This window comes from Cicer arietinum, chromosome 6 (assembly GCF_000331145.2).
Source record: "Cicer arietinum cultivar CDC Frontier isolate Library 1 chromosome 6, Cicar.CDCFrontier_v2.0, whole genome shotgun sequence".
In the NCBI taxonomy this organism is placed as follows: Eukaryota; Viridiplantae; Streptophyta; class Magnoliopsida; order Fabales; family Fabaceae; genus Cicer; species Cicer arietinum.
This window is the reverse complement of record NC_021165.2, coordinates 30704254-30776342: the sequence shown is the minus strand read 5'-3', so window position 1 is coordinate 30776342 and position 72089 is coordinate 30704254. Positions and strand designations below refer to the sequence as shown.

General features: G+C 29.9%; 7 protein-coding genes, 3 non-coding genes and 1 pseudogene across 10 annotated transcripts; 8 read left to right on the top strand and 3 right to left on the bottom strand.

Moving 5' to 3' along the window:
• Positions 1–973: 973 nt before the first annotated feature.
• On the top strand, positions 974–3512 carry LOC101490319 (tubulin beta-2 chain). Its single transcript, XM_004506588.4, has 3 exons — positions 974–1449; positions 2106–2375; positions 2535–3512. Exons 1-3 carry the CDS (start codon positions 1056–1058, stop codon positions 3215–3217), a joined length of 1347 nt encoding a protein of 448 aa, XP_004506645.1. The 5' UTR covers positions 974–1055; the 3' UTR covers positions 3218–3512.
• Positions 3513–6005: 2493 nt separating this feature from the next.
• On the top strand, positions 6006–8969 carry LOC101513523 (probable transcription factor PosF21). The gene is made up of 4 exons (XM_027335299.2): positions 6006–6143; positions 6629–6764; positions 7993–8077; positions 8610–8969. Exons 1-4 carry the CDS (start codon positions 6007–6009, stop codon positions 8771–8773), a joined length of 522 nt encoding a protein of 173 aa, XP_027191100.1. The 5' UTR covers position 6006; the 3' UTR covers positions 8774–8969.
• A 5778-nt stretch (positions 8970–14747) lies between these two features.
• LOC140920688 (pentatricopeptide repeat-containing protein At1g52620-like) lies at positions 14748–15574 on the bottom strand. The gene is made up of 2 exons (XM_073369499.1): positions 14996–15574; positions 14748–14906 (listed from the first exon to the last, which is right to left on the bottom strand). Exons 1-2 carry the CDS (start codon positions 15572–15574, stop codon positions 14748–14750), a joined length of 738 nt encoding a protein of 245 aa, XP_073225600.1.
• Positions 15575–16506: 932 nt separating this feature from the next.
• On the top strand, positions 16507–19518 carry LOC101490966 (uncharacterized). Its single transcript, XM_004506590.4, has one exon. The coding sequence runs from the start codon at positions 16845–16847 to the stop codon at positions 19320–19322; it is 2478 nt and encodes an 825-aa protein (XP_004506647.1). The 5' UTR covers positions 16507–16844; the 3' UTR covers positions 19323–19518.
• LOC101490638 (pentatricopeptide repeat-containing protein At1g80150, mitochondrial-like) lies at positions 19516–22387 on the top strand (annotated as a pseudogene).
• A 15520-nt stretch (positions 22388–37907) lies between these two features.
• Positions 37908–39699, bottom strand: LOC101491278 (lectin-like protein LEC). Its single transcript, XM_004506591.3, has one exon. The coding sequence runs from the start codon at positions 39421–39423 to the stop codon at positions 38320–38322; it is 1104 nt and encodes a 367-aa protein (XP_004506648.1). The 5' UTR covers positions 39424–39699; the 3' UTR covers positions 37908–38319.
• A 3848-nt stretch (positions 39700–43547) lies between these two features.
• Positions 43548–47932, bottom strand: LOC101491600 (uncharacterized). The gene is made up of 4 exons (XM_004506592.4): positions 47509–47932; positions 45479–45657; positions 44334–44691; positions 43548–43840 (listed from the first exon to the last, which is right to left on the bottom strand). The coding sequence occupies exons 1-4, from the start codon at positions 47884–47886 to the stop codon at positions 43751–43753; spliced, it is 1005 nt and encodes a 334-aa protein (XP_004506649.1). The 5' UTR covers positions 47887–47932; the 3' UTR covers positions 43548–43750.
• Positions 47933–52204: 4272 nt separating this feature from the next.
• LOC101491910 (uncharacterized) lies at positions 52205–55443 on the top strand. Its single transcript, XM_004506593.4, has 6 exons — positions 52205–52460; positions 52592–52829; positions 53498–53710; positions 53813–54446; positions 54538–54625; positions 55016–55443. The coding sequence occupies exons 1-5, from the start codon at positions 52287–52289 to the stop codon at positions 54614–54616; spliced, it is 1338 nt and encodes a 445-aa protein (XP_004506650.1). The 5' UTR covers positions 52205–52286; the 3' UTR covers positions 54617–54625; positions 55016–55443.
• Positions 55444–58879: 3436 nt separating this feature from the next.
• TRNAN-GUU (transfer RNA asparagine (anticodon GUU)) lies at positions 58880–58953 on the top strand. Its single transcript has one exon. It is a non-coding gene; the product is annotated as a tRNA-Asn (tRNA).
• A 5148-nt stretch (positions 58954–64101) lies between these two features.
• On the top strand, positions 64102–64175 carry TRNAN-GUU (transfer RNA asparagine (anticodon GUU)). Its single transcript has one exon. It is a non-coding gene; the product is annotated as a tRNA-Asn (tRNA).
• A 1586-nt stretch (positions 64176–65761) lies between these two features.
• TRNAN-GUU (transfer RNA asparagine (anticodon GUU)) lies at positions 65762–65835 on the top strand. The gene has a single exon. It is a non-coding gene; the product is annotated as a tRNA-Asn (tRNA).
• The last annotated feature ends 6254 nt before the right edge of the window (positions 65836–72089 follow it).

The window sequence follows — 72089 nt, the reverse complement described above, 5'->3', positions numbered from 1 at the left end:
AATAAGACGAGAAGATTGAATGACCATTGAGTTAAAACATGAATGAACATTGTAATTTATAAAATTTAAAAAATTTATTAATTAATAATACACTTTGATATCATTTTACACTTTATAAGTTAAATTTATCTGTAATTTTAATCAACTAGTTTTTTTATTATTATTTAACTCTGATCGATTATCAATTAATTTTTCAATTATTAATTAGTTATAGTTTAATTTTATCAAAGGCTAAATCTATAAGATCTGATTTGGAGTGGCAATATAATGCCTATCAATCATTTATAAGGCAACCAATCAATCATTTTTTATTTAAAAAAAGGCTCCATGAGTTTGAATTAAGTACACTTATAATCCAAAAGAATTAGAAGAAAAAGACAAGACTATCCAACTTTACTGCAACCCATTTCTCAAAAATTAAAAAGTACAATTAAAAATTAATTAAATAAACTTTTTTAACTTTTAGGACAAAAAGTTTCAAATCTCAATAAAAATTGGCCGTTACATTTTTTGACCAAGGCAAATAAGAAAAATACCACACCATACAATGTCTGTCCTTTTCTCCCAGTTTCAAATTTCAAATTACTAAAAACCAGCAATGCATCCAGTTTGTCCAGCTGTCATCTCAAATTTCAAAAAATAAAATAAAAATAAAAACTCCCAATTAAAGAAAATTCACAACGTTTCATTCCAAAATTACCATCCAACCGTTGCAACAAAAAAACGGATCCGGTTAACAACAGCCAAAACTGTTCTGTATTCGTACAGCCTCACATCACAAACTGTGTGATTTTAATCAACCGGTTAAAAATTAAGTTCAGTATTTTATTATAAAATAAAAATATTTTTTCTTAAAACTGTTCGATCAAGATCAAACGAAGTACAACACTCAGTACAATAAATTCAAAAAACTGACAGCACTCTCCCGAAAAAAACCCCTCAAACATTTTTTTTCTATATATAAAAAAACAAAACCCTCATTTCCAACCCCACACAAATTCAAAACCCTTTCGAGTTTCAATTTCAAAATCTATCTCTCTCTCTCTCTCTAGAAAATGCGCGAGATTCTTCACATTCAAGGTGGCCAATGTGGCAACCAAATCGGTGCAAAATTTTGGGAAGTTGTTTGTGCGGAACATGGAATCGACTCAACAGGAAGATACGTTGGTGACTCTGAACTTCAGCTAGAGAGAATCAATGTTTACTACAATGAAGCTAGTTGTGGCCGGTTCGTTCCACGAGCGGTTCTTATGGATCTTGAACCGGGAACTATGGATAGTGTCCGGTCTGGACCGTACGGTCAGATCTTTAGACCGGATAACTTTGTTTTTGGTCAGAGTGGTGCTGGTAATAATTGGGCTAAAGGTCATTATACTGAAGGCGCTGAGCTTATTGATTCTGTTCTTGATGTTGTTCGTAAAGAAGCTGAGAACTGTGATTGTTTGCAGGGTATGGTTTTTCTTCTTCTTTATTTAGTTAAAGGTTGAAGCTTTATATGTGTTTTGTGTTTTGTGTTTTGTATTGAAATCGGTGTGGTTTAAAAAGTGAAATTGGATATTGAGTTTGTTTATGGTTTTTTTTAGTGTTTTGTTGGTGATTCTGTAAATAGGTGCGTGTAGTTTTTTGGAAAGGTGTGAGCTTTTTTGTGTTGTGATTTGTTTTGATAATTTGAAAATTAGGGTTTTGTTGAATTTTAAATTGATGGGTTTGTTAGTTTTTGTTTTTGTTTTGAAAATCAAAATTGCAGTTGTTATGTGTTTTGTGTAATGGGGATTTGTTGATTATGATAACAGTTAGATCTTTTGTATGAATGGTGAATTGGGTATGTGAAATTTTCATTTTTTTTCCCTTAAATGAAATGATTGAAATGATTACTTTTTTGCTTTTTTTTTTATTAAGTTTTGAAATGGAGTGTTTGTGTGTATCTTTTCTACTAGTAAAGTTGGAAACTTTCGTGTCATGTTTATATTAATTGGATTTGATTTCATTTGTGTTATTATCATGAAATGTTATAATGTTTGTTTGTTTGTAAAGGTGTAAACTTTGATTGTTTTGTGGCTGATTATCAAATGGGTGGTGGTGTGTTTTGTTCTTTTTGTGAGCAGGATTTCAAGTATGTCATTCACTAGGTGGAGGAACTGGTTCTGGAATGGGTACCCTTCTGATTTCAAAGATCAGGGAAGAATACCCAGATAGAATGATGCTTACTTTCTCAGTTTTTCCATCTCCTAAGGTTTCCGACACTGTTGTTGAACCCTACAACGCCACTCTCTCTGTTCATCAACTTGTTGAAAATGCCGATGAATGTATGGTGCTTGATAATGAAGCCTTGTACGACATTTGCTTCCGTACCCTCAAGCTCACTACACCAAGCTGTAAGCTCATTTTTCGATTTTGTAGCATTTGTTCAATAAAGTTTCTCATTTTGATGTTTGATTTATTGTGATACAGTTGGTGTGATCTCCAACCATATGTTTTTAATTTTTTTATGTTCAATAAGGTTTCTGATTTTGGTGTTTGATTTTTTTATGCAGTCGGCGATTTGAACCATTTGATATCAGCAACTATGTCTGGTGTCACATGTTGTTTGAGGTTCCCTGGTCAGCTAAACTCCGATCTTCGGAAACTTGCCGTGAACCTGATTCCATTCCCTCGCCTTCACTTTTTCATGGTAGGCTTTGCACCTTTGACTTCAAGAGGTTCTCAGATGTACAGGGCCCTTAGTGTACCGGAGCTCACACAACAAATGTGGGATGCAAAGAACATGATGTGCGCAGCCGATCCTAGACACGGACGGTACCTCACTGCATCAGCCATGTTCCGAGGCAAGATGAGCACAAAGGAAGTCGATGAACAAATGATCAATGTTCAAAACAAGAACTCATCCTACTTTGTTGAATGGATTCCAAACAATGTGAAATCAACAGTTTGTGATATTCCCCCAACAGGGTTGAAGATGGCTTCGACTTTCATTGGAAACTCGACGTCGATTCAGGAAATGTTCAGACGGGTGAGTGAACAATTCACTGCTATGTTTAGGAGAAAGGCTTTCTTGCATTGGTACACTGGTGAAGGAATGGACGAGATGGAATTCACCGAGGCCGAGAGTAACATGAATGATCTTGTTTCAGAATATCAACAGTATCAAGATGCGACTGCTGAGGAGGATGAGTATGAAGAGGAAGAGGAAGAGTATCAGCAACATGATGAGATGTGAGGATTTTGATCTTTTTATTTTCACAGTTGAGTTAGATGGAAGATGGATAATATAACAAACATGCTGCAACTTCCTGTTGCCGGTTCATTATCTCTTTGATGTAAGGGGATGCTGTTGTTCCGGCTTCTATAAAAATGTTATGGTCTTTAATTCTGTTTCTATGTGATATGTTTGTAAGGGAAAGAAAGTATTATGGCTTTGTTAAAACAACTATTAATATCAGTGTGTCCAAAAGTTGGTTTGTAATGCTAAAAACTAATTGAACTTTATAATATGCTTTATTTAAGAAACAAAATTGAGTGTTAAGATGTGCGAAAGATACAAAAAAGTCACCACAACCTGGATATTGAACCATGCTCAAAGTACACTGCAAAAACACCCACACCAAATTCATACCAATCTTTGCAAATACTAATGGAGTTCAATGAGTAAAACAGAGCTCCAACAACCACATCTGAAGGCTCAAATCACAGTAAAATATTTTGGTTTTATTTGTAGTTTTGTTTAAAAAATATTTGAACGACTTTTTAATTGAATCATAATAACAACAATGAAATCTGTTGTTTATATTAGGTAAATTGTGGATAACAAATACGAGTATGAATTTTAGAACATCTCTCTACTTCTCATTGACTTTTATGGTTAACTTTCCAAAACTTCTTAGATGTTATTCCTCTTCAAATGCTCAATCTAATAAGCTGAAACACAAAATAGAACAAAACTTCAAGAATTGTCTGGTTAGGAAAATAATCAACACAAATTAAACCATTTTCTTTGAGAGTTTAAGGATAAGGATTTATATTCTAAAAATCACTAAACCTAAAGCAAAATAAATAAAATAGCAGCTAAAAACTTGTGGAAATTTACATAAAAATGAGGAGCAATTAGTGTTACATTGAAATAAGATAATAAGATAAATGATATGTAGTATAATATTTTCTAATAGATACAAGGATTTATCATTGTTAAGAAGTAGTGAAGTATGTGTTGTATTAAGTAAGTCATACTCACATTTAGTGTTTGAATAGTAAAAAAATTGAGAACTAGTTAGTATCTATAGTTGTGTTGTGTGCTTTTGTCTTCTTAATGTCCTACTATTGTATCCCATTATGATTATTGGACATTTCAAATTAAGGAAAAAAATATTATTAATCAATGTTTTAAAAACCAACTTCGTCATCGTCTAGGCAAGTTTAAGGGATCAAAGAGTTACTAATCAAATCGCTAGGTCACTGGTTAACCTGCATGACTGAACTGAGTTAAATCAGATGACTCGGTCGTATAATTCAGTCTCTACAACAAGTTTGTATATATATTAAACTTGATTGAACCAGACGTCTCATGTAAAAAAAAGTCTAAAAAATTCTAAAATTTGTAAATATGTATTTTGAAAAATATGGTATAATGGTTTTAATATTTTAGTTATATGATATCATTGAAGTAACTTTGTCTTTATTTTCATCCACAAAATAAAAACTGTATTTGGTGATTGGAGTAGTTTTTCTTCTGTCAAAATACTTACCACTGTTTAAGAATTATATAACTCAATAGCCTTTAAATTTCAGAGATTTTCGTTAGCTTGATGCTTGATTAAACTGTACATTTTTTTTAAATCAGCTGGGTTCGATTCCTATGTGAGACTATTTGATGTATTTTTGCACAATTTTTACTTTCTAGAGCCTAGGTGCAAACCAAGTTAACAACATGACCGATCCAATAGCTGGTTCGGATAGGTGATGAGAACTACCTTAAGAATTGTCATTAGGGAAGCATAGGCTTTTCATAATTTGGTAATAATTGTTTTTTTTACAACTTCTTTATCCCGACTATTTACTTATTTCTAAAAGTGATCTACAACTTAACTTTTTTTTTTAGGTTATAATTTCTTGAAATCAATTCTTTTATTACTATTATAATAGAGTGCATTTATCATTAAGTGCATTTAACGCAAAAACATGCAATGGTCGTCAATGTATCATGTCTTGTGGTAGTAGACTAGTATGACTTAATGCATGTTTCATTGATTGTTGCATATGACTATCGTGATAGATAAAATATGATTTTTTTGTTATAGTCGTATTGCAGACACCATTCTATGTGAACTAGTGTGACCTAATACATGACTTACACGTTAATTGATGACTCCCTGCATGATTAACACATATTATATTATTTTACAACAACAAAAAGGTGCATGATTGCCGCATGTTAGTCATGCAAGTCTCACACCATATGAATATTTATTACAACTCAGTGTCAGTCTGTCAAATGGATTGGTATGATTCTTTCGAGGAGTAACTTTTGATTGATGAGTTATCGAAATACGAAAATTGGACAAATATAATTAATTGCTTCTATTATTTCATTCGTCTTTTGCTATATATATCAAATAATTTTCATTAAATTATTAAAATAAATATGGAATTAAAAATAATAATTAGTTATAGATTTGTAATTTATATATATTTGTGAATGATAAAAGGAATAAGAGATACTAGATTCAATATATTCTCTTGAGTTGAAGTCTTTCCTATCTCATATTCTCTCTCTCTCTCCTTAAAACCAACACAAGCATTTTATCTCTCTCTAATATAGGTAGATATTTACTATTTTGGTGTATTTTTCCTTAATTCAATATTTGATGTGTATGTGATTTGTGTGTGAATATCTAATACTATAGATGATTTCGATTAAATTTTCAATTTATTCTTTATTCTGAATATATAGTAATTTGAACTAAATATTGAAAGGTATAATTCTTAATTTTCATAATTGTCACTAGTTCAGCTATGGATGGGTTAAAAACCAAAAAATCTGGTATGTTGATATCTACTTCAGATAATGTCTCCAACACTGATTCCAAAAAATCATTGTCTAGGGTCAAGCACACAAAACTAGCCTTAATCGACTCCAAGATTGCTAAAAGGTATCATTCATAATTTTGATCTTATATATTTTATCTTTTATAAACGTTTTGTCTATATGTAAATATTCTTTAGTCCATTGTTTTACTACATAATTGTAGCAAGTTTGGCCCAACAAATTTATAGGTCTAAAACAATTTTAAAATGTGACTTTAAGAAAAATTCGAAACTATTTAACTTTATAATATAAATTAAGTTGAAAAATATTAAAAAAAAAAATATGAAGCCTTTAGAATTTGATTCATAATCGTTAACTAAAAAATACTTTTGAATCTCTCTTTAATATTATAAAGAATTTATATTTAAAAATTTATTTGCATATTAGTTTATGAAATACAATGAATTAAGATAAAACTTGATTATTAAAAAAAAATTATAATATTTTATCATAATAGGGAATATATTGTTATCATAAACTTTTCATCATTCTTTTATTTAAATATTTTGGCTACTACTATTTTTTTTCCTTTCTATGTGTATATAATAGGATATTGGCAAAAAGAAAATTCTTTGCAAGATTGAGAGAAATGAAGTATAATAATTACCTTTCCAATCTTGAGAAGAAGGTACAAGCATTGCAAACAAAAGCAGCATCCATATCTGCACAAAAATCTATATTACAAGTATGTCTTAACGCATCAAAATTTCATGTCATTTACTTTATTGTTATACTATATATTTTTGTCAACTTATCAGTCTTATTTATATGTATGTTTGATTTTTGGTTCAATTCTTTAATTTAATGGTAAAATGACTAGCTTTTGTCTGCATATTACATATTTAAGTCTCGTTAGTGTCATTCAAAGGCGATAAATGTAAATTCTTAATAAGTATTCTATGAGCCTTATAAACCCTAATTAAGGTCTCCCTATTATGTAGTGGGGCACCATTTATTCACACTAAGTTTTTAATATATAAAAAAAAAAAAAAGCATTGTTAATTGCTATGTCAACTTGTGGTTCATAAACAAATGAATAACTACTAATTTAATCTCTAAATTATCACTATTACAATTTAATTCTTAAAGTATATATATATAAAAATAACTAATATATGAGATATATAAAATTATCATTTTAGTTTCTAAAATCTTAATAACATGTACTAAAGTGGTGATTTCATATACTTGCGAATATTACATCTTAAGATTATTAATTTTTGAAACTTCAATGGTTTGATTTAGTAGTAAAAAGACATATCAGATCCGTAAATTGTGAATTCAATTTCAATTAATGTTACTGAAGAGACGTAAATGTAAATTTTTTAATGCTGACCTATATCTCAAGAACGCATTTTAAAGTATCAAATAAAGAAATTTTATCTTTGAATTTTTGTATTCAACTACCTCCCTGAAAAGTTCAAAAATTTGCTTTTTCAACAAAAATATTACACCTTTTGTCAAATCAAATTCTCCGGTGAAAAAATCATTAAGTTTTATGAACATATACTATTAACGCATGAGTATTAGTGAATTTCCTAACAAACTTTCAAAGCCAAGATCCTTAAAAATCATTATATGCTGACAGAGGAATAATTAATTGCATTGCCAAGTTATTTTTGATAAACAAATGTTAATGAATAACTATATTATTGTATCAATTATTACCTTATTTTTCTTGTATACATAAGTGTCTCCAAAGTATTTTCATGAAACTCTATAACGATGAAAACTCAACAACTAGTATATTCTTTTTCTTATCACCATCAATTAATTCAAAAGTATCAGCAACTGATACACTTTAATTTAGAGATTAAATTAAAGAAAAAGTGATACTTTAAGAACTAAATTGATGGTTTTTTCAAAAGTATATCACATGAACAATAACAATTGTATTTAACTTTCAATGACAGAGAAGTGCTGAAAAAATAGCTGCTGAGAACAATGTATTAAGGTTGATTTTGGAAAGCAAGCAGCAATACGTGTACTCACAAATGGGTAAGCTCATGTCATAAATGTTTTAGGCAAGTGTTTTGTCATTCTTACCTCTTTAATTTTTTTTGCAAAATACAAAATTATTTACAACAAATGTTTATACTAGTTATGAGTTGTGAATTTTGTTTATTTATAATTTTATCTTGGTTTATAACTAGGAAAATTGTAGATTAAGTACTTTAGTTTTTTGGAGGGATGGAATGAAAGCTTCATAGCATGCATAATTTTATCTTTTTTGTTTATTAATAAATTTTATTACTCCACACATTAGTGCACTATTAACTGCAACAATTTTCTTTATTAATTTGTTTTTCTTAGGTTCATTTGTAACATGCTCTTTAACTTGAAAAATAAGTTTGACAATTTTTTAATAAAGGCTATATTTCTTTTTTTATTTTTTATTTTTTTATTTTTATGATTCCATTATTTAGATACAAATTTGTACGTTTATCAAGAGTTCTTTGTGATTAGTTAGCCTTGTTATAAGAATTCAAATCTTTTTTCTGATTTTTAGTATTGATTAATGCTTTAAAAGAGAAAATACAACAATTGAAAGGAGAAATTTTACAACAATACTATGACAACAATGAGACCCTTAAGAAGGAGGAGGAAGAGGAGGAGGAGAAGGAAGAAGAGGAAGAAGATCAGGAGAATGAGGAAGAGGAGGACAAGGAGGAGGAAGAAGAGGAAGATAAATAGTATTAATAAATTTGAGTACTTTGAAATAAAAAAAGACATATGAATAATATTTCTTGTGGTATAATTTATTAAGTGGCAAGGATTAGAGAGACCAGATATTGTCTTAATTTACATCTCCATCTCTGTGAATTTTCATTTGTCAATGTCCATAGTTTATTTTGGTCAATTATATGTTTGACCTTTTAGTCATGAACAGTAAATTATCTTATTTAGAGATTATGCATTTATCTTGGTGAAGGTATTTTTGTACATTTGTTATTATCGTCATTAAACTTTCTTTTCAATTTTTATCTTGAACTATGGCCGCATAAGCATATAAGTAATTGCAATTGTTACATCTTAAATACTAACTGATTAAGCGTTTATTTTGATGTTGAAACATAACTTTATATATAATTTTTTTTTTTTTTGACAACTTTGATACTTTCGAAGTATATTGAATGTAGTATCAACTTTCAATCATTTGACTGTCACTCGCATTTTCATTAATTAATAAAAAATTTAATAAAAATATTTTTTAGTGTGTTATGGTAGTATCAACAAATTTTATGGTGACAACTTTATATTACTTCATAATTTTATCCACTTTACCTTTTTTACATTTAAAAAAAAATAATAATTTTTACATTCAAATTCCTCTCTCTTTATGAAGCATTTGATGTGTCTAACATTTCACCATATCATTTTGTCATTGTATCTTTAATCTTTATTATATAAGATATTGTCATTCTTTTTGACAATATATTTTAAAATTTTCATTTTTATGGAATTATATTAGTGACTTTGTTTACTAATATGTATTTGATTCGGTGTTTGAACTTTATTTTCTTAACAACTATGATAAGTTACATATACAATTTATGGTCAATTTAAATTTAAATGTGAATAAATTGTGTGTGTAATTTAGTTATGATTTTATTTACATAATAATTAAATCATGATTTTATTTATATTTCATCAAACAATGGTCCCTCAAATATTTTGCATTTATAATTTTAGTTCTTACGTTTAAGTCAATTCATATATATCATTTGAATTTTTAAATGATTTTTTTTCAGTTATACCTAGGATATTATAAAAATCTCTCCAAAAAATTTTTGAATTGTTTAACAAGAGATTAATTAAATATGAATTTTTAAATTTTTGGTGCTTAAACATTTATATTTAATTCCTCTTTTGTGGGAGTATTCTTATAATATTTTAAAAATATTTGTAAAAAATCATTTAATTAAAGCATCAATGTTTTGGATGTGTATTACTACTTGTGTTATAATATTTTGATAAGACAATTATTTTTCCTTATTATCATATATTTTAATTAATATTTGATTATGTTTAACTCTTGTGTATTTTATTCAATGACTTATTTAATTTTCAATAATTTGAAAAAATGTTTGGAAAATTGTGGTTTAAAACGTGGCATAAACATATAGGTAACATTTGAAAAAGTGTGCTAAAAGTGCTAGCAACACATATAAATTTATTGCCTTAGACCAAAAAGTGTTGTCTATACAAATTTATTGCTTTCTGGCAACGTTTGAAAAACTATGGTCTTATTTGATAGGCAAAGTTTAAGAAATGTGACCAAAACCAATATTTAAAACTGTGGCCTGAAACATTCAGAAAAATCGTTGTCTCTTTAAGCATCTTTAGCAACGGTTTTCTTGAATTCGTGGACAAAAGTAAAAAAATTATGGCCTTAGAGAATAGCCAACGCCTACTTTAGACCACACTTTATAAACCTTTGTCAAACTGTTGCATAAACTTTAGGCAACAATTTTTTTGGTTTACGCCACCCTTTTTATTGTTGTCTAAACTCGAAAAGTTGTAGTGTGTTTATGTTTATATCATATTTATTTAAGTATATTTTAACATCTTTAATATATTTTAACTAAATATGGATTATATCTTCATCATAGAAAATGTGGTAAGGTTTATTTATTACTCAATAGAAAATTGTGATTGAATTAATAAAAAAGGAATATATTAGTACTAACAATTGCAATAAGGACTAGATTTTTCTACAATGTCTTAGGTATTGTTTAGTCGGATCTTCACATAGTTTTAATAAACGACACCATTTAACGTGTAGTTGGTTGACACTATTTTGGGCACTTTTAATGCTAGTTTGAATTTATCCGTAATCAAACCTGACCACACCAATCCATTTGTAATTGACTTTCCTCTCTCGTAACTTGACCCACCGTACTTTGACAATCCACACTCATTTCTCTCTCTATAGTCAAGTAGAGTTTGGTCGGGTCTTTTTTTCCCGATCCATAGATACAAATACAGGTAACAAAAAACAAAATAGAAATCAGAAGTCAATTCATGATCCCACAACCTAAATAAAATTTAGATCTCTCCTTTATCAAAAACTTTTTCCTCAATAATTTGTGTTTTGTTCCTAATTTATTTTATAACAACTTCCAAAGGAAGACAAACACATTGAAAGAAACTAGTTTTATCCAAATCTTATTACAGTAAGGAAACACTTCCCTATTAAACCCTAGCTCCATTATAATTTGATATGTTTTGCTCGCTGAATAGATGTTTAACGTAACACCTAGTTACGTAGGTATAAAAATTGAGGTAATAACGGAAAAATGTCAAATTATATAAGATAATAAGGTACTATAATAAATAATGAATTGTTCGAAAGAAGTAATGTTATGAAATCTCAAAATAAATCCTTACAATTGAAAAATCTTTAATAATTAAAATATTCAAAATTGGGCAAATAGTATCTAATCCCGAAATAAAGTACGATGTAGACATTATGTCTACTTATTCTTGATCTACTAACCTAATTGAAAGAAATCTCTCTTCTCAAGGGAGGTAGGACTTCTCAACTCTCGACGTCCCCAATGGTCTCAGTATCTGAAAACAACACTTTAATGAGATACTAAATCCCGTTGAATAATACACACAATTTTAAAACAAGTATTGTTCTCAGTAGGAGCAGTAACCGAAAAAGTCGATCATGGCACCCGCCTTCTTCTAAAAATATTCATGATATAACTAAGATTTTTCTATAATAACCAATTACTTCTGATAATTAATAAAAACTCATCAATTAAATTAACAATAATCCATATCTATCATAATCAAATAATTCCAAGATACACATTTATTCTGCAGAAAATAATCAATTTAATGATGGAGGTATACTACTTATGTGAAGTGAGTATTATCTCATCATGTGGAGCACTGACTCATCAAGTGTGGAGTACAAGACTCATTTGTGTGGAGTTTAAACTTCATCTTATTGTGGAGTTTAAAACTCATCTATATATGGGGTACAAGACTCATCTGTGTGGAGATTAAACATCATCTCTTTGTGAAGTTTAATACTCGTCTATATGTGGGGTACAAGATCCATCCATGTTGAGTTTAAACCTCATCTCATTGTGAAGTTTAATATTAATCTATATATGGGATAAAAGAACCATCCATGTGGAGTTTAAACCTCATCACATTGTGAAGTTTAATATTCATCTAGATGTGGGGTACAAGACCTATTCGTGTGGAGTTTAAACCTATCTCTTTGTGAAGTTTAATGCTCATCTCTATATGTGGGGTATAAGACCCATTCGTGTGGAGTTTAAACATCATCTCTTTGTGAAGCTTAAAACTCATCTATATGGAGCGTAAACCCTAAACTCTAAACCCAAATAACATCAAAACCCATACGCCTCTTAGGCAAACCCATCACAAAATCCCTAGATATCCTCTCCCATTTCCATTCAGGAATTTCTAAAGGTTGCAACAATCCTGAAGGCTTTTGGCGTTCAATCTTAACCTTTTGACACACTAGAACACTTAGACACAAAGGTAGCTACATCCCTTTTCATTCCCGACCACCAGTACATTTTTCTCAAGTCCTGATACATTTTAGTTATTCCTAGGTGTATCGTGAACATACTCTTATGCGCTTCTTCCAAAATCTTATCCCTAAGACTCATTTCCTTAGGAACAATTATCTTATCCTTAAACAACACTAAACCATCACCAAATAAGATATAATTTTCCCTGCTCACTAGAGAATGAAATTCTTTATCTAAAAGTTGTTCTATTTTTATTGTCCCTCTCAAGTTACTACTGATTTCTAGCCTATTTAGATTCAAGCTTAAAGCACTAAGGGACACATCCAAATTCATATCTCTAAACTCTTCTAATAGACCTGTCTCTTGTACCATCAAACAAGCCACATGTAAGGATTTTCTACTTAGAGCATCAGCCACGACATTCGCAATGTCCATAGTTTATTTTGGTCAATTGTATGTTTGATCTTATAGTCATGAAAATTAAACTATATTATTTAGAGATTATGCATTTATCTAGGTGAAGGTATTTTTGTACATTTGTTACTATCGTAATTAAAATTTCCTTTCAATTTTTATCTTGAACCATGGCCGCATAAGCATATAAATAATTGCAATTGTTACATCTTAATACTAACTGACTAAGCCTTCATTTTGATGTTGAAACATAACTTTATATATAATACAAATTTGATACTTTCGAACTATATTGAAACCGAATCAAAATCATATTAGTAAACAAAGTGACTAATATAATTCGATAAAAATGAAAATTTTAAAATATATTGTCAAAAAGAATGACAATATCTTATATAATATAGATTAAATTAATTAAAGATACAATGACAAAATGATATGGTGAAATGTTAGACACGTCAAATGTCTCACAAAGAGAGAGAAATTTGAATGTAAAAATAATTTTTTATTTTATTTTTAGATATAAAAAAGATAAAGTCGTTAAAATTATGAAGTACTATAAAGTTGTCACCATAAAATTTGTTGATACTACCAAAAGACACCAAAAATTATTTTTACCAAATTTTTTATTAATTAATGAAAATGCGAGTGACTGTCAAATGATTGAAAGTTAATACTACAGAGTTGATAACACTGTAACCCTTTTGGTTCGATTCCTTCAAAAACCAATGTCAAAGGTTGTTCTCTCACACATCAAACCTCGTCACCACCCCAATCCTTCCTCCTCCTCTTTTCCTCCACGCCTCAAAAACCTCATTGTCGATGTCATCTAAATCTTTAAAACCCATCAATGGCAAGATTCCTTTGAATCTCGCTTCACATTTTCCATAATCGTTGTTTTCGATGTTGCGCATTTTGTTATCGACAGAATGCACGACCCTGAACTCGGATTAAAGTTCTTTAATTAGGCTTCCACTATACCCATTTATCGTCCTCTCATTGGAGTTTCTTATTCTTCTCTTCTCAAGCTCTTGGCAAAGTACATAGTGTTTTCGCAGATTGATTTGGTGTTACAAAACATGAAAGTTCAAAACTTGAAACCTACAATTGAAGCATTTAACACTTTAATTTGTGTATATGGAGAATATGGGTTGGTTAATAGGGCACTCCATTTATTCCATACAGTTTTTGAATTGCATAATTGTTTTCCTAGTGTGGTTGCAAACAATTCATTGCTTATGTGTTTAGTTAAAAATGGGAAAGTTGATACTGCGTGTGAACTGTATGATAAAATGCTTGAGAAACATGGTGATGATGGTATGGATGTTGTTATGGATAACTATAGTACCTGTATTTGGTGAAGGGTTTGGGTGATCTTGGGAAGGTTGAGGAAATGAGAAGTTTCATCATAGATAGATGGGGAAAATGTTGTGTTCCACACATGATTTTATATAATGTGATTATTGATGGGTATTGCATGAAGATGGATGTCAATGGTGCTACTGATGCATATGTTTATGCCACTCTGGTGGACGAGTTTAATCGAAATGATGAGTTTGATAAGGCATTAACTCTTTTTGAAGTTGTAATCAGTAAATGTATAGACCCTTGCGTTGTCGTGTACAATGTCATGATTAAGGGTATATGTAAATTCGGAAAGATGACCAATGCCATGTCATATTTAAATAAGATGAAAAATATGCATCATTCTCCAAATATGCTTCATGTCATACTTAAATAAGATGAAAAATATGCATCATCTTGGCGGCTTCTTCCACCAAACCATGCTTATATTGAGCATCAATAACATTATTAAACACTTCTACATTCACATTCAATCCCATCACATTCATTTCTTTCATCAATTGATCAACTATTTGAAACTCTTCAGCCTTGCAAAATCCATCAATCAAAGCCCCATAAGTTTTCAATATTGGCAACAACAACAACAAAAAAACCTAAATTTCAACTCCACAAGAACTCTAGTAGCACCATATAGATCACCCTTCTTGCAATAACCATCAATAATCACATTATAAAAAACCACGTGTGGAACACAACCTTTTCCCCTTCTATCTATAATCAACCTCCTACCTTCCTCAACCTTCCCAAGATCACACAAATCCTTCACCACATTAGAGATACTATAGTTATCCACAACAACATTCATACCATCATCACCATGCTTCTCAAACATTTTATCATACAATTCACGCGCAATATTAACTTTCCCATTTTTAACCAAACACTTAAACAATGAATTGTTAGCAATCACACTAGGAAAACAACTACGCAATTCACAAATTGTATGGAATAAATGGATTGTCCTATTAACCAACCCATATTCTCCATATACACAAATTAAAGTGTTAAATGCTTCAATTGTAGGTTTCAAGTTTTGAACTTTCATGTTTTGTAACACCAAATCAATATGCGAAAACACTATGTACTTTGCCAAAAGCTTGAGAAGAGAAGAATAAGCAACTCCATTGAGAGGGGAAGAAAAGAGTATGGTGGAAGCCGAGTTAAAGTATTTTAAACTGAGTTCAGGGTCGTGCATTATGTCGATAACGAAATGGGCAACATCGAAAACAATGATTTCAGAATCTATAAAGCGAGATTCGAGGGAATCTTTCCATTAATGGGTTTTAAGGATTTGGATGACGTCGACGAAGAGGTTCTTGATGTGTTGAGGAAAAGAGGAGGAGGAAGGATTGGCACAATGACGATGTTTGATGTGTGAGAGAACAACCTTTGACATTGGTTTTCGAAGGAACCGAACCAAAAGGGTCACAGTGTTACCAACTTAAAGCGTTGAAGAACATTTTATATTATAAATACGAATTTGCTATTCTCCTCAACATTAACAAGCATTTAAATAAAATTACACTCCCCTTGTAAAAAAATTGATAAATTATTAAGTAACAATAGAGTTTTGTTGGCGGTCTCTTAAGGTAAAATTAATTTTAAATAATTAAATATAAAAAATAATATAACACTAAATAATTGATTGTTGGGCATTATATTCGATAAAACCTTGAACTATTAAGGTGTTCATATATTTTTTTTAAATTTTAAAATGTAATACACATATTAAGAAGTGCAATTAATCACGTTTAATTTATATAATTTTAATAAGAATAATTTATTTTATCTAAATTATTCGAGTACCTAAAATGTTGGAGATTTAAAATATAAAATAAAAAATTATTTTCTTCATTCCACAATAACTTACTCATTTATAAATAAATTATTCCAAAATAAATGACAAATTTAATTTTTAAGATACTTATTTTTAAATATATCATTTAATTAATATTATGTACAATTTTTTGAATACGTGTCAAATACAAATAAGATGTCAAATATAGTCGTTGATATTTGGTGTTGTTTACGGGTCATATTAGTCATTTTCTAATTTTGAAAGATAATATTTATTAACAAGTGAAAATAAAAATTAGGTGCTACTAGTATTAATGCAAAAAAGAATTAGAATAAAAATTAACTGAGAAAATGGGGTAAACCCCGTTGAATCCAATGGTGGCGCTGCACATTGCTCCTAAACCCTATTCCCATTCTGGTTCCAATGCTATTCAACTCCATCACCACCATAATCATCTTCTTCTTCAACCTTGATTGAGCATGTTCCACTTCTATCCTCTCCCTGATCATGCTAATGCCCACTCGCAGATTCTGCAACAACTTCTCTTCTTCCTCCGCCGCAATCGTCATTAATAAACCCTTACAACCACCAGCTCTCGACAGCCTCAAATCCGAGTGGGACCCACACAAACACTGTGACCCCTTTGGTTCGGTTCCTTCGAAAACCAATGTCAAAGGCTGTTCTCTCACACATCAAACCTCGTCACCGCCCCAATCCTTCCTCCTCCTATTTGCCTCGACGCATCAAGAACCTCATCGTCGACGTCATCCAAATCCTTAAAACCCATCATTGGCAAGATTCCCTCGAATCTCGCTTCGCAGATTCCGAAATCATTGTTTCCGATGTTGCCCATTTCGTTATTGACAGAATGCACGACCCTGAACTCGGTTTAAAGTTCTTTAACTGGGCTTCCACCATACCCTTTTCTTCCCCTCTCAATGGGGTTGCTTATTCTTCTCTTCTCAAGCTCTTGGCAAAGTACAGAGTGTTTTCGCAGATTGATTTGGTGTTACAAAACATGAAAGCTCAAAACTTGAAACCTACAATTGAAGCATTTAACACTTTAATTTGTGTATATGGAGAATATGGGTTGGTTAATAGGGCAATCCATTTATTCCATACAGTTTGTGAATTGCATAATTGTTTTCCCAGTGTGGTTGCTAACAATTCATTGCTTAAGTGTTTAGTTAAAAATGGGAAAGTTGATATTGCGTGTGAACTGTATGATAAAATGCTTGAGAAGCATGGTGATGATGGTATGAATGTTGTTGTGGATAACTATAGTACCTCTATTGTGGTGAAGGGTTTGTGTGATCTTGGAAAGGTTGAGGAAGGTAGGAGGTTGATTATAGATAGATGGGGAAAAGGTTGTGTTCCGCAGGTGGTTTTTTATAATGTGATTATTGATGGGTATTGCAAGAAGGGTGATCTCAATGGTGCTACTAGAGTTCTTGAAGAGTTGAAATTTAGGGGTTTTCTGCCAACATTGGAAACTTATGGGGCTTTGATTGATGGATTTTGTAAGGCTGGAGAGTTTCAAATAGTTGATCAACTGATGAAAGAATTGAATGTGATGGGATTGAATGTGAATGTACAAGTGTTTAATAATGTTATTGATGCTCAATACAAGCATGGTTTGGTGGAAGAAGCCGCTGAAATGATGAGAAGGATGAATGAGGTGGGTTGTGAGCCGGATATTACGACTTTTAATATTCTGATTAACTTTTTGTGTCGTGTTGGAAGGATTAAAGAAGCTGAAGAGCTCATGGAAAAGGTGAAAGAAAGGAGATTGTTGCCTAATAAGTTTAGTTATACGCCTCTCATGCATGCTTATTGCAAACAAGGGGATTATGTTATGGCGTCAGATATGCTTTTTAAGATTGCTGAAGCAGGAGATAAACCGGACTTGGTTGCCTATGGAGCTTTTATCCATGGAGTTGTTGCTGTTGGGGAAATTGATGTTGCGCTGATGGTCCAAGAGAAAATGATGGAGAAGGGTGTTTTTCCTGATGCTCAGATTTACAATATTCTGATGAGTGGTCTCTGCAAGAAAGGAATGTTTCCGGCTGCCAAACTACTACTATCAGAAATGCTTGATCGGAATTTACAACCTGATGCATATGTTTATGCCACTCTGGTAGATGGGTTTATTAGAAATGATGAACTTGATAAGGCAACAACTCTTTTTGAAACCGCAATGAGTAAAGGTATAAACCCTGGCGTTGTCGGGTACAATGTCATGATTAAGGGTTTATGTAAATTCGGAAAGATGACAAATGCCATGTCATACTTACATAAGATGAAAAATATGCATCATGCTCCAGATGAATACACTTACTCCACAATTATAGATGGATTTGTAAAGCAGCATGACTTAGATAGTTCACTTAAGATGTTTGGACAGATGATGAAACAGAAATACAAGCCAAATGTGGTTGCTTATACCTCCTTGATCAATGGATTCTGCAAGAAAGCAGATATGAGCAGAGCTGCAATTTTTTTCAGAGGGATGCAATCTTTTAATTTGGAGCCTAATGTTGTCACATACACTATACTTATTGGTGGTTTTTGTAAGGCTGGTAAACTTGAAAAAGCAGTGTCCCTTTTTGAGCTAATGCTGATGAAAAATTGTCTTCCAAATGATACTACATTCCATTACCTTGTAAATGGTTTAACAAATATTACAAAAAGTACAGTTCTTAGCAGAAAATATGACGAATATGATAGGTCCTTAATTTTGGATTTCTTTGCAACGATGATATCAGATGGATGGAGTGATGTGATTGCCGCTTATAATTCTATTATTGTTTGTCTTTGTAAACATGGAATGGTTGATACTGCCCAGTTGTTACAAACTAAGATGCTGAGGAAAGGGTTTCCTATGGATTCTGTATGTTTTAGTGCCCTGCTGCATGGCTTTTGTCAAACAGGAAATTTGAAAGAATGGAGGAATACTATATCCAGCGATCTTAATAAGATTGAAGTCCGAACTGCTTTTGAGTACTCCCTGAAATTAGACAAATACCTGCACCATGGAAGGCTCTCAGAGGCTTCAATTATTTTACAGACCTTGATTGAAGACTCCAAATTTTCTGATCAATCAGACAAAAATCAAAGGGTGACAAACTTACAAAGCAGGGAGTGAAGAAATTTCCATACTTCATTTGGAGATTCTACAAAGATATAGTTGAACAACTCGGCAGTCTCATATATGAATATGAATGTGTACAAAATGAGATTTACATGGACTTTTAAAAAGGACGTCAATATTTTTTATGATTGGTGACAGCATGCAGCAAAGAGACGGTGCAACTTATCTTCAGTCACACATTATGTGAAAGTGGCCATTGCTGAATAATTTACAGGACCCACACAAACTCTTCCATCTCTTCAAATCCAATGCAACTAATCCCATCCTCATAGAAAATCGTTTCGCCTTCTACGACACCGTTTCACGTCTCGCCGGTGCTAAACGCTTTGACTACATCGAACAATTACTCGAACAACAGAAAATCCTACCTCAATCTCGTCGTGAAGGTTTCGTCGTTCGAATCATGGCTTTGTATGGGAATGCTGGTATGACCAAACACGCTCTCGAACTTTCTATCAAATGCATTCTTTCAAATGTAATAGAACCGTTAAATCTTTTAATATCACTCTTAAGGTTTTGGCTCAGACGCGGGTTTTAACATTAAGTTAGATGTTTATTCTGTTAACATTGCTATTAAGGCTTTTTGTGAACTTGATGAAAGGTTGTATGCCGAATATCGCTACTTTTAATGTTCAGATTCAGTTTTTGGTTACGGTGAGGCGAGTTTGGGATGCTAATGCTCTTATGTGTTTGATGTGGAGAATTGGGGTTACGCCCGATGAGGTTACTTTAGTTTTAATTATCAAGGGTTTTTTTCTGGTTGGTTATCCTGATATGGCAACAAGGGTTTTTTCAGCGTTGCACAAGAAGGGTTATAAGCTTTCTGCTAAGATTTACCAGACAATGATTCACTGTTTGTGTAAGAGAGAGGATTTTGATCAGGCATATGCTATGTGCGAAGATAGTATGAGGAAAAGTTGGTTTCCGAACGTAGATACCATCTTTATGCTGCTGGAAGGCCTTAAGCGATTTGGGAAGATTGATGAAGCGAAGGAGATTGTTGTGTTGGCTAAGAGCAGAAAACCTCTATTTTCTTCCAGTTATTTGGCTACAATGAAGTCCATATTGTCTGGGCAGAAAAGTTAGTGGAATAGGGAAATCGTTTGACTTTAGTGGGGTAGCTGCCCAAATGGATCTCATATTATTTGTATTCCATTCATCTGTACATCTTGATAATTTAAGTAACAAGCCTGAAAATTTTGAAGGCATCTCATCTCATTTATACAAGCCTGAATAATGTTCCAGTCAAGATGGTATTTCAGGAGGCAAATATCATATATACTCTTGTAAGTTTTGAAATACTCCTTTCCTTTCAACATTCTTTCATACTGCCACACACATACACCGTTTTTCTGTTATCACTTTCATTGCAGAGAAATCGTGCATGGATATGAAGGTTCTACATGCTATTCTGTTCCATGCCTTTCATTAAAAATAGTATTTCTGTTTGGTGATTTATTCATGGATCTTTTTATGAGTTCGATAGTAATAAATCTAATATTCATATTTATTTGCAATGATGGAAAAATTTAGGGTGCATTTGTGGTGTTAGAGAAACTTGCATATCTTGATAAATCACTTTTTTGTGTTTTGGAGAAAAATAATATTTTCATGTATGCATGCACAAATATATGTCATATATGAATGCCAATGTAGTCATAGTTGTTTGTCTTAAGATACTTATGTTATGCTAAATGATTTCAGAATCATGGTGGAGAACATAATACTTATTTTTAATTAGTGAAGTTTGTTCCTTTTGGATATTTATGATCAGATATAAACTTGGGTAACATTTTATTTTTCATACAAATTACATTTTCGTTTTTTTTTTTATATTATCTTATTTAGGTGATGTACCGTAAGTTAACCTGTAGCTTTACCCTTATGACTGTCCAAACCCAGTTATATGAATAATTAAAGTTCTAAATTAGTTGTTTGTTGATGTGTAGATTTGAGGATTGTTGATTTATGGCCTGTTAAAAAATGAAGTTAAATTAGAATTGATTCAAGATATCTATTTGTCATTGAAGTGGAAAAGGAAAAGCATTATCGTCATGATCTGGAAATTTCTGGAAGTATTTTGATTTGCAATATGGGCTTGATGTAGTGTACAGAAGATGGCTGTATACCATAAGCAACCTTATTCAGATTCCAAGGCAGTCTAGCAGTTTAGATGTATAATGTATGCTCGTGGTTCAATGATGTACTTGTGAAGGGTGGAAGTTTTTACAGAGACAGGTTTTTGCTTTCGAACATGGATCTTATTTCCATATGCATATCAGCTTTGGAGTGAACCTCGAAACTAGCTGAATGTTCACCTGGTTTGAAGGTATCCGACTATTGTTTATGTTTCCAATCAAATTTGTTGAAGGAGATAATCTATTTTATGTTGAAGTATATTGGAGAAGTTGCATCTGCCTTCTGCTGTGAAAGTTATTGTGAAGGGTGTATGAGGGACAACTAAACAAGAACGATATAGAGCATTATTGCATTGGAAAGCAAAATTGAATGTATATTTTGGGATTATCCCTAGACATGAAACGTCTAGTACATGACCATGGTGACATTGCTGTTTCACATGAATAAAGTTTGTTTACTTTCCCGATGACTGTTTGTGCAGTCTTCGGCTAACAGTGCGGACAATTTTGACTGAATAAACTATGAAGATAAAGAGCATGTACAGAAAGAACAATGCTACACAGCTAGAAAAAAAATCACCAGAATTTTGACAGAATACAGGTCAGGTTGCTAGTAATAGAGTGGTAAGGACCACCTCATTCAAAAGTCAACATGCCCATCAATTCATTTTGGCAAAAAGATTACGGCAAATATTGTCTTGCTAGCATTTTTTTCATATAATTTTTTCGTTGAAAATAACATGGGAACATGGGAAGCTTTATTCTTGATTTTGAATACATGAAAGCCTGCAAAGTTAAGCAGTTATTCTTATTAAAAATGATTTTTTTTAAATCATCACAAATTGCTTATCATTTAAATTTTATTTTCTTCCCCATGATCTATTCCTAGTGTTGTTGGTTTAATGGAATCCTTTTAAGATTTTTGAAAGTTTCATTAGCAGGTTTTTTGTGTGTATTGCACCCAGGTAATTTATTACTCCGATGATTAACCCTTCTGCCTTGTTTCGTCTGAACTTATTAGACACAGTATATCATCATTCATCCAGACTGTTGAACCGTTTTTGCGTATATATTCGGAATACTTTGATGCTCTCAGGCTTCATTGATGATTATACAGCAAAGCGTTAAATGATTACATTTACGTCGAACCAAACAACATTACTTGAATGAATGAATCGTGCACCCGTAAACATGATAATGGTCCATAAAATCTGTAACTTCACCTTTATGAAATCTTAAAATCGCAATATGATGGAAACTCAGTTTTAGAAGTCTGGATACGTTTGATAAGTAGTTTTGTGTTTTTATGACAATTTATTCAAATTAGTTTTTTATTTGAAGTAGTTTTTAAACTATTCTTTATATTAAAAGTTGTATTAAACAGATGGAAATTCTTAAAAAGTTTATTATAAGTGATTATTTAAAAAAAAAAAACTGTATTCTGCTGTTTCTATTTATAAAAAAAAGTGATGATGTATTTAATTTAAAATGTGGATGAAATACATTATATTTTTTTTATATATAAATAGAAACATGGAGGAGGGATTATCAAACAAAGTCGAGTGTGTTAGGCAATGAAACATATAAATGGTCTGTGGTTTATTGTGGCTACCTTGGTTGTGCATGTGAAGATTGTATTTATTTTTTTTTGACAGAAACTCATTCACTTGTTTAGTTGCAAATCCAACATGTAAATGCAACAGATAATCATTATTTAGAAATATGTATAAGATTTATTATAAGATTTATTATAAGTTTTTGAGTTATTTAATATTGGCTAAAATATAATTTTGATATTTATTTTTTACTTAATATGTAATATTTATTTTACTTTTTAATAAAAGAAATTTGTATAATTTTGTAAAAAATAAGGCACAGACAATTATCAAATCTAAAATAAAGGACTAAACAAAAGATAAATAATCAAAATAAATTAAAAAAATAAATGACAAAAAAAATCTAAAAATATAATTGTTATGATTAATTTTTAAAATAAAAAAAAATGTGAACAGCTTAATACCTCAAAGTTTTATGGAATATAATGTTCAACAATCAATTATTTAATGTTACATTATTTTTTACATTTAATTATTTAAAATTAATTTTACTTCAAGAGACTGCCAACAAAACTCCATTGGTACCTAATAATTTACCAAAAATTTTATAAGGGAAGTGTAATTTTATTTAAATGCTTGTTAATTTTGAGGAAAATAGCAAATTCGTATTTACAATATAAAATGTTCTTCAACGCTTTGAGTAGGTAAAATTGTAACCCTTTTGGTTCGGTTCCTTCGAAAATCAATGTCAAAGGTTGTTCCTTCACACGCCAAACCTCATCATCACCCTAATCTGTCCTCCTCCTCTTTTGCCTCCATGCCTCAAGAATCTCATCGTGAACGTCATCCAAATCCTTAAAACCCATCAATGGCAAGATTCCCTCGAATCTCGCTTCACAGATTCTGAAATAATTGTTTCCGATGTTGCCCATTTCGTTATCGACATAACGCATGACCCTGAACTTGGTTTAAAGTTCTTTAATTGGGCTTCCACCATACCTTTTTCTTGCCCTCTCAATGGAGTTGCTTATTCTTCTCTTATCAAGCTCTTGACAAAGTACATAGTATTTTCGCAGAATGATTTGGTGTTACAAAACTTGAAAGTTCAAAACTTAAAATCTATAATTGAAGCATTTAACAATTTAATTTGTGTATATGGAGAATATGGGTTGGTTAATAAGGCAATCCATTTATTTCATACAATTTGTGAATTGCATAATTGTTTTCGTAGTGTGGTTGCTAACAATTCATTGATTAAGTGTTTAGTTAAAAATGAAAAAGTTGATATTGCGAGTGAACTGTCTGATAAAATGCTTGAGAAGCATGGTGATGATGGTATGAATGTTGTTATGGATAACTATAGTACCTCTATTGTTATGTTTAATTTTTAAAATTAAAAAAAAAATGTGAACACCTTAATACCTCAAAGTTTTATCGAATATAATGTCCAACAATCAATTATTTAATGTTATATTATTTTTTACATTTACTTATTTAAAATTAATTTAACCTCAAGAGACCGCCAACAAAACTCCATTGTTACCTAATAATTTACCAAATTTTTATGAGGGGAGTGTAATTTTTTTTTAAATGCTTGTTAATATTAAGGAGAATAGCAAATTCGTATTTACAATATAAAATGTTCTTCAACGCTTTGAGTAGGTATCACTGTGACCCTTTTGGTTCGGTTCCTTCGAAAACCAATGTGAAAAGTAGTTCTCTCACACATCAAACCTCGTCATCGCCCTAATCCTTCCTCCTCTTCTTTGCCTCCACGCATCTAGAACCTCGTCGTGGACGTCATCCAAATCCTTAAAACCCATCAATGGCAAGATTCCCTCGAATCTCGCTTCACAGATTTCGAAATCATTGTTTCCGATGATGTCTATTTCGTTATCGACATAATGCACGACCCTGAACTCGATTTAAAGTTCTTTAATTGGGCTTCCACCATACCCTTTTCTTGCCCTCTCAATGGAGTTGTTTATTCTTCTCTTATCAAGTTCTTGACAAAGTACATAGTATTTTCGCATAATGATTTGGTGTTACAAAACTTAAAACCTATAATTGAAGCATTTAACACTTTAATTTGTGTATATGGAGAATATGGGTTGGTTAATAAGGAAATCCATTTATTTAAATGCTTGTTAATATTGAGGAGAATAGAAAATTTGTATTTACAATATAAAATGTTGTTCAACGCTTTGAGTTGGTAAAACTGTGGCTATTTTGGTTTATTCCTTAGAAAACCAATGTCAAAAGTTGTTCTCTCACACATTAAACCTCGTCATCGCCCTAATCCTTCCTCCTCCTCTTTGCCTCCACGCCTCAAGAACCTCATCGTGGAAGTCATCCAAATCCTTAAAACCCATCAATGGCAAGATTCCCTCGAATCCCGCTCTATAGATTCTGAAATCATTGTTTCCGATGTTGCCCATTTCATTATCGATTGAATGCACGACCCTGAAGTCGGTTTAAAGTTCTTTAATTGGGCTTCCACCATACCCTTTGTTTTCCCTCTCAATGGAGTTGTTTATTCTTCTCTTATATAATTGTGTTTCGGGATCCGGGTCAAATTTCAAACACTAGTCATCGGTTGGTCTGAAAATACGCATTTCAGTCCATTTTTGTTGCGTGATACAAAAATCGTCTGAAAAGTCCAAATTAAATCCGGGTTCTAGGTCAGATTTCAGTCCCTTGTAGCATTCTACTCTTATATTTATAACTTTGTTCCGGGTTCTAGGTCAGATTTCAGACGTTAGCCATTGTCTGTTCCAAAAATACGAATTTTGGTCCATTTTTATCGATGGTTACGAAAATGACCTAGAAAGTCCAAATGTAATCGAGTATCGAGAGACCCTTGTATCATTCTTCTCCTAAATTTATAATTGTGTTTCAGGTTATAGGGCAAATTTCAAGCACTAGCAATTTATAGTGCGAAAATACGGATTACGGTCCATTTTTTCTTGTGGTACGAAAATCGTTAGAAAAGTCAAGATAAAATTGAAGATCGGAAAACCCTTGTAGCATTCCTCTCCTTTTTTTTTTTATAACTGTATTTTGGGTTCTATGTCAGATTTTAGTTGGGTGGTGCGAAAATTCCATGTCAGATTTTAATATGGAATTCGATCCATTTTGGTCGGGTGGTACGAAAATTGCCAAAACAAAGTTCAAAAGAAATCGAGGACCAGGAGACCCTTGTAGCATTATTCTCTTAAATTTATAAATGTATTTCAGGTTCTGGGTCAGATTTCAAACACTAGTCATTGTCTAATCCGAAAATATGGATTTCGGTCCATTTATGTCTAGTGCTACTAAAATTGTCGGAAAAGTCCAAATGAAATCAAGGACCACGAGACCCTTGTAGCATTCTTCTCCTAAAATTATAACCGTGATTTGGGTTCCAATTTCCGATTTAAAACACTAGCCATCGTCTGGTCCAAAAATACGGATTTTCGTCAATTTTTGTAGGGTGGTACGAAAATCGCGAGAAAAATCCAGATGAAATCGAGGACCGGGAGACCCTTGTAGCATTCTTCTCCTTAAATTATAATTGTGTTTGGGGTTCCATGTTAGATTTCAAAAACTAGCCATCGTGTGGTCCAAAAATAAGGGTTTCATTCTATTTTTGTCGGGTGGTTCGAAAATCGCCCGTAAAGTCTAGATGAAATCGAGGACTAGGATTCTCGTAAATTTATAGTTGTTTTGCATTCTGTGTCATATTTCAAGCATTAGCCATCGTCTGGTCCGAAAATAAGGATTTCGATTTATTTTTGTCGAGTGGTACGAAAATCATTCAAAAAATCCAGATGAAATCGAGTATCTGGAGACCCTTGTAGAATTCTTATCCTAAATTTATAAATGTGTTTCGGGTTTCGGGTCAAATTTCAAACACTAGCCATCGTCTAATCTGAAAATACAAATATTATAACTTTTTTTTTTCTTCGTGTTGTACGATAATCGCTTAAAAAATCGAGATGAAATCGACGACCAAGAGACCCTTGTAGCATTCTTCTTCTAAATTTATAATTGTGTTTCGGGTTATGGGTCTAATTTCAAGCACTAGCCATTTGGGTTATAATTGTGTTTCGAGTCCTAGTGCAAGCACTGGTCGTCGTCTGGTCCGAAAATACGAATTTCAATCTATTTTTGTCGGGTAGTACAAAAGTCGCCCGTAAAGTCTAGATGAAATCGAGGACCGGGAGACCCTTATAACATTATTCTCCTAAATTTAGAACTGTGTTTCCGAATCTAGGTCAGATTTCAAACCCAAGTCATCGTCTAGTTCAAAAATACGGATTTTGGTCCATTTTTGTCGGGTGTTATGAACATTGCTTGAAAATACCAGATGAAATCAAGGACTTGGATACCCTTATAGCATTCTTCTCCTGAATTTATAATTGTGTTTTGAGTTATGGGTCAGATTTCAAACACTAGCCATTGTCTGGTCCGAAAATACTGATTTCGGTCCATTTTTGTTAGTGGTATGAAAATCACCAGTAAAGTCCAAAGGAAATCAAGAATCGGAAACCCTTATAGCATTCTTCTCCTTAATTTATAACTGTGTTTCGAGTTACGGGTTAAATTTCAAACACTAGCCATCGTTTGATCTGAAAATACGACTTTCGTTTTATTTATGTTGGGGTGTACGAAAATCGCCCGAAAAGTCCAGATGCAATCGAGGACCGGGACACCCTTATAGCATTCTTCTCCTAAATGTATAACTTTATTTCTGATTTCGGGTCAAATTTCAAACATTGCTCGTCGTTTGGTCCGAAAATACAGTTTTCGGTCTATTTTTGTCAAGTGGTACGAAAATCGCCCGAAAAGTCCAAAGGAAATCAAGGATCGAGAGACCCTTGTATCATTCTTCTCCTTAATTTATATCTGTTTTTCAAGTTGTGGGTTAGATTTCAAACGCTAGCCATCGTCAGGTCCGAAAATATGAATTTTGTTCCATTTTTGTCGGGTGGTATGAAAACCGCCGATAAAGTACAGATCAAATCGAGGATCAGGTGACCTTTATAGCATTATTCTCCTAAATTTATAATTGGGTTTCGTGGTTCGGGTTAGATTTCAAAAACTAGTAATCTTTTTGTCCTAAAATACGGATTTATTTCTAGTTTGGTTGAGTGATATGAATATCGTCCGTAAAGTCTCGATGAAATTCAGGGTCGTGAGACTCTTATAGCATTCTTCTCCTAAATTTATAAATGTGTTTCGGTTTCCGGGCCAAATTTCAAATATTAGCCATCCTCTGGTCCAAAAATACGGATTTCAGTCCATTTTTGTCGGGTAGTACAAAAATCCTCCAAAAAGTCTAGATGAAATCGTGGACCGGGATACCCATATGGCATTCTTCTCCTGAATTCAAAATTGTGTTTCGGGTTCTGGGTTAGATTTCAAATACTAGCCACCGTCTGGTCCGAAAATACATATTTATGTCCATATTTTTCGGGTGGTACGAAAGTCTCCTGAAAAGTCAAGATGAAATCGAGGACCAATAGACCCTTATAACATTCTTCTCATAAATTTATAAATGTGTTTCGGGTTCAGGGTCAGATTTCAACAACTAGTCATCGTCTTGTCTGAAACACAAAATTTGGTCAATTTATGTCGGGTGGTACGAAAATCACCCGAAAAGTCCAGATGAAATCGAGGACCGAGACACCCTTATAGCATTCTTCTCTTCTAAATTTATAACTGTGTTTTAGATTTCGAGTTAGATTTCAAACATTAGTCGTCGTCTGACCCAAAAATACTGATGTCGTTACTTTTTTGTCGGGTCGTACGAACATTGCTCGAATAGTCCAGATGAAATCGAGGACCGAGAGACCCTTATAACATTTTTCTCTTGAATTTATAAATATGTTTCGGGTTCCGGGTTAGATTTCAAAAACTAGCCATCGCGTGGATCGAAAATACGGATTGCGGTCCATTTTTGTCGGGTGGTACGAAAATCACCTAAAAAGTCCAGAAAAAATCGAGCACCGAAAGACCCTTATAGAATTATTCTCCTAAATTTATAATTGTGTTACGGGTTCCAGGTCAGATTTCAAACACTAGCCATCGTGTAGTTCAAAAGTACGGATTTTGGTCCATTTTTGTTGGGTGGTACGAAAATCGCTCAAAAAGTACATATTAAATCAAGGACCAGGAGACCCTTGTAGCATTATTCGCCTAAATTTATAACTGTAATTCTTGTTCCGGGTCAGATTTTAAACACTATCCATTGTTTGCTCCAAAAATATTGATTTCGGTCCATTTATGTTGGGTTATACGACAATCTCATGAAAAGTCCATATAAAATCGAAGGCTTAGAGACCCTTGTAGCATTCTTCTCCTAAATTTATTATCGTGTTTTGGGTTAGATTTCAAACACTAGCCATTGTCAGGTTCGAAAATATGGATTTCAATCTATTTTTGTTCGGTGGTATGAAAATCACTTGATAAGTCCAGATGAAATCGAGGACCGGGAGACCCTTGTAGAATTTTTCTCATAAATTTATAGCTATATTTTGAGTTCTTGGTCAGATTTCAAACACTTGTCATTGTTTCGTTCGAAAATACAGATTTCGGTCAATTTTTGTCGGGTGTTACGAAAATCGCTTGAAAAGTCCAGATGAAATATAGGACCGCAATACCATTGTAGCATTTCTCTCATAAATTTATAACTGTGTTTCAAGTTCTGTGTTAGATTTTAAACATCAGCCATCATCTGGTCCAAAAATGCGGGTTTTTTTTCCATTTTGATCGGCTGGTACGAAAATCGCCTGAAAAGTCCAAATGAAATCGAGGACCGAGAGACTTTTGTAGCATTCTTTTCTTAAATTTATAATTGTGTTTCGAGTTATGGGTCAGATTTCAAACACTAGCCATCGTCTGATTCAAAAATACGGATTTCGGTACATTTTTGTTAGGTGGTACTAAAATCGCCGGAAAAGTCCAGATGAAATAGAGGACCAAGATAAACTTGTAGATTCTTCTCCTAAATTTATAATTGTGTTTCAAATTATGTGTCAGATCTCAAATACTAGCCATCGCTGGTTTGAAAATATGGATTTCGATATATTTTTTTCCGGTGGTACGAAAGTTGTCTAAAAAGTCAAGATGAAATCAAGGACCGGTAGACCTTTATAACATTCTTCTCCTAAATTTATAATTATGTTTTGTGTTCCAAGTCAAATGGGTTCTCGTGTTTGCACCTTCAATTGGTATTAGATCTCCCTCTCAAGGCTGAGCACTTTACAGTGTTTGAGGAAAGATCCAAGGGTTCAACATGTCTCGATTTAGTGAATCAACATATGAAGAAATTGAGGTATTTTCTGAATTTACTCTATCTTATTTAATTACTGCTATAAATTATTTTTTAAAATATTAATCACAAACTGTCTACACTCATTTCTCTCTACAATCAAACAGAGTTTGGTCGGGTCTTTTTTTCTTTCCGATCTTTAGATACAAATATAGGTAACAAAACAAAAACAAAATGAGAAGTCAATTCATGGTCACCACAACATAAAGAGCATTTAGATCTCTCCTCTATCAAAACCCTTTTCCTCAATAATTTGTGTTTTGTTGCTAATTTATTTAGTAACAGCCTCTAAAGGAAGACAAACACATTAAAAGGAATTATTTTGATCCAAATCTTATTACAATAAGGAAATCCTTCCCCATAAAACTCTAGCTCCCTTATAATTTGATATGTTTTCCTCACTAAATAGATGTTTGACTCGCCACTTCTCGAAGACCACCCTTCTTCTTGCCATGATAAGTATCTCGGAGAATCAATTTTCTCTCACCCCTTGACTCTCAAGAAAATTAATATCCCTCCACCATATTAAACATTTTCTAGGTATCTCTTCTGATTCCGTTAACAAATCCCTTATTTATTTTTCAATTTCTTATACCATAGACTCTCGGGGTGTGTCTTTAATCTCCATAACCACTTCCCAATAAGGCCACATTAAAAGCTCCTAAATTCTTTAACTCTAAACCTTTTCATTAATCTCTATACAAACTTTATTTAATTAATCTATTTATCTTTGTGATCCCTTCTCATAGAAATTGTTAAAAATAGATTCAAAACAAAAAAAAAAAATACCTGACGGAACTTTGAAGAAGAAAATATAGTAGTCTGAAAAAGCGAACAAGACTAATTTATTGAGGACCACTCTACTACCCATTGATAATTTTGTTTTCAACCGCCCTACCAACTTCCTTCTAATCGACTCCAACACAGGTTGCCATGTGGACAACTTTTTTTAAATTAACACCAATGGAAAAACCTAAATATTTGATTTTCTTAAATGGTTCTTAAAAGTGAATATAATTGTTATAAAAAAGGGGATTTGAATTGTGACCCTTTAAAATCTACACTTTAAAATGACTTCTTAAGATAAGACTTGAGAATGTTATATCAGTATGATGAATCTATTTATGTTTTGAGAATGTTCAAGAACATAATTATTTTAAGGTTCATAGTAGTGTGATTTGGTAAAATAAATTGAATAATGAAATATAAGAGTAAGGAAATCACACAAGAAATAATCTGGTTCGCCCAATGTGGGTCAATCGAGTCCTCACAACTTGTGAGATTTTCACTAATAAGTTGAGAAACCTCTCAACTTAATCTTCTTCCTCTAGTCCCACTTGACTATACACTTGTATTTTCTAAGCCTCAACAGACTTACACAAATCACTCAAGTTTTCTCTCAACTAGACAAACTTGTTGATACTTACAACAACTTACTCAAGTTTTCTCTCAACTAGACAAACTTGATAATGTTTATAATAAGATGATAATGATTATTTGTTTTAGACCTGATCACAACACTATTATGAAATAAGTTGAACTAAGAACGCACTCAAAAGTTTGATCTAAAAATCTATGATAAATAGCAGGAGTGTGTTTCTTGATAATTAAAGAAAACTTTAAAAGTTTTACAGTTAAGAAAGTGAAATATGTTTGATTGTAGTCTCTTGGAGATTTCAGCTTGAAGCAACTTCAATTTACAGACTTAGGAAGGCTCCTTGTTATTGTAAAGGACACATATAATCGTTGGACTCGTGTCTCAATGTGTTAGAGTATGTTGCTTAAACGTCATCTGCAATTTGGGTAAACGTCATTTTCTTTCTAGGTAATCATCCTCTTATTTGAGGATGTCTATGATCATCTTTTGCTTTGTAGGAAGACGTCTTCATCAGTATGAAGACATCCTCTTCTATTATGAACACAATAAAGGAGCTTGATCATCCTTTTGATAGCTTGAGACACTCTATCATGAGTTGTAAAGTGTGATGTGTGAGCTTGCAATGAGTTGTCATTTGTACTTTATCTTCTCAAAGTCCTCATGTTTGAATGTCTCTAAAGAACATGCATGAGTATGACTGAAAAACATAATCAAACCTTCATAAAGAGTAGATTTGTATTTGTACACGTGAACATTGTCAGTTTGTCTCTTTCAAAATATTTCTTTTGTTTATTGTGTCATATGAGAATGTTCTTCTGTATTGTGGTTCGCATTCTTTTTGTTTGATCAACAAAAGTAATATTTTTATGTCATTTATATCTTGATTGTCATCAATGAATATCCTAAGTTCTTCAATAAATAAAATTGATGATTAACACTTCTATTTTTTAGGATGATGAACGTGTTCACAAAAAAGTATGTTACAAAAACTTATGTAGTCTTTACAAAAACATGTCTTATAATTAATACACTAAAAAACACATATTTAATCACTTAATAAAATTAAAATTAATTTAATATTTATCTAATTAAAATTTATCATCATTAAGACATCTTAAATAATTGATTTTGTGTCAACCGTTCACACATGTTTAGAGGAGGACTTATCTCTTATTATATCTATTCCAACTTAGGTGCTCATCTTTTCAGTACAGAAAAGATTACTAATTCACTTTTAAAAAAACTACTAATGAACTGCACATAATTTCATTTTTCTATTTGATCAATAAATTATTATTTAAACTCCGTTAAAAAAAACATTATTATTTAAATGTATCCTGACCCTGTCACGGGAGATATAAATTTGAGCTTACGTTATCTCGTTGTTGTTTCTATAAACTACACCTTCCAACCATTGATGTTTATTAGTTCAAATTAGCACTTTCCAAAAATGATTATTGTGGATGCTATAATGTGTTAAAACAAACTCTCAATTTAAGTTTTGATGAAAATAAATAAAGGTTAATTAAGAATGTTAATTATGATTCTAAATGTTACGTTAATTTTAACCTGTGTTTTTGAGTTGATTAATTCAATGATAGGATTCAAGCAAAACAAATAAATCAAATAAAAACTGAACAAATAAGAAAGGAGAACATTTTGGACAAAAATTGTAAAAATGGAGAATGTTCTCCATGATCAAGACTGATCATCACAACCCTAAGATCAATCAATCTCCACTAGTTCAAAGAAGATTTTGCCTCTGGAATTTACATTGTGTTATCAGTACTTGACAATAATCAAGAAGGATTCATTCTAATCAAAGAAACCATTCCAATCACAAAGATAAAATGTCATGAATCAAGCAAGTTCAAATAAGTCTAAACCTTCTTAAACTTGACTGTCAAGAGAGTTAAACAATCTTGAAATGTACAAGACATCCAAATTAATCAAGAAGACATCTAAAATGATCAAGACTGAAACTCCAAATTAATTATCAATCTCCATAAAATTCAAAGACTAGAACTCCATATTGATTATCAATCTCCAGAATTTTCATTAACATTCTACAAAAGTTCATCATCATTCTCCAAGCTATTTTGACATAATCAAAACTCCATATCAAAGCAATAACATCAATAAATATATCTTAAGTATAAAGAATCATTAAACACAAGAGAAATATGTTCAAGAACGAAGAAACATGTTCAATCAAACAAATTTCAAAAAATGTTCAAAGATTGAAATATATTTATTCATATATATTGGTTTTGGTCAAAGCTGACAGAGCACTACCAATAGTTATTTTGACCATTATTAATTGCTCCAAAAACGCCTATAATTGCAGAAGTTCAAGTGCTAACAAATCTCATTAAATCATTCACATACTTGAAATTCTCACTTTCTCAAAAAAAAGAATAAGTTCTGATTATATTTCAATATATATTCTATTATTATTGTACTGAATTCTTTGTAAAGAATCGAATCTCAAACAAGAGTCGAGACATCTCAGATTCTGTCAAAAACAATTTCATCATTATTGTAAAACTCGAACTATAAGAGTTTAGTATAGTTTGGGTAGATTGTAAGAAATCTTATCAAGGCTGATAGGTGATCCGATTAATCTCTTTTTGGATGCAAAGAAATTAAGTGTGTAACATATCAAGGTTGATATGAGCTAGGTGATGTAAAACCAAGAAGGTTCTTTATTTTCAACACTTAATGGAAAATCTCACAGTTGTGAAGACTCGACGTAGTCCAAGTTGGGTGACCCAGAAGACATCCATCTATGGTATTCTTTCTCTCATCTCTTTATTTATTAAGCATGATTAACCATTTAAGTTAAAAGTATAAACTGAATTTCTGATTTTAAGCTAACCAAGAACGTTCTCCGTTTTCTAGTAAAAACCAAGAACGTTCTTTGTTTTCTGTTTTCTTAACCAAAATCATTTTTGAGTTAAAATCTTAAGTTTTTCAGGAATTTTTAAATATGAACATTTACAATTCAAACCCCCTTCCTTGTAAATCGACATTGCTACTTCAATTGGCATCAGAGTTCGGTCTCTAAAAGATTTAAACACCTAACAAGTGCTAGAGTAAAGATCTAGAAGAAAAGATGTCCAAAGCAAAATACATTGTTAAAGGGGGATCTTCAAATAGACCACTTTACTTTGATGGATCTAACTATTACTTCAGGAAGAATAAGATGCAGTTGGTTCTAAAATATCAAGATACATGAATATGGCGCATCATTACAGATGGAGGTTTCATACCAAGAGTTGATCAAAATGATTCAACATCTGCTGTGAAGAAAGAAGCAGACTAAACAGCTGACGATAAAACTAAGGTACTCCTAAACTCTAAAGCTCAATTATTCTTATTGTGTGCTTTAAGCAGGGAAGAAAGGGAAATAGTTGATGAATGCACAACAACTAAAGAAGTATAGGATACACTACAAACTCATCATGAAGGAACAAGTCATGTCAAAGAGACAAGAATAGACATTGGCATAAGAAAATTTGAATTGTTCGAAATGCAATAAGGAGAAACTATTGAGAAATGTACTCAAGGTTCACAACAATAGTGAATGAAATGCGTTCTCTTGGCAACGCTTACTTAGTACAAGATAGAGTAAGAAAAATCATGAGGTGTCTTCCAATCATATGGAGACCAATGGTAACAACTTTAAGCCAGGCCAAGAACCTTGAATCACTTCCCCTTGAAGAACTAATTGGAACTTTAAGAGCACATGAAGTATGGCTGCAAGAAGACAAACCAGTCAAGAAAGGAAAGGAAATAGCTCTAAAGGCATCTCAAGAAAGTGTCATAGTACAAACAGAGGAGGAACCAGAAGAAATTGGACAAGAAGATGTTGATAAGAAATTGCTCATCTCACCAGAAGGATACAAAGAATGATGAGAAAAAGAGACCAAATCAAAAAAGGATTTCAAAATAAAAATCCCAAAAAAGAAGTGGACAAGGGTCGAGTCACATGCTTTTAGATGTAATAAATTAGGATTAACCAAACATGATTAAAAAATCAATTTTAAATTTTTTTTAACTTCAAGTAAAAAAAAATTCTTACAAAATATTTTAAATTTATTTTTCTCAAAAAAAAATATAGAAAACATTTGAACTTTTTTTTTCGAAAAAAAAAATTAAATCATTTTTTTCCTACAAAATTTTTGTAAAAAAAATAAAAAACGTATTTGTTCTGAAAACATTTCTACTTTTTTTATCAAGAAATTTTTTATATCTATTTTTCTCGAAAAAAATCAACAAAATCTTTTTAAAAAAAATCAAAAAAAAATTTATTGAGAAATTTTTTATATTTATTTTTCTCGAAAAAAATTGATATTTTTTTATCAAAAGAATTTCAAGATTCTTTTTTCAAATAACTATTTTCAAATTGATTTTAACCAAAAATTTGTTCAAAATATTAAACTAGTTTATGTTTATAAATCAATTTTAAATCGATTTAGAAATGCACTGAACTTGATTTAAAAGTGGTTTTCAATAATTGAACCAAACCATTAATGTGGTCTAATGCAATTCAGTTTTTGCACCATGAACACCCTATTTGTATGTGGCATTTATTTTAGTTAAAATTTCAAAATTGAGCTTAATATTAGGATAAATTCTAAACTTATAAAATTTAAATCAAGTTTATTGAAAAGTTTTCACATATTAATATGGTTGGTGCATTATGTTTTCTAATATTTTTAAGGTATAATTGTTCTTGCGTTCTCTTAACTTAAATTCAGGTAACACTTCAGTTCCTTATCTTTTTTTTTCTCGACTTAGTCTTTTATTTAATTTTAAGTAACAATTTGATCATTTATATCTTAAAATGTCAACAATGTTATCTTTTCTTTACAAAAACTTAAAAATTCATCAAAATCTTTAGACAAAACCCATAAAATTCAATATCAATTTCAAGAAAATTCATATATTCATCAAATCCATAACTCAAATATTCAAATAAACTCATTTTCATCTCCAACAACGTCAAATTCATCAAATAAAGAATGAAAACATGAATTTATTTGAAGATTTGAGTTATGAAATTTGCATTATATTGAAGATGATAATTAATTTTATGGGTTTTGTTTGAAAATTTTGATGAGTTTTTTTAATTTTTGTAAAAAAATGATAACATTGTTGACATTTTAAGACATAAATGATCAAACTCTTACTTAAAATTAAATAAAAGACTAAAAATCAAAAAGGAAAAAAATAAGATAAATGACTGAAGTGTTACTTGAAATTAAGTTAAGGGACCGCATAAGCAATTATACATATTTTAAAAATAAAAAATGTGCACACGGTCCACGGATTCACTGTAGACTACAGTCACACAGAAGAAAAATTAGTGACCGTCAGATTTTGATCAAACAATCCTGAAAAATACACATCTTATTTTTATTATATAATTTAAATATGAAATTTAAACATAGACTATCCTATCTTAATTGAACATTCATGGATGTTTGATTGTGTGAATAAGTTGACTCTAATTACAAGAAATCCCAACCCTTACACAAGGCTTGCAATTTTTTCATACCAGAGCAAAAGAAAAGTAAGGGAATAAATTTTGTTAGACTCATTTGTGTTATTTGAACAAATATATTTTTGTAATAATATAGGGATATACACACTTTTGTGTATAAAATCAAGGAATGAAGATACCATTTCTTTTCATTGATATATATAGAAAAAAGAAAAAACAATGACAACTGTTATACATCCCCCTTATACCTCTTTACATAGTTTTTTTTTTGGTGAATAACCAATTTATATTATGAGCCATTTGATATAGGCTGATTTTAGTCATCATAAGATAATAGAATCTTTGCCAGCAACTTCACAACATACATACCAATATTTTAAAAACCAAACCGTGTTGGAGAGTTCAATCAATTGAACCTTAAACTAACATTATCTACAGTTTGGTTACTTGAGCAGTTCAATCATAGTTTCATTTTAGTTGGAGCAGTTTAAAATAGTTGAACAGTGTCTACTAGGTCACTTTGATTCAATGTCATCAACCGATACTATCTACGGTTTGGTTATTTGAGCAATTCAATTGTAGGTTCATTCCAATTTGAGCGGTTTAAAGCATTTGAACCAGAACTAGGTCACACTGATTCAATGTCCAGTTCGATTTCGAAAACATCACTACATACATCAAAATAACTTCAATTTGAGCATCTTTTATAAAAAGTAATAAGTATTTAAGGCATAGTTGAATTTCAACCTTAATTTGGCCAACATAGCAAATAGATAGTTCTTTTACCATAAATCATGATACAACATAGCAAAACCTACTAAACACTAAATTTACAAAATACAAGTTGCCAACCAGATATAGTTCGGATCCGGATTTGCTGCAGTGATGAAGTCACACAGTTTAACGCAGTAATAAATCTCGACTGCCAATCTGCAATCCAATGGCTATGAACACACAATGCAGATCTCAGCAATTTGAAACGGTACTAAATCTCGCCCGTCCATTTCAGATCGAACAGTCCAAATCAATTACCGAATCCACGCAGTAACTGCATGGAATCCAATTCCATATAGTTGATAATTATATCAAGAATACCTACTTATTACCATCTCCAATGGTTTTATTATTATCTACAACAATTTTCACTTTCTTATACTCAACATCTAAAGGTTGCATAACACATCCTTCAGGAACAACTACCACTGCACGTTTATTGCCAAATATTGTCCACAAATAAAGCACAGTGAATGCTGTTAATGCTCCACATCCAGTACCAAATATCATTGCAGCAAGAATTCTTAAAACACAATCATTCTTTTTCGCCTTTTCCTTTTGTTCAATAGTTGTCGCAGTTTCAGAGTTTTTAACAAAAACCTTAGGATCAAGTGGATCTGAATGCATTGAATGTGTTGGAAAACGTCTCATAACAAAGCTCCATGAATACAGAAAAACGTTACTTTTCCCCTTCACATTTGAAGGACTAAAACCAATAAACATTTCTTTTGCCTTTAACACATTAGTTATGTCGATTTTGTGCCATAACAATGGATCAGATGGCTTTGAATTTCCATGTTTACTTAATCTAACTTCTAATCTCCTTGAACTTGCTTCATAATCAATCCAAGCATGCAACTTTTCATCACTTTTTAGTCCCAAATTGGTGAAGTAGGTGCTACTTCTTTTAGCAAAAACAGAACTACCAACTTTAGAACTAATCAAAATCTCATTTTTATTACTATCCCTTGAAGCATCAAACTCAACATTAATAACATCAAAATCTTCATTTTTCAACCCAAGAGAAAACCCAGATGAACTTTGATTAAAAACATCACCTTTAACACTTTCAACACGATGTTTTGGAATCATAACAAAATCTAAACCACCCCCATTTTCAAATGGGATTGAAAATGTAAAGTAAGTTGAAAATGAAACTAATTGATTAGGTTTACCTTGGAAAAGCTGGATGGGTTTCTTGTAAATTACTCTCCCAATTTCAGTACTTGAACCATAGAATTGAATCTTGGACTCACCATTGACAACTTTTGCATCACCAAAAAGTGCAACATTGGACTTAAATTTCAGATCTTTCTCAAAATCAGCAAAAGAGAACAATGGAATTGGGTCAAAAGATTGGGTTTTTATGAATAAAATGATGACAATTAAGGTTTTGAAGTAATGGGTAGTTGTGAATGATGCCATGTTTAAAAGTGGTGATTTTAGGGTTTGATTTTAGGGTTTGATTTTAGGGTTTGTTGGTTGGTTTCATTTTTTGCACAAAAGGTTGAAACTTTGTTGTAATGAGTGAGAAAAATATTGGGAAAGTTGGAATGGGGGTTGTGAAAATTTAATGGATTTTTGCTGTATAATGCAACATGGTTGTTCACTTTTTTTTGCAGTGGCAGAAGACCAAGGGAATATAATAATGGAAAGTTTTATTATTTTTATTTAATTGTTTGCTATATTCCTTGTGGGAAGTGGAACTCACAATCTTGGATGTATTGCCATTTTCATTTAACTTTTATCTTCTTAAATTTTGGTGTTAATTTTGTCCACTCATTTAATTGTGAAGGGCCTAATTCTAGGATTTGTGTGGATGAATATTTTTTGGAACATATTTGTTTTTAAAAAATATTTTAATGTTTGTTTCAAATATAAGCAAGAAATTTTACTTTAGCTTTTTAGTTTAGGATATAAAAAAATTCTTTTCACTCTATTTCATAATGTACAACTTCAAATATTTTTTAATTAAATTTTCTTTTTATAGAAAAAAATTAGGATAGAGGAAATCCAAAGATCTTTAAGCTTAATAATTACTTATAAATGAATTTACTCTTCAATTAATATAAGTTTTATTTTTTTAATGATGTGATTTATTAATCTATTTACATGCTTACTTTTTTTTTCTTTTTAGATAGGAAAATTTTAGTAGTTAATAATAATAATTAGACATTTAATATTTCAACTTTTAGCACTGACCTACACCTTTTAAAGACACTTAATATTAAATTCTTCAAATAAATAATTTAATTTATTTATAGATAAATTAATGAATTAATATACTAATAAGATTAAATCATATTTTAAATTCTAAAATGACATTTTACATAATCTAACTATATATAAAATATATTTAAATAAAATCTATTTAAATTTTATTTTATAATTTGCAAAATTACACTCGTAACACTTTATGTTAAGTTCAAATTCTACATAGGTTATTTAATTTTTTTTCAATTAGATTATTTAAGTGTCAAAATGTGAAAGTTTATGCCTCTTTTTGAATTTTTAGTAGATTATTATTAAAAAAATATTTATGTGATTGTTACATTTTGATGTGTCATTAATGTTGTTGAAGTGACAGCTCTAATTAAAAAATAATATTTTTTTTATTAGTTGTTTGATTTTTTTTTAAACTAATCATTTAAATTTATTTTCAACTTGGATTGATACTTTAAGCTTTTTTATTCTCATATCTGTTTTTTTAAATCCAAAATAAAAAAATTTAGATTCTTCTTACTTTTCTTTATCATTTTTTTCAAAAGAAAAAACTCAAAAACCTATAGACTCAAATAAATTTTTAATTAAATTAAGTATTAAATTAAATGCTATTGTCCTGTATTTTTACAAATTAAAATAATAATTTATTCAATAAAATAAAATAAATGAGTTTTTTTCATTCAAAATAAATTAATTAAAGTTTTTCTATTATTAAGTCCGACAGACTAATTTTTTTTTATAATAGATTACCAAAAAATGTATTAATAAATCATTTAATCACTTACATCAAGATATATAAATAACTTTTTTTTAATAGAAAAACATATAAATAATTTGTGCAAATCTCATAATTATTACGTGAACAAGAAAACGTTATTTTCGTAAAATTATGAATTCTTACTAATCATATAATTATTTTTGTCAAAATTTTGAAAAATTATGTAACTATTTATTTTGATATTTGAAGTGAGAAAAAGTTATGTGCAAAGTGCAGACTCAGAGAGAATAGGAATTCCACTTTTGAAGTATCAACATCACCCACCACTCCATTAAGCACTCTTTGTTGTACAATAGACAAATCCAAAATAAAAGGGGTGGGTGGGAACGGGGTAGGAGTTTCCTTCAAAAGTTTTTCTAATAATTATTAATATAGTTAATATTTTTGTTGAAAGTAGAAATAAAGTCACATTCTTTTTTATTATTTCACTATAAAACTCTTCTTTTAGATATGAAACCAATTAATTTTTTTTTCTCATTTATGAGAATTCCATTTTTAAGGAACTTGAAAAAATTTAAATAAAATTAAGGATAAAATATGATTAAAAAAAGTTTAAGAGTTCAATAATTTTGCAAATTATATATAAAATTACTAAATTATATACTCCTATAAGATTATCTTTTAAATATTATTATAATTTAATTAGTATGCACTAAAGAATTTTACACAATCAACACTATCCCAGTTCATTACAACTATTCATAAAATGATTTTAAAGATGATTTTGGTATAAATTGAATATCTAAAAATTTAATATTTGTAATTAACAGACAATATAAAAATTATAAGAAGTATATAAATTAAATTTATATTATTATTCATTTCCTCTCGTCCAATATCGTTAAATGAGTTTAATCAAAACTATATGAATTATAATATACAGAGAATATTTGTCTTTAATTAGTGGTTTTGCTAACGAAATTTCAATTTGGTAAAGTTCATAAAAGATCTGGATATGTATAAGAATAGTATGCGTAGAGAAAAAGTATAAGAATAATAATTAGGTATAGACATACCTCATTATTACAAGAGTAATTATATTTTGTCAAAAATTAATAAATGTTAAGAAAGATTTTAATTAATCTGAACTTTAACAAAATAGTACTATGAAAATCACGTAGAATTAAAAAATCGTGGCCAGAAAACAGTGAATATGATTAATAATTTAACGTGGCCACAAAAATGCGTAGGAATAAACAACTATTTCCTCATCCAATGTCGCATCCCACCCCTCAAATCTCATTCGTGTCTGATGCAGATCTCCACACAACTATGAACTATGATAGAATAGAACAATGACAAAACCTTCATGTGTGTTTTAATTTTTATTTTTTTAGGACGGTGGGTTTGATTATGAAAATGTTTGTTTTTGTTTTTTTTAGTCATAATTTGCAAAATTGTCATATTTGCTCATTATTCTAAATATATGTTTTAAAATACAAACTAATGATATATTTCTAATTAAAAGTAAAACCACAAAGTATTTAAATTACTTGAAAAGTTAAATTAATTTTCGACAATCCAAGATTAAAAGTTTTTTAATACAAGGTTAAGTTTTAAATAAAAAATTAATTACATTTTTTAGACTAACAATAAATCAAAATTAAACTTTTTAAAGTAGCCATTCTCTTTTATATCTTACAAATTAAGAGGAAATATCAAGTCCTTAGGATAGGGTCTCAACCAAACAGAATTTTGAACTCCACACATCACACATGTTGATGTTAGCATCGAAGTGCTAAATGGAAGCAATGATCAACCACATGTGGGGTTTGTAGGACCAGGACTTTGTTTATTGCAGCATTATTTTCAATAATTATATTTGATCACATAAATTATGGCGTATTGAATTCAATTCAATCAAATTTGGTGGTTGGTACTTAATTGGATGGGATCCTATACCACCCTGCTAGTATACCATTCAAAAATCCCCTTGTGGTGGCATAAAACTTTTAAATCAAAATGAAAACTTTTTGAATAACATGTTTCTTTCTGTATCTTTTCATTTATTCAATTCAGACTATTTAGTGGTTTTTGACTTTTTTCTATGTATACATGTTGATCATAATAGGTTCAATGTCATGTCACATTGGTTAGAATGTTCATGTTAGTAATATTTATTTATAGTAATATTTATGGCCGACCTAAGTTAGTGACTTAGTGTGCACGTTTGAATAGTTTAGTCTCTATATCAAATAATAATAGCTTTCTTACTTAACAATTCATGTAAAAAATAATCCCAAAAAATGTGTTGAAATAAGTTGTTGCTAAAATATGAGTAAACCTCGTTGACATGTGAACATACTTCATAACCCTCAATCTCTTTTATGAATTCAGAGGCAAGCTTTGAAATCAGTCACATTGCAATTATTGGTATTTCGAAAAATCGATACAATCGCGATTGTGCGATTGCACAGACATAAAAAAAACAGTGTAGTCACAATTGTGGTTGGAAGTGTTTTTTAAAACTTTGAATGAGATATTCATTATGTCAAGAAATGTGCATTAACAACAGCATAATGCAACAAACCCCTTTCAAATTTTAGGCTCAGTCTATAAACATCTCATATTTCATTTTTGGAAATTAAGCACAAGTACATGTTCATAATATACAACTATGCACTAGGTAAAAAAATCATTAAATTTTCTTTAAGAAAAGGGACTTTGTCGACAAGTGGAAAAACTCGAAAGATCAACTCTTGAAAGTTTTATTTTCAGAGTGAAACATACCATCAGGTGAGGGGAGAGAACCTAAAGGGATTCATTAGTCTCTGGAGCAATTTCACTAACATCTAGGTCTACTATGTTCTCTTTCCCGAATATGGTTAAATGCACCGTTGCCTGCGCCAAGAAAGGTTAAATGAGTTAATAAAGAAACTAGAAGGACATATAAAATTTGTGGTCAGTGTTGTGTTATTGGACTTGGACCGACCGGTCTGATTGAGAACCAAACCTATTATAGATCCAAGTAGTCTATTGGATCGGATGTAATTAGGAATGACGCTCACTTGTGGGCCAACCGGTCCACGTGACCAACCCATTTTAGACAAATCAGCAATTCCAATCACAAAAGACTTGTATAATCTTCTAAGTTTAAAAATTACACACCGATAATATATAACCTTCTTACCCAATCATCCAATCAGATTTCACAGTATAGATGTCTATTAAAATATTTCAGAAAATGATTCGACAAAATGGTATCATGGTGAAATCTAATTGGATGAATATGTAAAAATGTTTTACATTATCAGTGCAAAGTCCTTAAACTCTCACATTTCTTATAGAACGATAATATTTAGTCAAGTTATTCTTGTGAAGGAGAAAAGCTCACCATTTTGGATCTGCGATTCAGCTTCTTGAGGGTACCTGCAAACCCTGAAAACGATCCAGATATAATACGAACAGTGGAACCCGCAACAAGAAGTTTATAATCCGGTTTAGAAGGTGTAGCTTCTGTGACTGTGGCCTGGATAGATGTTTTTCTCGAACCCCTTTTAGGCTTAGAATCGACAATGGTTTTTGAAACATCTAGTTCTAACTCTTTATTGGATTTCCCAGAGTTTAGGACAGCATTTTTCTCTTCTTCCTCAAATAGTTTGTCGGCATTTTCTTGTTGTTCTTTTGCCTGTCTGAAGATTGCTTCCATATCTTCCTCAGATACTGGCCTTGGTTTATTAATCTGTCTTTTTCTGCAAATGATAAAACAATTGGAAGCTTCAACTTAGGCTGAAAAGGAGAAAGTATACATTTGAGACATTAGATAGTTTCTTTAATGTTAGAACTTCTCACTGTCTAAAAAAGATTTACAGGAATAGGCAACAAAATCTAGAAGACAACTTGAACTAAGGGCCTATTTGGATTGTCTTATTAGAACTTATCTACTGACATCAACACTTTTGGTACTTTTTGAGAGAGAGCTTATGGAAACAACTTATGATATGTCTATAAGTTGTTTTTAGCTTATTTTCATAAGCTCTACAAGATAGCTTATACGCAAACAGTTTGACTTCATTTTTGATTTTGTTATAGAAGTATCTTATAAATAAACACTTATATGATAAGCTCTTATGTTATATGCATTTAATTAAGTTATTTATCGAAACAAGGTTCAAACTTTTTATATCATTGTGATCAAGTTCTCAGATAATATAATGGCATGTAGATTCTTATTCTGAAACAATAGTTGGCAGACTTATGCTGCATTTGCAAGAAAGTTTAACAACTCAAACTTGTAACCTCCTAGTCACCAAGGTAACAATTTCAACCGTTGCGCCAAGGCTCCCTTCAACATTAAATAACCTTGGTTATAAATATGTTGCTGACTTTCAAAACTATCCACATTTCATTACTTTATTTGAAAAATTGATGAAGATGGTATAGTGAACATGATCTAATTTTTCGGTATAACTATAAATGGAAAAGGATGTAACTGGCAAAAAATTGGTAATGCATTAAACACAAGTTGTAAGCGCTTACGTATTTCCAACCTTGGATCCAATAAAGCCACCAACACCATCATACTCTCTTATGTAATCATGCAGTGGTTTGTTCAACGCACATCTCAGAAAAATACAACCCGGGAAAAGAGGCTTTGGTTTAACGGAGTAGGAACCATTCTTCAATCTCCTTTTCTCATGGATAGCAGGAGCATATACCTAAAACCAAACACTACCACAGATCAATAAATAAACAAGCAAACATCATATGAAACATCATTTCTTAGTTGTTCATCAGCTTACTTCGCTTTCTCATCCCCTCAGCCGATAGGGTTGTTAGCTATGAAGCATGGATACTAACATGGACACCGGAAACAACGATGACGCTGACACATTGACAACGGTAATAATTTAAGAAAAATGAATTAATTAACTGTAACCAATGTGCTGGTGTCGGACACCGAAACATGTCTTCGATCTGAAATGTCACTGCTATAGAGGTTGTTAACTACGAGCTCCAAACAATGTGTTTAGATGGAGAGTTTAACACAAGAAATAAAAGAAAGAAGGGTATGAAAGTCATTCCAAATAATTTTCTGTAATATGTTTTCGTCTCTAACCCGTTAGTATCTACGGAAAAGGAACCATGACTAATTCGGAGTTTGGTAAAAAAAAGTAAGTACATTCTAAGCAAATATTGTTTCAGCTTGCACCCAATCCATTGTAATTTAATAGATTTTTATTTAGAACGAATGTAGCTAAATTATAGATTATCATAAACTACATGAGCCAATCACCATTTCAGTTCCTGAAATTATTGGTCAGACAATTTCGTCTCACAAGTTAACTAAATTACAAAATGATTCCTAGAAATGAAAACTTTCTATCACATTAGTCCCTCTCAACTAATTTATGACAAAATTGACCGATCTAAAATGACTAAATTGTGATCAAAGATGTTCAATTTCGATAATATTATGTAATTTTGTCAATTTTAGTGTTCAAATTGACAGACTCACCTAAAGGACCAAATCAATGATTTACACTCAAGTTAATAACTTAATCTCCTACTTAATTTTTTATTTTTACAAGTGTATGTTTGGATCCACTTTTGCAGGAAACAAAATTGACCTTAAGAGTGTAAAATTGATTTTGACATGTTAGGATGTTATTAAGTAGAATTGATTTATCCTCCAAATTTGATTCTAACTTGAAGCTAAGATTTGCATCTCGACTCCAAACAGGATTTGCACACTCAAATTTATTGTTTAACTAACACTAACGTAAATGTATTTGAATATAAACCACTTTACATTCAACTCACTATTAACTAAAATCAATTTTACAAAATTACTTCATTCAAAATCAATTTTTTGTCACCGCAAAACCAAAGACACATTAAGTGCGTGTTTGGACTAACGATGAGATTGACAAAATAAGGTAAGCCACAATGATTTTGGCAAAAGCTACACTATGTTGCTTCTACAAAATCATGGTGCCACCAGTGATTTTGCCAAACCTGCCTTCTATCCAAACATACACTAAAACTGAAACTTTACAGAGTTTACACATACTTTCCCTTTCATTCCACAACCCTTCATTCACATCTATCCAAAATTTCATTCAAACATAGTGTCAAACACACAGACATAGACTACATAAAGCTAAACCATCTCTTTATATCTATAGTGCCGACACTTCTGATCAAAGGTGTGTCATATGAAGCAAAAATACTGCCACGGAATAAAAGAGTCACATGTCTACACCTATTATAATTTGAGATAATGAATTAACTGAACATAGTTAAGGTGTCAATGTTTGATACAAATATGTTTGATATCTTCAATTAGAGATGTTGGTGCTACAGAGAGTGTGTGTTGGTGTCTAACACTGTACCTACATATTGATTATATTTAACTAATTCTCAAATTATTACCGCTGTGGATATGTGATGCCATGTCCGGTGTCCATCACCATGCTCCATAGTTTCTTATCCATAAAATTGAGAACCCAACACAACATATTCAAAGCAAACAATAACAAAATAAAGCAAAAAGCTAAAACACAAACCTTAAAATCCATGTCAGGAAAAAACTTAGCCAAAGAACGAGCGAGAACTTCAGCAGTATAGTGACCCTTAACACGCGAAACACGAACAACCCACCATTGAGGACCCAATTTCATTAAATTATCAAGGTTGAGTTCATCCATCCATGATTTATTCTCTTTCTTAGTCTTCTTAATGAGTTTATCTTCAACTTCTTCTCTCCAGTTACTGCTCTCTCTTCGTTCGTTTCTTAACTGTCTTCTCTCTTTAGCTGTGAGGAGTTGTTGTTGTTGGGTGGCGGAGATTGAGAGAGGAAGAGGAGAGGAGAGAGATGGGAGAGAGAGAGTGTGGAAACGTGGTGGTGGATTCCATAGTTGAAGCAGCAGTGCCCCTCCTTTCATCTTCTCAAGATGCCAATCCTTATGATTTTCCTTTTTTTGTTATTTTTTTCTTTAGTATACTATTAGCCCCTAAGATTAAACGCAGTCATTTTAGTTAATATTTAATAATTCGAAAATTAATTTAAATTTTTTGTCGAGTAAAATAACAAAACAACATGATATATTTTTTGGGTTTTAACTTCTTTTTTTTTTTTACTAAAATGTACTTTTGCTCAACTTTTTAAATACGACGATTTTGACTTTTGTAATTTCAAAATAATACTTTTAGTCTTTTAACTTAAACTCTTTTGTAAATTAGTAAATCCTTCATTTTGATTAAGTCAAAGTAGAAATAGTCCAATATTTTATTAAGTGGTATTTTATTTTTAAATTATTTTTTATTACAATTATAATTCAAAAAAAAACTGAAAATAAAAATAAAAATGGAGAGAGCTAGTAATTCAAATTTCCACCTTTTAAGTTGTTGTTAGCATCTTTGTTGTTTGATGAAAAAATGTCACTAATGTCAATTGAATTGATGAGAGCTCTTGGATTTAGGAGAACATTTTTTATTTGGTTCGCTAGCATATAATTCTCCTTCATATTTTCAACATCTGAGTAGAGATTGTCTAAACTACCAACCATGTCATTTCTGGTTATGAGCCTTGCTACAGTACCAGCATGCAAACAAATCAAGTTGAAGTGAAAATCTACGACAAATTTGGACGCTTTAGTGAATAGAACTTTCTCTTTTTTTTTTTATGCTTCTACACTTTTTTTTTTCAATTTTTTTTATTTCAAATTATAATGGTAATAAATAAATAATAATCTAAAATTAAAGTAATATTCTATGTGATATTAGGTATTAAAAAATAATGATCACATCAATTTTAACTTAATCAAAACTAAGGGGTCATCAATTTACAAAATAGGTTAAAGTTAGAGATAAAAAATATTATTTTAAAAATATAAAGATAAAAGTTGTCGAATGTTAAAAGTTGGGAGCCAAAAGTGTATTTTAATGGTTAACTTTAATTTTTTAAAGAATAAATTAATATTTTAAATATTCGTAAAAATATGTGAGATAGATTAGTCATTGACAAAAAAAATGATGTTTCTAGAGTTTCTAACAAAAAAAAAATCGAAACATAAAAGATTATGATAAGCATCATTTTGAAACTAAAATGAGCAATTTAAAAGAAAAACTTAATAAATCAATTTAAAAAATAAATCAAATTTAATAATTGCAGTCATTATTTTGTCAAAATTTTAACACGTGTATCTCTTAAATACAATTTAGATATTGTAAATACATTTGATACGTTATAGCACAATTTTGAACCTAAAATGTCCTTTTATTTTTCTTTATATTTAATATATTTGAGATTTACTGTTAAACTTTTTGAAATAATAAATAATACTTAGTATATTCTTGTAAAACATTTTGTAACTCTTCTTAAATTACTGCCCCAAATATGTTCTATGTATTTGGATCATCTTTTTTTTTTTTTTTACTAAATATATTTGGATCATCTTCTATATTTGTTTATGAGTACGTAGAAGAGATTATTATAAAAAAGTTGTGTAGTACATTTATTTTACCTTTTAGAAAAACATTCATTTTATATATATTGTCACTTAATTTTTTTATAAATTAGTTAATTTGACGAAGGCTTGGTTGACTATGCCAAAGGATTCCATGGCATTTAGAGAATCTGATTGTCCTTAATCTAGATGGCAATTTCTTATTGGGCACAAATAAAACTAGTTTTTGTGGGCTTTATAAGGAGTGGAGATGGTGAGTGGATTGAAGGTTTTAATAGTATTGGGAGATGATATAATATCACTCATGCAGTCATGCAGAATTGGCACTCATTCTAAAGAGAATTGCCTTTGTTTGGACCAAAGGGTATATTAGGTATGTGATTTGTTATATTCATTCTACTAATGCTCTGGATTTTAATTATAAGCCAAATTAGCAAATGCATCGTTTTGCTACAACCATTCAATCTATGCAAAATCTTTTGAATCAATAAAGATATTTGAATTATTCATTTTATAAGGAAAGAAAATATTAGTGGAGATCTTTTGGTCAGAATTAATTCAACAAATATTTTAAAAATTTGGATTAAATTTTACTATCGTTTAATAATGACTACTCTTTGTTGGATAACATATTAGATCTATAAAGTAGATTCTTTTATCATTTTCTTTATATATATGAATCAAAAAATCGAATCTTTAATCTCTTATTTTTTTTTTAATAGTAATCATATAATTTGCAAATAATAATACCACATATTTATAATTACATTAGTGCAGTCAACGTTTAATTTGATTGCATGGACCTAAGAGATCATTTTATCATTGTCTTGATTTAATCACAATTACAGCCATCCTAATGATTACATGTAAGCTAAAATAGAAACTAGTTATAAGCTTGTGGTGTCAGCTCCAAGCTTATGGCCAATTATCGACTTGGCTCGCATATTGGGCTTGGTCAGAAAGCTCCTACCAACTGGACGTAAACACTTTATCAATCTCATAAAATTATTTTCTCTATTTTAAAATCGAATTTTTTCCCTATTTTGACATTTATTTCAGTTTTGTCGCACCTCCCATTTTGGCACAAATAGCGATGTGTCATAATTTTTAATTAATTGAAAAGTGACGAAGTGGCGAAATACATATGAAAAAACAGCCTACATTTAGCAAATGAATAAATAGTAGTTTAAAAATATAATTTTAACTTAATTAAATATTGATGTTTTATTTGTTGATGAGAAAGACATTTCATGAACGATGTTACCCACCACATGCAAAGAGATCCTATCTTTAAGGTCCGGTCCAATATGTTACAAGGTCTAAAGTAAAATTATTGAAGTTTTTTAAAGTTAATAAATAAATTATTAATATTTTATTTTAAATTTATTTTTTGCACTTTTTTCGATGCAAAATCATTCATCAAATTATCGTAATCGATTTTGTTTAATAATTCTTTTTCAATCGATAATAAAACTAATTTATTTAATCTTTCTTATGATATCATTGATCTTAAATAAAAATTAATTAATTTAAGTTTCGAACAATAAAATCTGATCATTAAGATACTATTTAAAATAAAAAATTTCTTCTAGTTTTCACCCAAATAAAATATTGATTTCTCTACAATTGAAAAAAAAGACTAATAATTCAAAATATAAATATTTACTTATATGTCATATAAATTAGAAATATATATAAACAGATTAAAAAGAGATAAATAAATTAAAAACACATACCTTAATATATTATCGCCACTTATAAGAGATGAGTGAAAAAACAATTATTTTGTTGTGTTGATAGAAAAGTTTTAGAAGATTTCAATATGATATTTTAAAAAGACTTTTTAGTGAAAAACTATACTTTTGCATACTTATATGATTTTAATTGACCACGATAAACACAAATATCAATTCAAATAATTATTATGTCAAAAAATTGGAAATTAAAAATTTGTTGGAGGCCTCTTATTGTTTATGTGTACAGTTGCTGCAATTTTAAAAAGTTTTTAAAACATATATTATATAAAAATTAAAATAAAAAATTATTTTTTAACCAGACTTAAAGCAAGGACACCAATTCAACAAAAATGAATTAACAAATTCAAGTTAGTTAACAATAAGATGACACCTAGTTAAAGAGGTGAACATGACCAATTTGAGGTCCAAAAAATACTTGGTTGGTCACAAGATTTTGGTCAATATACACAAAAATACATAATTATTTAATGATTTAAAATTAATTATCATTTAATTTTTTTCTATATCTATTTAAGTGTGTACCCAAATGGTCGTCATAATTTAAAACTTTTTCACGAAACTCACTAGCATAATATATCATTTAGAGAACTGAAGTTCGCTAACATCCCATAAAAAGGATCCTATCAATAAATTGCAACAATTTACCTTCAAAGTATATTTTATTCCAAAAATTAAATTAAATTTTATTTTTCGTTTTTTAAGGATGCAAATAAATCTCACTTTAAAACCAACTTCAAACTTAAAATAAAATAAAAATTAAAAAAAGCTAAATCTTTAAATACAATTCATACAATTAACTTATATAATAGTTGAATCAATGTGTAAAAAGAAAAAAATTAATTTCAAAATCTTTTTCTTCCCTCAACTTAATTATCTTTCTCTCTTCATAAAAAAATAATAATTATCTTCTCATGTTTTGGATCTTAATAAGAGGCGGTAACCAACGTTATCTATTTTGTAGTTTCCGCCAAAACAGTGAATAAATATTTGAAACGCAAAACAAAAAACAAGACTCTCGCGCCTTTCATTTCCCTCTCTCATCACACTTTTCAACAATCCCTAAAATAAATAAATAATAACATTCACTTCACCAAATCACACTCTCCAAAATCTACAACAATGGGAAAACAATCCAAACCTAAAAAACCTGAAACCTTCGGAAAAGGTAAGGTAACTCCGATCCAAGTTGCTTTCATCGTCGACAGATACCTCTGCGACAACAATTTCTCCGAAACTAGAAAATCCTTCAGAAACGAAGCTTCTTCTTTCATAGCACATTCTCCAATCAACGAGGTTTTTCACTACCCATTTCCGTTTTAAACAACCCCTTTTTCTTAATTTTTATTTTTATTCTCATTTTCAATAATGGGTCGTTTTCATCAATGTTAAAGTTTTAATTTTTATTTATTTATTTATTTTGTTAGGTTCCAAAGAGTTTATTGAGCTTGGGTGAGATGCTTGATGAGTATATATGTTTGAAAGAACAAAAGGTGATGTTGGATCAAGAAAGGGTTTTCATGGAGCAAGAGAAAAACAGGATTCAGAATCTGTTGCATGGTGTGCAAAATGTTATGAATGTTTACATTGCTAGTAAAAGTATTTCTTCGACCAACGTCCCTGTGTCGAATGCAAAACCTGTGGTGGTTCCTCAATCGAAACTCGGTAACTAAACACTTTCCTTGGTTAATTAGTACTAGTTGAAATGTTAGTGTGATTTTTTTGGATCTTGTTTTAATTTAGGTTAATTGTTGTTATCTGATTAGTTGCTGTTAATTATGTTTATTTTAGGTTTTTTTTTAATTAGTTATATTTGATACACTCAGTTTTAAATTGCAGTGATAGTTTTGTTCTGTGATTCTTGATAATTTGGAGAATTTCAATCAAACGTGGTTGATGCTACCTCAATTGTGTCTACTTTATGATATGTTTATGTTAGGGTTAGTTAAAAATTAGATACATTTGATGTTTTAAATTACAGTTGTAGTTTTGATTTTTAATATTGCGACAAAATGTGTGGTTGGTGCTATCTCAATTGCGGTAGTTTTTTCTTTGCAGAGGCATCATAAACATTGATGTTGCAATCCAAATTGCAGCCATAGACATATTTTTTTTTAAACCCTAGATACAGTTAGTTGATTCTTGGTAATGTCTAAAAGTATGGTTCTATAACTTTGTTTCTACATTTAGTTCTAAACAAATTATTAATCAAAACCACACTTTAGGACTAAGTTTCAATTGAAGTGAAAACTGATTTAACATTCAACTTTTCATGTTGTTTTGAATTATGTAGTGGTGTTTCTTAATTGTGGTATTTGCTGTTTTCTATTTAGGTGTTCCTACTAATACCATTACAACTCAAAACACATCAAATATACTATCAGTTCCTCAGTCAGATAACACCATTGCAGAGAATGGAAACTTCACAACACCAATTTTGAGTGTATCTGACAGAAAGAGAAAAGATACTAAAGCAGTTGATGCACCTTCAGCTGCAAAGAGATCTCGCGGCAGCCGATCATCGAGTAGGAAAATTCCAATTCATGGTATAGTTGTACTTGTATGTTTGCTTTTGCATTTGATAAGTACTCGATAAGTATTCGTTCATGAAAGTGCCGATTATAATTTTGTTATGTCATCACTCTCAGGTCAAAACACACTGCCACAATCAAACGGTGCTGCCAACCATCAAATAGTTTCTCACCCTTCTACTGCAGCTCAATCATCAGCTGTGAACTGTGTACCAAGTGGATCACAGGTTCAAGGATCGAGTGTTGTGAAATGCTTATTTAACCAGCCTCGAGCTTCTATCCCAACCAATTCACCGGTTCCCAAGACACCTCCGAGAGCAAATTCCAATCAAAGCGATACAAATATATCCCCTCCTGAGATTTCTCAGACTACATCCACTTGTTACACTGTAATTTCGACCAAGAGAGTTATGGTTAGCCCTGCAAAACAAATGGCTTATATAGAGAGTAGTCATTGCATTTCTCCTGTTAAAATGAATTCGGACAAGACGATTAAGAGAGATCATGTCAGAAGCAGATTGGACTTTGATTCATCTGATAGGCCTCAAAGTTTGGACTTGGACAAATCATTGCCACCTAATGAGACTTCAAACAATGAAGTTCACTTATTTGACATGGATTTCCCTAACTTCGACGCCCTCGGCTTGGACTTCTCATTTACTGAAATGTTAAATGATCTAGATTTTACTTGTGAGGACATTGGTTTTTTGGGCGATCAAGCACCAAGTCCTTCAAATGATAATCCTTCAGGGTATTGTTATAATCTAATGCTGCAATACTCATTGTTATTATATTAAATCCAATGCTTCTCTCTGACATTCTTTTTTCTTTTATTTAAACAGGTCTCCTCATGAATGTAAGGGTCAAGTTATATCTGAACTACCATCAACTTTGGTAGAATCTCTATGTGAGAAAGATTGAGTATATAAGGTAAATTCACTATTCTAAATATAAACTTTTGGTATAGTTAGTGCATGACATGATATAACCCTTTTACAATATTGTATATAATTCAACCGAAAGTTTTAAATTGTGATCCTTTTGTATTGTGGAAAATTGCATTTAAATACAAATTATGTTGTCATGTTTGTGGCCGTTGCAGTGACGTCAAAAACCTTGATGTCACAACCACAATTGCGGTTGCAGATTGTTTTTTAAAATCTTCGATCCTTGCTGCTCTCATTAGTTTTGAAACAAACAGGATAAATTGTCCCACCAAGGGTGACCCTCTGCACTATCATCACATGTTATATGCTGCATGTTTTTCAATATTTACAATTCTAATAGCAATATTAACTCATGCCTATATTATGCCTTCAGAGAAAGAAGCTGTTTATATCAGGAGAATTGTTGATGTAAGAATTTGGAGGATTGGTAAATTTGCTTGCTGCAAGAGATTATTATGTTCAGTGCTCCAAAGAATGCAGCTGTTCTTGATATAGGATGTTAACACCATTAATTGATTCCTTAACCTATGAATCTGTTTGTTCAATGATCATAAGGAAAAGCTAAAATCATTTTTTGTAGTGATTGTAGATAAGTTACTTTCTGTACTGGTTTACTTAATAGATTAACTTTTAGTTAGACTTATTAGATGCTAAACATGGTTAACAATCTTATGATGATGTTTAGAATTTTCTGGTTCAAGTACTGTGTAACAGCTAATCTTTGTATCTGATAGAGGTGAAGGAGAGACTAAACATGCAAAGAAAGAACAGCATATGAATTGAATTCTGAATTTGCATTTACATTAATTTGTTTGATCAATTGCAGAAAAATGTGACTATATATATATATATATTATAATTAAATTGTTGGATATTTTGTTTGGGGGTATGTTACAAATATTGAACAAGAAGATGATGAAGGTTGCATAATTAAATTCTAAAGTATGTGTAATATACTAAATTTTAGGTGATTTGTCTCCATTAATCTATATATATTGGATTAAACTGGTTAAAGTAAATTATGAATTTTTTTAAAGATATTTTGAAATCCTTAAAGAATATTGCAAATTCACATTAAGTGTATTTATCAATAATAGTTTATAGAACAAAGTTTTTTTATTTACTTTTGTGCATCAGAGACAAAAAGAAATGACTCATAAATATTTTTGATAGAAATTTGATTCATAATATGAAAATTGTGGTCTTTTCTACCTATAAAATGTTGCTATTTATAAAGAAACTTCCATTAAATTGGGAGATGATAAGGAAGATGATTGTTTTGGCATCTTCACTTCTATCAAATAATTAAGACATTGGTCCGAATATTTTAGGCCCAATTCAAAAATTGTATTTTTTATCAAAAAATCTGTTTAGTTTGACATGTATTGGGCACAACCCATTTTTTGGTTGTGGACATAAAAAGAAAAACAACAAAAAAAAATTTCGTGGAAATTTCGTTCTCAGAGAACAAAAGAAGAAAGTCAAAAAGACAAAAGTAAAAGCTAAAAGTTGTCTGCACTTGTTTGTCATTTCTTTCACTACCACTGAAAGCAAAAAGTAGAAGGAATTTCATCATTTACTCCACGATAAAAGTCAGGAAAAGAAGGATTTTTTTCCTATATAAGGAAGATTTCCCTTCACTTCCGAGGTAGAGTTTTTAGAACGGAAAAAAACACACAGAGTTAGAAATCTTGAGTGTCTCAAATATTTCCAAAACTTGTAATATTTTATGTTCAGTATTCTAAAACCATTGTAACAATTAATTATGGATTAATTTTATTCATGTGTTTAATATCTTGCATTGTAAAAACTATTGTTTAATTTTTGCATATTAAGTATGCTCTGCACTTGCAGCTCATACTGATCTTGTGCATCATAAACTCTGTTGATCTTGCATAATATATTTATATCTACTGTGAGTAATTTATGCACTCGTTTGAAACCATAAACGTCATTTTTCATATATATCAATATTAAAAAAAATAGATATTTAATTTAATGTATATGTGTTCCTTAAATTTAATCTAAAAATATTTTCCTTAAATGTCCTTTAGACAAATGGAGTACTTAAAATAAAAAATTAAATTTATTATAATTAATATAATAAAATAATAATAATTAGACAACAATAAAATAAAATTAAATTTCCTCCGTCCCTAATTCTAAGACCATTTAGACATATTCGTTTACTTCTAAATATAAGACCCTTTGCAAATTTCTAATTATATTTATCACTCTTTCTAAACGTGTCCCATATTAATACTATTAAATTATCTTATCATATAAAAAACTATCATTGGATCCATCTGTACACAGAGTAATATAATAATAGTCATACACATTGTTAAACTATCAATTCTTTTTAATATGCGTAAAAAATGACAAACGGTCTTATAAATAAGAATAAAATGAATTTTATATTACATTTTCGATTGAAAGGAAATTAATATTTATAATTTACAAAAATAATTAAATAAAATGAATAAATACATGTATATAAAAAATTGAGTTTAAACTCTTTTTAGTACATGTAAATATCAAGATAATCTAATTTTAGTCATTGTAAAAGAAAAAGTTTAGTTTATGCCCTTGTACTATGAGATTCTTTACTTTTAGTCAATCATTTTACTTTGTCCATATAAAATTGCTATGGCCCATTGATAGGACTTATTTTATTTTATGCTAGGGTTAAATAAATTTTTAAATTTAATAAATTTACCATATTTCTTTTTTTAGTCTTTTTTAAATAATAGTTCTTCAAATATTTTTCGTAAATAATTTTGGTTATAGTTTTTAAAACAATTCATATGTAACCTCTTCATTTTTGAAATTTTTTTGCATTCAAAATATTATAAGAATCTTTTTCACAAAAATTTAATTTTTTTTAATAATAAATGAATTAAATATGTTTTTTTTTTAAGTTTTTGACGCTTAAAAATTAATATTTAATTCATCTTTTATTAATAAATTATAAATTTTTAGAGATGAGAATCTTTTAATATTATAAAGATGTTTTAAAAAATTTAAATGATACACATTAGTTGAGTTAAAAACAGAGATCAAAATTGTTGATCAAAAAAGTTTGAGAGACCATTGTTTTATAGAAAGATTTTTAGAAAAACTGAAAATAAAATATGATATATTTACAAAGACGAAAAACTTATTTAATTTTTTTATTTTAATCCATTTGAATTTTAAAATAATTAACAATATTTTAATAGATCAAGGGACAAACTGTTGTTGAGAAATGAGTGACTTTAAATTTTTAATATTCATTTTAATCCAAAATTTCCATTATTATATTTATTCTACCAAAAAAATTATTTTAAAAATTAATATTTTTTTTATTAAATCAAACTATTTAATTTGCACATAACGACGCAAATCTGTGCGAATTTACAAGTATTGTGCTAAATTTTTTTAATTCTAAAATTAGAGTGCAAATGCATCACATAATAATAAAGATATTTCAATAATATTGACACCTCAAAATTAGCACATATTATTTACAGTATTCTAATAAATATATTAAAATAAAAATTGGAAAAAATAAACTTGGAGGGATCATATAAAACCCAAGGGAACAAAAGTGTTGATAACACTCCACATCTAATTCATAAAAAATCTTAAAGAAAAATCAAAGAGATAAAACATCCATGAAGGCAAAATTAATACAAAACTAAAATAACTAAAACAAAACAAAGTCTAACACAATTTAATTGAACTTATAACAAAGAAGACCTATTCTATTACCAATGAAATTAGTCTAAACCTCAAGGGAAATGGAATTCCATCAAACTATCCCCACAACATTTAAACCTAATGGAGCTAATTTATCAGCCGAATAATTTTTCTCCCAATGGATATAATCATATAAGAAAAAAAAAGGTCATTGACTTTGTCAACTCCATACAATTAATCGACCTATTTTTTAATTGCCATGGAACCACACAATTAATTCAACTATGTGATATATCTATTTTCTCGTGTTTTCAAAAAATATAACCAGAATTGAATTTCTTCCCCGAATATGGCTTTGATTACTACATAAAAACTGAGAGCTTTCTTATTGCTAATTTTCATTGTATGATACTTCTACAAATAAAATAAAAATACATTTGAAATTTCATTTTATATGATATTTCTACTAATAACAAAAACTAAGAACACATTTGTTAAAGCATTTTTAATATATAGCTTAATAATATAATAGTTTATTTAAATCAAATTAACATGTGCTGGAATAGCTCAGTTGGTTAGAGCGTGTGGCTGTTAACCACAAGGTCGGAGGTTCAACCCCTCCTTCTAGCGATTTCTTTTATTGATTTTTTACTATTTAAAAAATGTAATCTCTATATTCTATAATTGTTTTTTTTTTCTTCATATATTAATTAGAGAATATAATTGAAATTTACTTTTTATAATTGCGATATTTATTTTAGCCGAACATTAATGATTAATTTATTAGTAGAGAGAGTGATCTGACATCTTTTTCGTACTTCTTTAGTGTTTTTTAGTTCATCAATCAAATTACCTACACCTTTCGTACGACTAATTGTGACATTTATTGTGAATCGAAGAGTATTAAGTAGGAACATACAAAAATGTGACATACACGACATTAGGGCTGGACAAGATCTGCTGGCCCAACCGAAACCGACCGGTCTGAGGCCCAAAACACGCATGCGGACAGATAAAGCCGAATATAATGGGTAAGCGGGTGAAGAAAGGCGGATTGAGCTGGTTATACACGGGCATGTTTGAGTTGTAAAGATTGGACCGTAATAAACCGAACCCGGCCATATATGTATGTGGGGGCATTTGGGCCACTGGAAAACAACATGCCCAATCCTACCGCAATCCAAAGTATAAATACTTAACATTAATAATCAAACCCTAGATTTTCATTCCGCCTCCACACACAACTCACTTGTTCCTCTTTGCCTTTTCCACCTTTAAACCCTAACTCCTTTGTTTTCTTCAGTTCTCTCTTTGTGACCCTCTCGTTCTCGTTCCAATTTATGTTCATTGTGGTTCCATTGTAAGTCTAACATCCTTCATTATTTTAGTTATTTTGTAGCTTTTTTTTTGTCTTTCAAATTTGGGGTTTTCGTTTTCGTTCAACATATTTGGCTAACATGTATTTATATTAATTGTTTAGGTTAATAATTGAACAAACTTGATGTATTGAAGCGTTGAAGTATCACCGTACATTTGCTATTAAAGGTTATATCTTTTAATGTTTTTATTTTTTTTTGTTTATGATGTCTTTTGACAAGGCTTTTTTAGGTTTTATTTTAGAGTTGAGACTTAGGATTTTTGCCATTTTTGTATTTTGTTTAAGACTTAGGGTTTCTGGGTTTTGTTATTTTGCATGTTCTTCAAAGAACAGTTAGTTTTCTCTGTATTTGATTAAGGCTTGGATACTGATTATGGTTTGTTTAAAGTGTTCTCTATCTTTTTTTATTCCTAAAAAAAATGTATAATGTTCCTCACAATTTTATTTCAAGTTTAAGGCTTGGATATTGATTATGATTTGTTTAAGTGTTCTGTTTTTTATTTTATTTTAATTACATTTCATCTATTCTTAATAATTTGGTTTCTAATTTAAAATATGTTATATGTGCAGGTTTATGGCTGAAATAAATTTTATTTGTAAATTGAAATGATATAGAGTACCATTAAAGATTTAAATCTTATATTGATTTATGATCAGATAGTTCATCATCAATCAGTGAAAAAATAAGAAAAGATAATCAATTTAAAAGTGAGACAAAATTAGATTAATATATTGATAAATGAAAGTATTATTATTTTGATTAGTTTTGCATTGTCAAAGGGTTAAGTATCAAAGGAAAACTAAGTCAAAAATAGTTTAATAATGAATGAATAAATTAACAAAATTGTTTTACTCAAATTAACCTGTTAAATAAATATAAAAATGCTTGGTAAAATTAATTGGGGCAAATGTTTTTGAATGGGGCAAAAAAAGTTTCAAACTTTATTGGAGAAAAAAATTTATTGTGCCAAATTTTTTTGAATGGTCCAAAAAAAAATTACAGACTTTATTGGACAAAATTTAGCCAACAAATGTTACATAACCCAAAAAGTGTCTGACCCGAATTTACCTACCCGTAAGACCCGCGCACCCGTGATCCGACACCTGTCCAAACCGAAAATTTAAATGGACGAAATTGGGTCTCTTTTGACCACCGGTGGATTGGACCGAATTTAGAATTTGGGCTCGGAACCGTCCGGACCCGCCTGTTGTCCACCCCAATACGACATCAACTATGTAACTACTCTTGTAAAAATAATGTTTTAATGAGTTTTTTTGTTTTTTTTTTTGTTTTTTTTGTTTTTTTTTTTTTTTTTTTTTTTTTTTTTTTTTTTTTTTTTTTTTTTTTTTTTTTTTTTTTTTTTTTTTTTTTTATATTTTGATATATATATATATATATTTTTTATTTTAGTTTTGTTGATTTTGGTTTCTTTATTTTTTAATTTGTGAATTTTTTTTTTAAAGAGTTTAGTGCATAAACTCACATATTAAACGCGGAGAAGAAACGCATTTCAAGTTCAAACTTCTCCATTTTATAGTCAGAGTACCAACTGTTAAGGGCAAATTGCAAGTTCACATTAAGTGTATTGATCAATAATTGTTTATAGAACAAAGTTTTTTTATTTACTTTTGTGCATTAGAGACAAAAAGAAATGACTCAGAAATATTTTTGATAGAAATTTGACTCATAATATGAAAATTGTGTTGTCTTTTCTGCCTCTAAAATGTTGCTATTTATAGAGAAGCTTCCATTAAATTGGGAGATGATAAGGAAGATGATTGTTTTGGCATCTTCACTCCTATCAAATAATTAAGACATTGGTCCGAATATTTTAGGCTCAATTCAAAAATTGTATTTTTTATCCAAAAATCTGTTTAGTTTGACATGTATTGGGCACAACCCATTTTTTGGTTGTGGACATAAAAAGAAAAACAACAAAATGAATTTTCGTGGAAATTTCGTTCTCAGAAAGCAAAAGAAGAAAGTCAAAAAGACAAAAGCAAAAGCTAAAAGTTGTCTGCACTTGTCTGTCATTTCTTTCACTACCACCGAAAGCAAAAAGTAGAAGGAATCTCATCATTTCCTCCACGACAAAAGTCAGGAAAAGAAGGATTCTTTTCCTATATAAGGAAGATTTCCCTTCGCTTCCGAGGTAGAGTTTTTAGAACGGAAAAAAACACACAGAGTTAGAAATCTTGAGTGTCTCTAATATTTCCAAAACTTGTAATATTTTCTTTTCAGTATTCCAAAACCATTGTAACAATTAATTATGGATTAATTTTATTCATGTGTTTAATATCTTGCATTGTAAAAACTATTGTTTAATTTTTGCATATTAAGTATGCTCTGCACTTGCAGCTCATACTGATCTTGTGCATCATAAACTCTGTTGATCTTGCATAATATATTTATATCTACTGTGAGTAACTTATGCACTCTTTTGAAACCACAAAAGTCATTTTTCATATATATCAATATTAAAAAAAAAAAAATATTTAATTTAATGTGTTTATTTTATGTATATGTGTTCCTTAAATTTAATCTAAAAATATGTTCCTTAAATGTCCTTTAGACAAATGGAGTATTTAAAATAAAAAATTAAATTTATTATAATTAATATAATAAAATAATAATAATTAGACAACAATAAAATAAAATTATATTTCCTCCGTCCCTAATTCTAAGACCATTTAGACATATTCGTTTACTTCTAAATAGAAGACCCTTTGCAAATTTCTAATTATATTTATCACTCTTTCTAAACGTGTCCCATATTAATACTATAAAATTATCTTATCATATAAAAAACTAACATTGGATCCATCTGTACACAGAGTAATATAATAATAGTCATACACATTGTTAAACTATCAATTCTTTTTAATATGCGTAAAAAATGACAAACGGTCTTATAAATAAGAATAAAATGAATTTTATATTACATTTTCGATTGAAAGGAAATTAATATTTATAGTTTACAAAAATAATTAAATAAAATGAATAAATACATGTATATAAAAAATTGAGTTTAAACTCTTTTTAGTACATGTAAATATCAAGATAATCTAATTTTAGTCATTGTAAAAGAAAAAGTTTAGTTTATGCCCTTGTACTATGAGATTCTTTACTTTTAGTCAATCATTTTACTTTGTCCATATAAAATTGCTATGGCCCATTGATAGGACTTATTTTATTTTATGCTAGAGTTAAATAAAATTTTATATTTAATAAATTTACCATATTTCTTTTTTTAGTCTTTTTTAAATAATAGTTCTTCAAATATTTTTCGTAAATAATTTTGTTTATAGTTTTTAAAACAATTCATATGTATCCTCTTCATTTTTGAAATATTTTTTGCATTCAAAATATTATAAGAATCTTATTCACAAAAATTTAATATTTTTTAATAATAAATGAATTAAATATGTCTTTTTTTTTTAAGTTTTTGACGCTTAAAAATTAATATTTAATTCATCTTTTATTAATAAATTATAAATTTTTATAGATGAGAATCTTTTAATATTATAAAGATGTTTTAAAAAATTTAAATGATACACATTAGTTGAGTTAAAAATAGAGATCAAAATTGTTGATCAAAAAAGTTTGAGAGACCATTGTTTTATAGAAAGATTTTTAGAAAAACTGAGAATGATATAGCACATATTATTTACAATATTCTAATAAATATATTAAAATAAAAATTGGAAAAAATAAACTTGGAGGGATCATATAAAACCCAAGGGAACAAAAGTGTTGATAACACTCCACATCTAATTCATAAAACATCTTAAAAGAAAAATCAAAGAGATAAAACATCCATGAAGGAAAAATTAATACAAAACTAAAATAACTAAAACAAAACAAAGTCTAACACAATTTAATTGGACTTATAACAAAGAAGACCTATTCTATTACCAATGAAATTAGTCTAAACCTCAAGGGAAATGGAATTCCATCAAACTATCCCCACAACATTTAAACCTAATGGAGCTAATTTATCAGCCGAATAATTTTTCTCCCAATGGATATAATCATATAAGAAAAAAAAAGGTCATTGACTTTGTCAACTCCATACAATTAATCGACCTATTTTTTAATTGCCATGGAACCACACAATTAATTCAACTATGTAATATATCTATTTTTTCGTGTTTTCAAAAAATATAACCAGAATTGATTTTTTTCCCCGAATATGGCTTTGATTACTACATAAAAACTGAGAGCTTTCTTATTGCTAATGTTCATTGTATGATACTTCTACAAATAAAATAAAAATACATTTGAAATTTCATTTTATATGATATTTCTACTAATAACAAAAACTAAGAACACATTTGTTAAAGCATTTTTAATATATAGCCTAATAATATAATAGTTTATTTAAATCAAATTAACATGTGCTGGAATAGTTCAGTTGGTTAGAGCGTGTGGCTGTTAACCACAAGGTCGGAGTTTCAACCCCTCCTTCTAGCGATTTCTTTTATTGATTTTTTACTATTTAAAAAATGTAATCTCTATATTCTATAATTGTTTTTTTTTTTTTCATATATTAATTAGAGAATATAATTGAAATTTATTTTTTGTAATTGCGATATTTATTTTAGCCTAACATTAATGATTAATTTATTAGTAGAGAGAGTGATTTGACATCTTTTTCGTACTTCTTTAGTGTTTTTTAGTTCATCAATCAAATTACCTACACCTTCCGTACGACTAATTTTGACATTTATTGTGAATCGAAGAGTATTTAAGTAGGAACATACAAAAATGTGACATACACGACATTAGGGCTGGACAAGATCTGCTGGCCCAACCGAAACCGACCGGTCTGAGGCCCAAAACACGCATGCGGACGGATAAAGCCGGATATAATGGGTAAGTGGGTGAAGAAAGGCGGATTGGACTGGTTATACACGGGAATGTTTGAGGAGAATTGTACTGCGCACCCCCCCCACTTTTACCTCCCACCCCCCAACTATAAGTAAAAGACCATACTGCCCCTAATTTTAACTATAAAATCCTAAAAAAAATTAACTTTCCTTTTTTTCCCCATTTGTTCGAAACTCTGAAACATCCGATTCTCCCACCCTACCAAATATTCGAACCTTTCACACATTCGAAGTGAAAAAGTAAGGATTTTTCGAACCTTTCCTTGAATGTTAAACATTCGAAGCCTTTTTTTTTCCAGATTTTTCCAAAACCTTCGAACATTTCGTTGAATGTTAAACTTTCGATGCCTTGTTTTTCCAGAATTTTCCAAACCTTCGAACCTTTCCTTGAATCTTAAACTTTCGAAGCCTTTCTTTTTCCAGCTTTTTCCAGACATTCAAAACTTTCTATGAATGTCAAACCTTCGAAGCAAGTTTTTTCCAGAAATGTTCAACCTTTCGAACCTTTCCTTGAACTTGAAACATTCGAAGTTCAAAAGTTTTGAAGGTTTCCTTGAAGGTGAAATATTCGAAATGTAAAAGATTCAAGCATTTCTGAAAGATTCGAAAAACTGGGCTTCGGAACTTTGAGATTGATGGAAAGTTTCGAAATTAGGTTTCGAAAGTTTGGTTTCCCAGTGAAATTTTCGAAATGTAATTTGGGTTTTTTTTAATTTTTTTTTCATTTGTTTTTAATATTGGTATATTGATATATTGCAGTGCCTAGAATGAGAGGTGGCTTTGGTCAGATTATTCGTAACATCATAGGTGACAGACGTGATAATGTAGAGAGAATTCCACCAACAACATCAAACAGACGACGCAACGAAGCAAATCGTCCTATTAGGCAGCGTCGTCGAAGACAACAGGAGGTTCAGGACGATGATGTTGACTCCACCAAGCATGCACATATGGAGGAGGATGTCCCTCAGCCGCCACAGATGGAGCAGACCGCTGATGATATTCCTGATACTTCTGCACATCCTGATGCTGATGAGTCAGATGATGCTGCTGAGTCGGATGATGCTGCTGATATTTCTACTAATAACAAAAACTAAGAACACATTTGTTAAAGCATTTTTAATATATAGCTTAATAATATAATATTTTATTTAAATCAAATTAACATGTGCTGGAATAGCTCAGTTGGTTAGAGCGTGTGGCTGTTAACCACAAGGTCGGAGGTTCAACCCCTCCTTCTAGCGATTTCTTTTATTGATTTTTTACTATTTAAAAAATGTAATCTCTATATTCTATAATTTTTTTTCTTCATATATTAATTAGAGAATATAATTGAAATTTATTTTTTATAATTGCGATATTTATTTTAGCCGAACATTAATGATTAATTTATTAGTAGAGAGAGTGATCTGACATCTTTTTCGTACTTCTTTAGTGTTTTTTAGTTCATCAATCAAATTACCTACACCTTTCGTACGACTAATTGTGACATTTATTGTGAATCGAAGAGTATTAAGTAGGAACATACAAAAATGTGACATACACGACATTAGGGCTGGACAAGATCTGCTGGCCCAACCGAAACCGACCGGTCTGAGGCCCAAAACACGCATGCAGACGGATAAAGCCGAATATAATGGGTAAGCGGGTGAAGAAAGGCGGATTGGGCTGGTTATACACGGGCATGTTTGAGTTGTAAAGATTGGACCGTAATAAACCGAACTCGACCATATATGTATGTGGGGGCATTTGGGCCACTGGAAAACAACAGGCCCAATCCTACCGCAATCCAAAGTATAAATACTTAACATTAATAATCAAACCCTAGATTTTCATTCCGCTTCCACACACAACTCACTTGTTCCTCTTCGCCTTTTCCACCTTTAAACCCTAACTCCTTTGTTTTCTTCAGTTCTCTCTTTGAGATCCTCTCGTTCTCGTTCCAATTTATGTTCATTGTGGTTCCATTGTAAGTCTAACATCCTTCATTATTTTAGTTATTTTGTAGCTTTTTTTTTTGTCTTTCAAATTTGGGGTTTTCGTTTTCGTTCAACATATTTGGCTAACATGTATTTATATTAATTGTTCAGGTTAATAATCGAACAAACTTGATGTATTGAAGCGTTGAAGTATCACCATACATTTGCTATTAAAGGTTATATCTTTTAATGTTTTTATTTTTTTTGTTTATGATGTCTTTTGACAAGGCTTTTTTAGGTTTTATTTTAGAGTTGAGACTTAGGATTTTTGCCATTTTTGTATTTTGTTTAAGACTTAGGGTTTCTGGGTTTTGTTATTTTGCATGTTCTTCAAAGAACAGTTACAGGTTTTCTCTGTATTTGATTAAGGCTTGGATACTGATTATGGTTTGTTTAAAGTGTTCTCTATCTTTTTTTATTCCTAAAAAAAATGTATAATGTTCCTCACAATTTTATTTCAAGTTTAAGGCTTGGATATTGATTATGATTTGTTTAAGTGTTCTGTTTTTTATTTTATTTTAATTACATTTCATCTATTCTTAATAATTTGGTTTCTAATTTAAAATATGTTATATGTGCAGGTTTATGGCTGAAATAAATTTTATTTGTAAATTGAAATGATATGGAGTACCATTAAAGATTTAAATCTTATATTGATTTACGATCAGATAGTTCATCATCAATCAATGAAAAAATAAGAAAAGATAATCAATTTAAAAATGAGACAAAATTAGATTAATATATTGATAAATGAAAGCATTATTATTTTGATTAGTTTTGCATTGTCAAAGGGTTAAGTATCAAAGGAAAACTAAGTCAAAAATAGTTTAATAATGAATGAATGAATAAATTAACAAAATTGTTTTAATCAAATTAACCTGTTAAATAAATATAAAAATGCTTGGTAAAATTAATTGGGGCAAATTTTTTTGAATGGGGCAAAAAAAGTTTAAACTTTATTGGACAAAAAAATTTAAAATATGGTTTCTAATTTAAAATATGTTATATGTGCAGGTTTATGGCTGAAATTAATTTTATTTGTAAATTGAAATGATATGGAGTACCATTAAAGATTTAAATCTTATATTGATTTATGATCAGATAGTTCATCATCAATCAATGAAAAAATAAGAAAAGATAATCAATTTAAAAGTGAGACAAAATTCGATTAATATATTGATAAATGAAAGTATTATTATTTTGATTAGTTTTGCATTGTCAAAGGGTTAAGTATCAAAGGAAAACTAAGTCAAAAATAGTTTAATAATGAATGAATGAATAAATTAACAAAATTGTTTTAATCAAATTAACCTGTTAAATAAATATAAAAATGCTTGGTAAAATTAATTGGGGCAAATTTTTTTGAATGGGGCAAAAAAAGTTTCAAACTTTATTGGACAAAAAAATTTATTGGGCCAAATTTTTTTGAATGGTCCAAAAAAAATTACATACTTTATTGGACAAAATTTAGACAACAAATGTTACATAACCCAAAAAGTGTCTGACCTGAATCTAGTTTTGTTGATTTTGATTTCTTTATTTTTGAATTTGTGAATTTTTTTTTAAAGAGTTTAGTGCAGAAACTCACATATTAAACGCGTGAGAAGAAACGCATTTCAGGTTCAAACTCCTCCATTTTATAGTCAGAGTGCCAACTGTTAAGGGCAAATACTCGTACATACATACCTTTCACCATTTCCATACCAAATTTGAATCATATCCCTTAAAATTAGATGTCCGCATACATGGATGATGGATATTTAATTATATGCTTATCATTTTAATGGTTGATTAATGAAGAATTATTTAAAGAAGTTTTGACTCAAATATTTAAAGAAGTTTATCAAATAAGTTAACTAAAGAATCGATGAATTATTCAATAGCACAATAACATTAATTTCAAATTGGAATTTTAAATAAACATAGATAATTAACGTGATGAATTAGTAGTTTAAAATCTATGAAAATTATACTATTAAGATTTTGAATGCAATTGCATTAAATTTTTTTTGATTTTATTTTTATTTTTATATCACTTATGTAATAAGTTTATTTATAAGCAAAATGTATCTCATGGTAGTATAAAGGATCACTATAAGAAAATTGATGTTTTGTGGCAGGCAAAGTGTGTCACTAAAAGTTAAAAATTATAGGTAAAATGTCAAGAATACTTTGAGTGATATATACTGTCAATTTTAAGGGTGCGGCTTACTACATTTTGAATATTGTCACTACATATTTTAAGGGTTGTCACTACATGTTTTTGATTTCTACCTACTAAGATGACTGTCACTAAAACCTAGATAAATAGCAATAAAAATTGATCTATTTTCTATGGTATTGTCTGTCACTAAAAACTAGATAAATATAAATAAATAATTGATCTTTTCCTACGGTACCGTCTGTCATTAAAACTTATTATTATGTATTAAATTAAATAAATTTAAATTTTTAATTTATTTTTATTAACTAATTCCATCGAAACATACAATAAAATATAATTTAATTTTACTAATTCCATTAAAACATACAATAAATATTTATTTTGCTCTAAAAGATTCAATAAACTTTTAACAGAAGTCAGAATGAGTTTCTTAACATTTATTATGATAAACTGCAAACTAATTTCATGAAGAACAATCATCATCTTCGTAAACAAAATATTTGGTAAATACTCCAAAAAGTTTTGGATATGGATATAAAAAATAAATAATAGAATAGATTATTCAAATCCAACCAAAACAGTAAGTAGGCTTTATGCTAGACCTTAAATGACTCCCCTGAGCTCTCTAGTTTGCAGTGCATATTGGCGGTGCTGGGACAAGATCACTGCTGTTGTTATTTCAACTGCGGATCCAAAGAGATATCTCTGAAGTGGGCAAATGGCATTTGATTCCAGTGTTTTTTCTTCCAAATGAAGAATCATCATTCACATTGTTGTTGGTTATCACAAGAACTTTATCTAGTAAGAAAAAGTGAACCAAAATTTGATACATTTATCAGTACACAAACTACTTAGTTCCATTTGCAAGTGGTAAATATGAAGATTAATGTGTTACTTGATCTTCATATAGACAATTTCAAAGGGAACCATAGACAATCCATTGTTTTCAAATAAATTAATGCCTCTAGAGAATAAAATTCCAATGAAAGACTAGAACAATAAACTAGGAAAGATAAACACGACAACGAAAAAAGTTACAGGAGAAAATGTTTACCACAAACGATAACGATCATTAACATGGAAAGAAACTATAAACTGTGGCTTGCTTCCTAGGTTTCTGTAATAAAACTTCCCTGGAGGACAAGATGAAATTCCTGTACAATAGTGAACAACAAACAACCTCCTAACAAGTTATTATAAAAATCCACCTCATGATTTTGATACAAAGATGCACCTGCATGTATATCTCTATGTAAATATGTTTACATTCCGTGACATCGCAAGATAAAAAAACAATCAAAGTAGCAAACCATCAAACATTTTGCATAAGATTAAAGAATAAATTCACATTTAATTCTATTTTGTCAGAATTACTCATTTCAATAACTCTTTGTAGACATTGAACTTCATTGATTCAACCATCTAATTATACTATTTATTATTGAGTAGATTCAATCTACAATTTTTCAGAAAATTTTAAAAATAACAAGATCTTTAGATGTTAACAAGAGCTTATTTAGTTTGCTTATGAATTTGATATGTGGTAAGTATTATGGTGGATTAAAATGCATTTTAATGATGCATTTTAAGAGAGAAAATAAAACTGGTAAGACACTAATGCCAAAGTACTAAATATTAGAATGCGAGGAGCGCTTATAAAAATAAAATAAAAATCGACACTGAACTCTATTAGCAATCAAAGTTTCAACCTCAGAATGAATATCACTTTAGCAACCCATATACTCTCTCCATCTCACAAGTCTCACAATGAATAGCGCTTTAGCAGAAAACAAATGTCACAAAATAAATACTATTCACAAATTTCAATACAATTTTCTAATATGTTTTTTAATTGAAAAAAAGAAAATTATTATTTTATTAAAATAATATTAATAATAATTTTAGTAAAAATATTTAAATTTTAGTCGATCAAATTACAAAATTAAACTCTTAATAAAGAGACAAAATTTTATCAAACATCCTTTAAAGTCTTACTTCCATTAAATCTTAGTAATAAATTCTGAAGTTATCTTCAACCCAAAACTCCTACGGAGCTCCCAAGCCTATATTTGATTTTGGGTTGTGTTTCTTAGTCTCTCAATTTAGTAACATATTTAGTGTAATTTCATTAATCAACAAATTGCTTCTTTGAACCAACGACGCGGTAACATCATGATTTGGTTAAAAAATCCAAACACACGTAGCGTGTATTGTTGACTCAGCGATGACAATTAATTTTACCAAAAAATCAAACTTAGTTAAATATAAATTACAAAAGAATCAAGCACGTAATATATTAAGTATATATTTTCAAGCACGTGTTAGATTATCGTCTTCAATGTTATATTATAGTCTGTTAGATGGTTTTTACATACATAAATCTATATGCCTAAATATATATTACGGTATTTTCATACTTATATTCAAATGAAGTGAAATAATTTTATCCAAAAAATGATTGAAATGAATAGTAAACTATAACTAAAATATGAAAATTTAATCTATGATTATAATCATAAAAATTTATATACACTAAATTCAAATAATTTCTAATAATAAATAGTATTAATCAAACAAAATAATAAATCATGTAGTTTTTAGTATTTATGATTTACAATTGAACTAAATATAGCTTCATAAAAAACATAAGTTATGATGTATTTGGTAGTTGCCCCTTTTAAAAACAAAAAATAACCTATAATCAAAGCACCAAATAACCTCTTATTTGATCATAGGAAAAAAAAAAGCACAAATGCAATAAATCTAATCAATCAAGTATGACATTCATTACACATCCATCTACTCGTGAAAATTTGTTCAATTCAAACAATTCTCAATAACTCATTTTTATGCGGATGATATTTAAAAAATATATTAATTTTAACTAATTCTTTAGTGACAATTATTTGTCATGTGTATAATTTTTATAATAAATTATAATTCATCTTATTTTTATTTAAAAGATATACAAAATATATTAATTTTAACTAATTGATTGGTGACAAATATTTATTTTGTATATCAATTGTACGTTCTCACGACTTCTTTAGAGATTAAATTCCATAAAAAAAGATAAAAAATTTAAAGTGTGAAAAATTATAGTTTGAGCATTATAATTATACTTATTTTTATTATAGCATAAAAGTTTATATTTTGTTCTCATTTTTACTATCCCGTGTACCATTTTTTAATTAACTATATAATTAATATATTATGATTATTTTTATTTTTATTTAGAAGATATAAAAAATAAATTTTAATTAATTGATTAATAAAAAATCTTAATCATGTGTATAAATCATATGTTCCAACAACTTCTTGAACGACTTATTTTTAAAAAAGTAACATAATATAT

Bases quoted from the DNA above. Each gene is read 5' to 3' on its own strand.
- LOC140920688 (XM_073369499.1), bottom strand. From the start codon at position 15,574: ATGCACGACCCTGAACTCAGTTTAAAATACTTTAACTCGGCTTCCACC. The intron at 14,907-14,995 runs GTTCTTGTGGAG...GGATTTTGCAAG, and splicing joins ATCTATATGGTGCTACTAGA to GCTGAAGAGTTTCAAATAGT.
- LOC101490319 (XM_004506588.4), top strand. From the start codon at position 1,056: ATGCGCGAGATTCTTCACATTCAAGGTGGCCAATGTGGCAACCAAATC. The intron at 1,450-2,105 runs GTATGGTTTTTC...TTTTGTGAGCAG, and splicing joins GAACTGTGATTGTTTGCAGG to GATTTCAAGTATGTCATTCA. The intron at 2,376-2,534 runs GTAAGCTCATTT...TTTTTTATGCAG, and splicing joins CAAGCTCACTACACCAAGCT to TCGGCGATTTGAACCATTTG.
- LOC101513523 (XM_027335299.2), top strand. From the start codon at position 6,007: ATGGATGGGTTAAAAACCAAAAAATCTGGTATGTTGATATCTACTTCA. The intron at 6,144-6,628 runs GTATCATTCATA...TGTATATAATAG, and splicing joins GACTCCAAGATTGCTAAAAG to GATATTGGCAAAAAGAAAAT. The intron at 6,765-7,992 runs GTATGTCTTAAC...TTTCAATGACAG, and splicing joins CACAAAAATCTATATTACAA to AGAAGTGCTGAAAAAATAGC.
- LOC101491910 (XM_004506593.4), top strand. From the start codon at position 52,287: ATGGGAAAACAATCCAAACCTAAAAAACCTGAAACCTTCGGAAAAGGT. The intron at 52,461-52,591 runs GTTTTTCACTAC...TTATTTTGTTAG, and splicing joins CACATTCTCCAATCAACGAG to GTTCCAAAGAGTTTATTGAG. The intron at 52,830-53,497 runs GTAACTAAACAC...TTTTCTATTTAG, and splicing joins GGTTCCTCAATCGAAACTCG to GTGTTCCTACTAATACCATT.
- LOC101491600 (XM_004506592.4), bottom strand. From the start codon at position 47,886: ATGAAAGGAGGGGCACTGCTGCTTCAACTATGGAATCCACCACCACGT. The intron at 45,658-47,508 runs GTTTGTGTTTTA...GTTTGGTTTTAG, and splicing joins TTCCTGACATGGATTTTAAG to GTATATGCTCCTGCTATCCA. The intron at 44,692-45,478 runs GTAAGCGCTTAC...TATCATTTGCAG, and splicing joins GGATCCAAGGTTGGAAATAC to AAAAAGACAGATTAATAAAC.
- LOC101491278 (XM_004506591.3), bottom strand. From the start codon at position 39,423: ATGGCATCATTCACAACTACCCATTACTTCAAAACCTTAATTGTCATC.
- LOC101490966 (XM_004506590.4), top strand. From the start codon at position 16,845: ATGTCAAAGGCTGTTCTCTCACACATCAAACCTCGTCACCGCCCCAAT.